We start from the raw sequence: 72,089 nt of genomic DNA, 5'->3' as shown, positions 1-72,089 counted from the left end.
GCTTGGCATACACAGTCTGTTTCCCATGGTGAGCCATTCCTGAAAAGTAGCTTACCACACAGGTTAGGCAGTTCTTCCTTCATTCTTTGGTTCGTTCAATGGCACTTTGGGGCTGCCTTCATGGGTGGAATTCTCTCAAAGTCTGAGTTTGCCATAAGCCTCCACAAACTGGAGTTTTCCCTTTTGTTGAGGTTTTCCTGAGGCATGGACAAACTAGGAGTGATCCACAGGTGAGCAACTGCACACATACAAATGGTGACTGGTGCTTCTGCGAGACAAAGTCTGAGAGTTGATTGTACATAGCGGCTCTCATGTGTGAACTGGGCCTTCGCGCCAGCTTTTCCTGTGTTCACAGTTTCTGCACGTTCTGTCCTGGGTGGCTGTTCCAGGGTCCCTTTCCCTAAAGCTGAATGTGTGGCCAAGGAAGCAGTGTGTGTTTGGGGGGGGGGGGACAGCTCTAATTTTTGAGCTGGAGGTCTAAGCAATTGGCATATAAATCTGATTTTTGCCAAGGATTCCTTTTTTTTGGCCAGAGCCAAGTCATCTAATATTGGAGGTACCCCAGTGAAGAGCATGAAATCCTGACAGATGATGGATATTACCTGAAGGCAAATAGAATTCCTTTTGGAAGACACAGCCCTAGGAAGACAGGTATTTGGGAATCTGGTGATCTTACAATTACTTTTGGGGGGTACTGTTCATAGGATCTCCCAGGATCCCAGTCCCATGATGTATGTGAATACCAGGGGTACAAAAGCAGAATCAGCTACATGGGCCCTTCCTAGCCCATTGTTGCTCTCCTTCCAAACCAGGAGACCATCCAGTGGGAAGGATTCACATGACTGGCCCCACTTTCTGAGCAGCATCTGGACTTCCACCATAGGGAACCCCCTCTGTGCAAGCAGTAACATGTGTCAAGACCTGTGCCCAGCTCTGGCTGCTTTTGTGAATGTCAGGCTTTCCTAAACAACTGAAGCAATGTTTGTTCCTGGTTCCTGGTTCCACTTCCATTTCTGTTCTTAGTCTGGCCTTGCTGTACATGTGTAGACCAGATTTTGCAGGGAGTGTTTGTTTGCATTATGCAGTAGAATAAGATGCAACTGTTCCTGTTTACTAGAGAGAGCTCCTATATTCTGTACATCTCCCTGATAAAACGAAAACAAAACACACACACACACAGAACTGGTATTTTGTTGTTGTTTTTGGTTCAGTAACACTCACTCCAAAGTATATGTGTAGAAGATTGCTGCCATGATTACTTATCCTGGGGGGTAGTGGATAGACAAGATACTTCCTATTTAAGAACAGGCTATAAATCCTCTGCATACTTCTTTCCACTTTCAGTGAATGTGCATAGGCTCAGATGTAAGCATTTACTCAATTCAACATTTGCACATTTAAAACAAATTTTATTATCAGTTCTGAATCCAGTGCATGCCATGCCAGTGTAGAGCAAGGCACGCAACACACTACAGGAGGAGAAGATTTTCAACAGTAGGGATGGATAAATATGTCAATTTCAGTTTCTCTCAGTTGCTAATTTTTCCCATCTAAAATTCTGTTTATCCTGTTTCCACATCAGTGTGGGAATGTGTTAAGAAAAGGTTTGCTTGAATATTTTGTAAGCATTTCTTGTAATAAAGGTAAAGGTAAAGGTGTCCCCAACCAGTCGTGTCCGACTCTAGGGTGCGGTGCTCATCCCCGTTTCTAAGCCGAAGAGCCAGCGCTGTCCGAAGATGCTTCCGTGGTCATGTGGCCGGCATGACTGAACACTGAGGTGCACGGAACGCTGTTACCTTTCCTGCCGAGGCAGTACCTATTTATCTACTTGCAATTTCTTGCTTTCGAACTGCTAGGTTGGCAGGAGCTGGGACTGAAGATGGGAGCTCACTCCGTCACGCTGCACTCGGGTCTCGAACTGCTGACCTGCTGACCTTCCAGGCTGCGATTCAGCATCTTAACCACTAAGCCACCGTGGCCATTTCTTGTAATACACACCTTTTAAGGCGCAATACTATGCAGATAGGCGGCCTCCTCCGAACTTGGAGGAGAACACCTATCCAATGCAGAGCAAAAGAAGCACGAAGGGGATCATTCCCTCCACAGTCCTCCTGCCCTGCATTTGCGGCTCAACAGCCTCTTTCAGCTGTCTAGCCGTGGGAGGGCAGAGCAGGGGAGGAGGCTGCTGTACGACATATAGGATGTCACAAAGGATGTGTCATACATGCATTTCCGCCCACCCCAACCACAACGCCCCCTGGAATACCCTGTTTCGGCCACTACCCACTACTCTTTTGGGGGGGAGCTCAGTTCCTGGAAAAGAAGATATCTTATGGCCATCTAGCTGCTGACTAGTAGCCAAAGGATTGCTCCCTTAAATGCATGTTGTTTTCCCAATATACACATTTCTGCAAACACTTTTTCTTAATGTAATGGTTTTATAATATAATGTTCACTAATGTATGCATTTTTGTGCACAATTTGCCCTAATATACACATTTTTATATACATTTTGTGCTTGGAGAACTCCATTGCAAAACTCAGAGAAGGGCAACTTCGGGAAGATAACTGAATTTCAGTTCGTGCATTAGTCTGAAAGAGCAAAATTTGGTAAATTTCCATTAAAATGTGAACCAAATGAATTTCTCCCGCAGTGACGTAATGTTCAGGGAGAGATAATGTTCAGGCAATGACATTAGATGGGTATTATATGTGTGCCCTATTGTTATTTGTATAGTATTCGTAATGAGATGTGGTACAAAAAGATGGATTGCCCTGATAAACATTTAAGAAATTTCAGGCTTCAGCAAAGGGTATTGCTTCCATCAGTGTGAAAGACTGCTTGTATTTTGCTGAGGTTGCCATAGAGTATTGCAGTGGATAGCTTTGATGCTCTAAAAGAAGAAAAAGGTACATGTCAGAGTGACTATGCTCAGATTATGCTCAGATTATCTGCAGTTTCTGTTAGGGCTGTGCACAGACACACACACACCCCAACGCATGGCAGGGGCTGATTCAGAGCTTCAGATTTGGTTCGGATCCGGTTTGGACCAATTTGGACCAGATGTTTCGGTAGGGATGGCGGAGAATTTCTCCCCGAAACTTCGGCCCCCCGAACAAGTTTAGGGGAGAAATCCTCCGCACCCTGCACCCCCGGGACGGGACTTACCTTCGCCGAATGTCCCTCCCGGCAGCGGGTCCGGCCGACGGTTCGGCGGGTGTTCGAGCGGGGCGGGAATGGCTGCCGCCGCCGCCATTCCAATAAAAGAAAAAAAACGCCCCCGTGATAGGCTAGGTGACGATTAACGTAGCCTATCACGGCTAGATTTGCAAAGTCAGCCGTGATAGGCTACATTAATCATCACGTAGCCTATCACGGGTGACTTTAAAAAAAAAAAAAAAGCGCGTACGGATAATGGCAGCCCCCATAGGGAGCCGCCATTCCCCTTCCTTATTTGGTCGCTGTAGTCTACGTAAAGATTTACATAGACTACGGCGAAAATAAGGGCAACGCTATTTGCGTTGCCCTTATTTTCACCGTAGTCTACGTAAACATTTACGTAGACTACAGCGACTAAATAAGGAACACGAATGGCGGCTCCCTATGGGGGCCACCATTAGCGTACGCGCTTTTTTTTTTTTTAAAGTCACCCATGATAGGCTACGTTAATCGTCACGTAGCCTATCACGGGGGCGGTTTTTTTAAAAAAAAAAACAATGGAGTTCGCGGCCGGGCAAGGCGGGAAGCCTCCTCCCCGGCCTGAATTTCGGCTGGGCGAGGCGGGAAGCCTCCCCCCCAGCCTGAATTTTGGCCGGGGCGAGGCGGGAAGCCTCCCCCCCAGCCTGAACTTCTCAGGGGGAGCCGCGAAGCGCCTCCCCCCCACCGCGAACAAGCTTCGACAAAAGGTAAGTCCCTTTCGTCCACCCCTATGTTTCGGACTCTGGGTCTGAAGCAAGATTCAGAAATCTCCATTATTTGGATTTTATATTTTCCCGTAGACTTGCATTGGAAAACACATGACATTTGGAGACCGGGCAGCCACTATGGAGGTGACTGAGCCTGCCCAATTTCAGACAGTTAGGTCCAGTGGCTTTTACTCTAGCCATGCATAAATTTCCCCTTTTTCAAAAACTAAAACAAAAGGTAAAAAAAATGACAAGTCCCACAGGGCATTAGAGATCCTAATCAGAAGGTGTCTTATGGTGACATTGAGGAGGTCCCTTTCCCTAATCTCTAGTGTAGGTTTTTTTGAAGAGCAAATAACCCCTCTCTCCTCGTACGTACATTCCTTTTGTCAGTCCTGAATCTGCTCCTATTCAACTTCACAGGTTGACCTGAGGCTCTTCTCATTAAGGGGGGAGGGAGTTAAACCTCTCTTGGGCTGCAGTACACGACCTGGGAGTAAGTCACACTGGCCTCTTTCATCCTCCACTTCAGCATTTCCCAAGTGAAGGGATGGGAGGGAGAATTTAGAAGCTGGTAGGGATGGACGAAAGTACCTTACCTGATCCCGAGGCTTGCTTCGTGGTGGGGGGGGAGGTGCCCCGTCCCTCCCCCCAAAATTCTGGCCAGAGGAGAGGTGCCCTGTCCCTCACCCCTGAAATTCTGGCTGGGGGGGAGGCGGCCCATCCCTCCGGCTGCGAAACCACCTCTCCTGCCAGGACGCAAACAGCGGTGGCCATAGCAAATAGCGTTCCCTTATTTTCGCCGTAGTCTACGTAAATCTTTACGTAGACTAGACGTGCCAAACTAAGGAACGCAAATGGCGGCGCCCCATGGGCGCCGCCATTTACGTACGTGGGTTTTTTTTCCAAAGTCACCTGTGATAGGCTATGTGACGATTTACATAGCCTATCATGGCTGACTTTGGAAATCTAGCCGTGATAGGCTACGTAAATCGTTATGTAGCCTATCACGGGTGTGTGGGGGGTTTTTACTTTCCTTTTTTTTTTCGCGGCCCATGTTTTCAATTCAACACTTCATAGTGACAGGATTACATTGCCAACTGGGAGATACTGCCCTCCCGCCCTGTGGCATGCTTACGTTGTTTGCATTTCTTTTTCTTTTTCAGTGCTTCTGTATTGCGCAAATGGGTTCTTCCTTTGTCTTACTGTGATTGTTCCCCTGGACCTTTGCAACTGTGTGAAAATTAGCCTATATACAGTTGCCTTATCAGTTTCTTTGTATGTTGTTACCTTCCTCAATTTGGTGCTCCCACTAACAGCTGAAACATACAAGAAAATTGATAGGGCAAGATTACACATCTCAGACAGCTGAATCTGTACTCTTGGGCACTTCCAAAATACCAGGGGGGAAAGTGATGATGATGATGATGATGATGATGATGATCAGACTCATTTCCACAAATTTCAAGATCCCCCCAATCCAATTTGTGCAAATTACCAAATTACCCAGAAAAAGTGGAAAACATTTCCAGAATCAGGAAAATAAATAAAATGCTACAGTCCGCTGCCACTTACTGGAATGGGAAAACTGTGAAATCCTTTCAGGCTCAAGTGGAACAGAATTCCCAGCTTCTCACATCTCTACCTTTGAAAGCATTTGATAATGAAAAGCTTAGCACATTGGTAATATGGTACTTTGAGGCTGTAATCCTATGCAGACTGATCTGGGAGTAAGCACCATTGAACCAAGTCAAAAATATTTCTCAGTGAACATACATGAGACCACACTGTAGGAGCCTAATTGAACTATTTCAAGTCAGTATCCATATTTAGCTATAAATATATACAATCTCTACAGTTTGCAAAGAAAAATAGACTTATGGCCTCCAAATATCATCAAAGGAACCGGTAACATGGCAGGATCAACTGTGAAACCCGATGCATATTAACTCAGAAGTAATTCCCACTGTGTTCAGTGGAGCTTATCCCAATTAAGGGTGCAGTCCTATCTTGATAGTCAGCAGCTTCCAAAGTCTAGGGGTGCATGAAACCCACTTACCTGGTCTCGCAGCTTTTCGCGGTGGGGGGGAGGCGCTTCGCTGCTCTCCCCTCAAAGTTCAGGCTGGGGGGGGAGGCTTCCCGCCTCACCCGGCTGAAATTCAGGCTGGGGGGGGAGGCTTCCTGCCTCGCCCGGCCGAAATTCAGGCCAGGGAGGAGGCGCCTCACCGCGAAATTAAAAGTTAAAAAAAAAACGCCCCCGTGATAGGCTACGTGACGATTAACGTAGCCTATCACAGCTAGATCTGCAAAGTCAGCCATGATAGGCTACGTAAATCGTCACGTAGCCTATCACGGGTGACTTTAAAAAAAAAAAAAGCGCGTACGGATAATGGCGGCCCCCATAGGGAGCCGCCATTCCCGTTCCTTATTTGGTCGCTGTAGTCTACGTAAAGATTACGTAGACTACGGCAAAAATAAGGGCAACGCTATTTGCATGTTGTTGTTTTTTAGTTTTATTGGAATGGCGGTGGTGGCAGCCGGTCGAAAGATCGGCTGCCGCCCCCGCCCCTGACGAAGACCCGACGAACTGCCGCCGGGACCCGCCGCCGGGAGGGACATTCGGCAAAGGTAAGTCCCGTCCCGGGGGGGGTGGGGGGCGGGGGGGCGGAGAATTTCTCCCCGGAACTTCTTCGGGCGGCCGAACACATTGGCGCTCGGCCCCCCGAAGTTTCGGGGAGAAATTCTCCGCCAACCCTACCAAAGTCAGAGGCTGCCAAGTATCCAATGCACAGCAGCTGTAGCATAGAGACAATCCTTGCCTCCATGCTCCAGCCACCCTGCATTTCTAGCTAGATGGCCGATTTTGGCTGTCTAGCTGCGGCTCCAGGGAGGCGGGCGGGAAAGGAGGCTGGGACATGCATAGGAAGCTGTGTAACACATCTTCCACAGCTCCTCCCCTACCTGCCCCTGTGACTACCCCCTTTTCGCCATCTCCACACTCTATTTCCAAACATGGAGACATAGCCAGCATGGAGAGAACTGCACTGGCTGGGGGGGGGGGATCGTGGTTTCTGGGCTCTGACCTTGGAGCCCTGGTTCTGACCTCAGATCCCAGAAACCATCCTTTCCTATGTCCTCCAGACATTGTCTATGGGACATAGGAATGCGCCCAGATTTGTTTAGGACTGTAGCCTAAGTATGTTCTTGTATTGTAGCCTTGCATAGGTGAGCAACATATCAATTGTGTTTTGTATGGGTGTTACAGTATTCATGAAATAGGGATATATGATATTCCAGCAACAATAAATTTCATTCTGAAGACAACTAAGCAAGACAGTTTATACTACATTGGCCATTCCCAGGGTGCATCAGTAGGTAAGTGAAGAACAACATAATGAAATGTATTTACTCTTTGAATAAATATTTGAAAAGATATAAGGGGTTCTAAGCCACAGGTACAAACTCTTGTTGTTCAGTCGTTAAGTCATGTCTGACTCTTCGTGACCCCATGGACCATAGCACGCCAGGCCTTCCTGTCCTCCGCTCTCTCTCGGAGTGTGCTCAAGTTCATATTCATTGCATTGGTGATGTTATCTAGCCATCTCATCCTCTGCCGTCCCCTTCTCCTTTTGCCTTCAATCTCTCCCAGCTTCAGGGTCTTTTCCAGTGACTTTTCTCTTCGCATTAGGTGGCCAAAATATTTGAGCTTCAGCTACAAACTCTAACCATACATAAAAATCAAAAAGAAGTTCCAGTCCTTTCAGAAGTGGGCGAGGGGGGGAGAGGGATCGGTCAACTGGTTGACGTTCAAAACATACTGATCAAAAGAGATGGCTATTTCACTGTGGGGTTTGCTAGGCACTCCAATCGCTGTTCCAGTTTCTTCTCTAGACCTAATTCTCTATCTTTTGTGTTACCCTTGTACCTACATTCAGGATTTTGTCTCCATCCTTCTTCATCGTGTTTGCCATCCTCTTGGGCAAAGGTGGCAGGTCTCCCAGCAGCTCCCATTTTCTGTCTACCAGCATTCTGCATTTCAAAAAGTTCAGAGAAATGCTAGGTAGAATTCAGGGGTTAGATAAACAAATGGAGAAAAGACTCTGTGTCATGGTGTAGTCTTGTTTTCAGGGGGAAAAATGGTGGGTAAGTACAGATATGCACGCATTTTTTCTTCCACAATTTGCACTGTGAATGGCGGAGATGCACAAGGTTACAGGTGTAAATGCATGTGGCTTGGCGAACATCATTTTTGTGTGTTTCGTCATTTCTCTGTGTTAACCTAAGCCCACCCCTATTTGCCTTCTCACCCTACCGCTAAATACTCACTGTAGCTAGCAGTCACACTGTGTCACTATTGCTCTCTGAACTTTACTAGATGCATACGAGGCAGAAGCCAACAAGGGGAGCATTTCTTAGCACCGGGGAGGGCAAACGGTCTTTCCTTTGGCTATCTGAAAACTAAACCCAAGTAAAAGTGGAAGAAACCCAGAGGCCAATGCAACTATTGCCCACAGGGCACGGACCGAAAGATTAACCGCTGCTCTTGTTTTCCATGTCCCCTCATTTGCAGGTCTCATTGCCTTCTCGGTCCTGCCACAGCTTGCTCAAAAAGTCAAGCTCTTTATATGCATTACTCCACCCTGCACTGGAGTGGATGGTAAGGGGCTTTTCTACATACTCCTAGGAGTTCCTGATGGACTCAGAAGAGTGGGTATATCTCATGTTTTTATTATTATACTGCCATCATTTTTTCCCACATATGAGCTGGGCAACCCTCCTTTATCCATTTTTATAAGTGATCTGAAAAAAAATGTATTTCTTAAGGGGATGCTTGTTAAATGCTCCCAAATAAATCCCTTTTTTAGGTTTTTTAATAATTTGTGTGCCCTTTCTATTTGCATGTACCAGAAGACGTCATCAACCACACAAAGGGGCTTAGACTCATTGAGCCACGGATCAGGACCCCCCTGACACACTCAACCAATTCAGCTGAAATCCTATACCCTCATATCTGTGAGTCAGCCCCACTGAATTCAGTGGGAATTACTTTTGAGTAGAAATCTGTAGGATTGCCCTGTCAGTGTTACTTGTGGGCACAATCCTAGGTATGTTAGCACTGAAAAAATCCTACAACTCTCAGCATGGCTGACTGGGTATGCTGGGAGTTGTAGGATGTTCTTCCACCTAAACATGCATATGATTGCACCATAAGAGAGACAGAGGTAGCAAACAACATCCATTTTGGAACATAGCTACATCCAACTATTTTAATTTAATTTTTGATTTTAATATTTTTATTTTAAATATTTCTATCCTGCTCTGAAGTAGAAATACTATGAACATGGCTTACAAATCATGGCTGTAATCTTATACCATGTTCCTGGGGGTAACCCCCCCCATTAAACTCAATATGGTTTACTCCTGAGTAGACAGAAGCTACCCCACAAGAGTTCCAATAAATTGGCCAATCCAGGGCCCTGGCATGAAATATGGCCCAATCCGGAAGTGTTCCCACACTTCAGAGAGTGAAGCATGTTTAGATGTGGGAAGCCGGAGGAATCTGGTTTGCGGTAGAGCTCAGCAAATTTTCGCTAGAATGACCCTGCAGACTCTGGCTCACTCATCCACAAGCTGGCCTGACCCAACTAGCGTGAGCTGGACCAGCTTGTGGGCTTCCGCCACCTGTCAACCACTTGCGCCTCCTTGGGAGGAGAGCGCAAAGGACTGGCATGTGGTGACGGGACTCCTGCACCCGCTGCCTGTCAATCCCCCCTCCTTGCAATCGTGGTTGGTTGGCAGGAGTCCAGTGCTGCCCAACCACCCCTCATTCTCTCCTTGCAAGGAGAGAGTGAGTGGTTGGTGGACAGGGATGCAGACTCCTGCGAGCTGCCATTTTTGTGCAGTAATCAGGGAATAAATATTATGGAAATAATGATTTTTGTATAAAAGGGCAGTCATAAATCCATTTGAGTGAAATTATGGGCGTGAATAGTCAAATTAGACCATTTAAACCTGTAATTTTGAGAAAATGGTGCTATTTACAGCCACTATTTTGCTCAAATCATGATTTCTGTAATATTTATACCGTGATTATTGTGCAAAATCACAGGTTGCGGGGGGGGTGCCAAGAGCTCTTGCCGGGCACCCATGGACCATCTGGTGACTTGCCCCGCATGGCCGCCAGCATCAGGCGGCCAGTGAGGATGCTGGGGAGTTCGCCCACCCATCCCTAGTTCAGACCACCTGCTGAGCACTCTTCATGATAGGCATAGTTTCGCGTACATGTAGCTAATTGTCTTTCACCATATAGCTCTTCTGATGTACAGCCAGCTTTAACTAGGGATGTACGAAAGTCACTTACCTTTTCGCAGGGGTGCTTCGCGGTGGGGGGGAGGCACTTCGCTTCTCCCCCCGAAGTTCAGGCGAGGGGGGGGAGCCGTCCTGCCTCGCCCGGCTGAAATTCAGGCCGGGGGGGAGGCTTCCCGCCTCGCCCGGCCGAAATTCAGGCCGGGGAGAAGCGCCCCGTCTCCCCGGCTGCGAAAGTGTACAAACAAACAAACAAACAAACAAACAAACAAAAAACCTGTGATAGGCTACGTAATGATCAACATAGCCTATCACGGCTAGATTTCCAAAGTGAGCCGTGATAGGCTACGTAAATCGTTACGTAGCCTATCACGGGTGACTTTGAAAAAAAAAAAGCACGTACGCAACTGGCGGCGGCCTATGGGCGCCGCCATTTGTGTTCCTTATTTGGTCCCGGTAGTCTACGTAAAGATTTACGTAGACTATGCCGTAGTCTATGTAAATCTTTACGTAGACTACAGGGACCAAATAAGGAACGCAAATGGCGGCGCCCCATGGGAGCCGCCATTTGCATACGCACTTTTTTTTTTCCAAAGTCACCCGTGATAGGCTATGTAACAATTAACGTAGCCTATCACGGCTGACTTTGGAGATCTAGCCATGATAGGCTACGTTAATCGTTACGTAGCCTATCACGGGGTTGCTGGGTTTTTTTACTTCAGCTGTAACGGCGGTGGTGGCAGCCGGTCAAAAGACCGGCTGCCGCCCCTGCCCCTGCCGAAAGCCCGCCGAACTGCCGCCGGGACCCGCCGCCGGGAGGGACATTCGGCTATGGTAAGTCCCATCCCGGGGGGTGGTGGGGTGGCGGGGAGGTAGAGAATTTCACCGCCGATTTCAGGGGGCTGAATGCATTGGCGCTCGGCCCCCCGAAGATTCGGGGAGAAATTCTCCGCCATCCCTAGCTTTAACTGTAGTTTACACAGGACCGTCCTCTATTTTAAAGAGCCTGCAGAGGACAGCCCTCTATTATAAGGCATCCTCTACTTGGAGAGGTGTCCAATCCAAGTCTGGTTTAAGGTGGCAGAACCATAAGGAAGAGAGCACAGGGGCCTTGAAGTTGCCCATCAACAGTTCGGACCTGGACAGCGAACGGAGCAGGCACACATGTCGCCTCATCAGTCTTCTCCCCTGTGGTGGGATCTCTTTCTACTTAAATTATGCTAATTATTTCTAATTCTGAACCTATTTGCATATACAACTACGATGCAAATTAGTGACCGCTTTTGCCCTCTTTCGATGAAACATGTCCTCTTTTTGGTCAGTCATAAGTGGCCACCCTGTTTAATTCAGTCAATTAGCAAGGAGTTTCAATGAGCTTTCCTTTCATTCCACAGAGTCAAACTATTTTTCCCTTTCTTCTGCCCCATCCTGAGTACAGCCTCAAAGCCGTTGAGTCTTTTGTACTCTTTGTCCTGAAACCTATAACTGTCCTTGACATTTGGCACCAGTTGCTTGGATATCCCTTTTGCTTGTGGGTATTAGATCAGCTCTCAGATTAACATAGGGCTTGCTTGGTCTCCAAGATTGTTTCTTGTGATTCTTCCCTGGCACAATGCCCTGCACCACGGTCCACGTTTCCCGGACCAGAACCACTGTGATAATATGTTAAGGACCATTATGTAGACATAGTTTTAAAGAGCTTCACAGTTATTTGCACATTTTCCTTTTACAGCTTATCTGAGGCAATAAAGAATTCTGCCTTTTAAGTCACAGATTGAAAGGCATTGTTGCTAGATTCTGCAGTTATCCAGTGATAGACAATCTTTGTCTCCAAATCATTTTCTCTCTGGGAGGATTTAATGAGAAAAACCTAAATGTGGTAGGTGGACTCTATATTTTTATTTATATTATCAGAATTAGAAGGAGGCCTACACAGGAAAATAACAAGAGAAAGGCAGATGGAATCAAACAAATAATCTGTTATACTAGTCCAGGACATAAAGTTTTCCCTCTGTTCTTATCTTTTGAATATCCCTCCCCCATACTTCTGCTTCCTCCATCTAATTAATGGACCATATGTTTCTTTAAAAGTTGTTTTTACACATTCAATTTCCCCATAATGTTAATGAAGACGGGGCGAAATTGGCCTCATGAAATTCTATGGTATGACCTCATATGTGGTATAACCAGGTGGAGGGTGTTTTTGCCAAATAGAATCTGGGAGAGGGACAATTCTTCAACCATCTCAGGAGAAACCCCCAAAAGAAACATCTCAGAAATTCCTCCAAAAGTTATGTTCTGATAATCTTGGTTCAGTTACTACCAAATAAAATTGCACCTTTGGTTCATAGTGGTGGAAGAGGGAAGCAGTGGGCTAAAAGGAGGACTGGAAGGAACTGGAGCCAAACGCATTGCTCCCTTCACCAATACTGAACTATATTCTGCTGGATGTACTGTCTTTGAACTTCTCCACCCTCTGTAGGGGCAAGGTTGGAGGCAGCATTTCACTGGAAACTGCCTGAGCAGGAGGTAAATGTCTTCAACATGGAGGCCCTGAAATACAGACTCTTTGAACAGTTCTCAGCAAATTTCCACTCCGTTCTAGATTAACTCTCAGATTAACTCTGTTAATCTGTTCACATTCCCTGCTTCTCTTAGTTGGCTAGTCCTTAATGTTAAGAACCTCAGTGAATTTCCACATTTTTGCAATATTTAATTGTTCAATTAGAATTAAATTCAATATCTGTTCTATACATGTACTGGCAAGGCCTGACCTGAGGGTGGTGGAGCTGGGACACCTGGAGATTTAGGGGAGGGGCCAGTGACGATGACCCCATCCCAGCACACACTTTCAGCCCTCACATGTTAAGTTCAATGCCTCATCAGGGCTTTTAATGTTTTTTCCTATTGATTTGTATAATAACTCATCCTGAACCAAACTTGGCGTCCTTTCAAAATGTGGTGGTTTTCATGGCTGGGAGTTGTGGGGAGGGGGTAAAAACCATTCTGAAGGTTGCACAGCAAATGTTTTTTTGGGAAGAAGTAATTTCTTTGGTGAGAACATAAGAAGAGCCATGCTGGATCAAACCAAGGGTCCATCTAGTCCAGCATTCTGTTCACCTAGTAGCCAATCAGGAACCCACAAGCAGGCCAGGATCTCTTCTCAATCATCCCAGAGTGCAGCAAACGGAATAATGGGCTCAAGTTACAGGAAGCCAGATTCCGGCTGAACATCAGGAGAAACTTCCTGACTGTTAGAGCAATATGACAATGGAACCAATTACCTAGGGAGGTGGTGGGCTCTCCCGCACTGGAGGCATGCAAGACGAGGCTGGACAGCCATCTGCCAGGGATGCTTTTACTTGGATTCCTGCACTGAGCAGAGGGTTGGACTCAATGGCTTTGTAGGCCCCTTCCAACCCTACTATTTTATGATTCTATGACTCAAGTGCAGCAGCAACCTGCCCTTCACAATGTTCCCCAGCAACCTGTACATAAGCAAACTGCCTCTGATACCGGAGGTGGGACACAGCCATCAAGACCAGTAGCCACTGAAAGCCTTTTCCTCCAGGAATTTGTCTAACCCCCTTTTAAAGCCATCCAAGATGGTGTCTATCACTACATCCTGTGGTAGTGAATTCCATTGTTTAACTATGCACTGTGTGAAGAATTACTTCCTTTTATCTGTCCTGAATCTCCCACCAATCAACTTCAAAGGATGACCTCGTGTTCTAATATTGGGAGAAAGGGAGAAAAATGTCTCCTTATACACATTCTCCACATCAGGCATAATTTTGTAGACCTAGATCATGTCTCCCCTAAGCCTCCTTTCTTCCAAGCTAAACAATCCTAGGGATTTCAGAGAATTCCACCAGGATTTTAAATGGGATCGGATTCTGACAAAACCGGTCCGCGGAAGCCTCCTTGGAACGGGGTGGTCAGGTCGACCCAGACCGGAGCTCATGCGGACACTTTTTTTTTGTCCACCGAAGGGTGGATTTTTCGAAAATAATTATGAAAATGAAAATGTACATCAGAAATGGAGGAAGAAAGACCACAAATGGCTTTACCCTTTTTACGAGGCATTTTCCAGAGGCTTTCTTTAGCTGGGGCTGAGTTGTCCATGGAAATCCTCCATCTTTTCTGTTTATTGTAGGGATGTACGAATCACTTACCTGTTTTGGTCGGGGCATCCGCTGGGGGGGAGGCGCTCCGTCCCTCCCCCCGGAATCCTCGATGGGGGGGAGGCGATCCAGTCCTCCCCCTCAGAATCCTCGACAGCCGGCACCGCTCCGTGGCCAGGCCATGGAGCAGCTGGCCAGGGCCGTCTGCAGCCAGATTTCCAGCCGCAGATGGGCTGGTGCGGACGCAAATGGCAGCCGCCGTAGCAGCCACCATTTGCGTCCAGCCAGGCAGCCGTGATAGGTTACGTAAGAATTTACGTAGCCTTTCACGGCTAACCCCCTCCCCAAAAAAACCAGTGTACACAAATGGCAGAGGCTACTGCAGCCGCCATTTGCGTTTGCTATTTTTCGCCATTCTAGCCTATGTACATATTTTATTTCAGTAAATATTTACGTAGACTAGAATGGCAAAAAATAGCAAACGCAAATGGCGGCCGCCGTAGCTGCCGCCGCCGCCGTTTGCATACGCTGCGCCCAGCTGTGGCCAGCCAGGAGACCAGCCGCCGCACCCTCTGCCACTGCATCCGCTGCCGCATCCACTGCATCTGGTGAGGAGAGGTGAGATGAGGTCAGGACAGCTCTGGTGAGGTCAGCTGAGATGAGGTCAGGTGAGGTGAGGTCAGGACAGCTCCAGTGAAGTCAGGTCAGATGACTGGAAGTTACCTTGGGAATCCCTGCAAAGGGGTTTACTCTTCTGGAAACCGAGGGAGTGTGGAAAGGATTTTTCGGCAGGAAAGTATTTATGTAAGTTCCAGAGCTGGAAAAAAAAATGGGGGGGATCCAGGGCAGGCAGACAATGGAACAGGATGGCCCTTGGCTCTGCGGGATCCATGCGGAACGGAGCCATTCCACTAGGATTCCGGGGGGGGAGGAATGGATCACCTCCCCCCCACACAGATTCCCCACTGGACCGGAAGGTGGGGAATCCGTACACCCCATCCCAGCTGTTCTAATCTCCCTCATCAGGGAGATGCTCCAGCCCCTGGATCATTTTAGTTGCCCTTTCTGCACTTTTTCAGTTCTATAATACCTTTTTATAGGTGTGGTGACCAGAATGGTACACACAGTATTCTAAGTGTGGTCACACCATAGATCTGTGTAAAGGCAGTATGATATTGGTGCTTTTATTCTCAGTCCCTTTTCTAATGATGCCTAACATGGAGTTTGCCATTTTTACAGCAGCCACACACTGGGTCGATACTGCGAATTGTCAGAGATACAGATTCTAAAGAACTGTATTCCCATCTCTTTTTTCAGAGTTGAGCAGATGTGTATATTGGAATCCTTCCTGATTTTACATCTGTCAAAACATTCTCCCATAGAAGCCAGGTAGAGTTGAACTGATGTTTTCCCAGCAAAGCAAAATTCAGATGTCAATGTTTAATCTTTAATTGAATATTTGGTGTACATAGTCAAACTATGGAAACAAGACTCCTATTTGTCTTTGAGAAGTACTTTACCCCTCCCCACAATTTTTTTTACTGTTCCTAAGGCTGAAAACCTTGAACCTTGGACCTGGGAGTAGGCCCCATTTAGCTCAATGGGACTTACTTCTGAGTAGATATTGATTGGATTGCTCCATCATTGTTTTTGAAATCATTTTCTAGGTGCTTCAGGTTTCCAACAAGGCCTATAATAGGATGATTCTCATCATTCAGCTTCCTGAGTCTTAATCTGAACGTTGCAATTCCTGATTATATAAATCCCTCACCTACCTCCCAGGCTGGATGCAAGTTGAACATCATCCCCTCCCCCACGTTGCATTTGGGGAAGAAGAGAAAGAACATTCTGGAATGGGTCATGTTGTAATGGACTTTCCAGCCTGAGGAAATCCCACCTGTGTGTGCGGATGGCGAAACATGTGCTCATAGCTTTTGAACTGAAACCCAAGTATCAAATGTCTGTTAGAGCGCAATCCTATCCAGATAGGTGGCCGCCTCCGAACTTCAAGCAAAATAGCGTTGCCCTTATTTTCGCCGTAGTCTACGTAAATCTTTACGTAGACTACAGGGACCAAATAAGGAACATGAATGGCGGCTCCCTATGGGGGCTGCCATTTGCGTACGTGCTTTTTTTTTTTTTTTAAGTCACCCGTGATAGGCTATGTGATGATTAATGTGGCCTATCACGGCTGACTTTGCAGATCTAGCCATGATAGGCTACGTTAATCGTTACGTAGCCTATCACAGGGGTGTTTTTTTTTTTTTCCTTTTGAAGTTTGCGGCCGGGGAGATGGGGCACTTCTCCTCAGCCTGAATTTTGGCCGGGTGAGGAGGAAAGCCTCCCCCCTGGCCTGAATTTCAGCTGGGTGAGGAGGGAAGCCTCCCCCCCCAGCCTGAACTTCGGGGGGAGCAGCGAAGCGCCTCCCCCCCACCGCGAAGCAAGCTGCGAGACCAGGTAAGTGATGTTCGTGCATCCCTAAGCAGAAATAGACATTTTTCTGGAATTCTCTTGCTTTTATGGTTTTTCATGTGATAGGCCAATTTTATGGTTTTTCATGTGACAGGCCTATTTTAATTTTAGGTCGATGCTACAGTTTTTACTGGCCTGGTTTATTGTCTAGCTTACACACTTATGCGCATGCACACACTCATGTGCGCGTGCACACACACTCACACACGTGTGCGTGCACACACACAGTTGCTCGAGAAAGGAGGTGGTGCCCGTGCCCGTGCCCTCCCCGAAGGAGCCACCCAACGGGACGCACCTCCTTTGGTGTCACCCCCTTCAGTGGCAGGCCCACCCCCTCTGCCAGCCAGCTTATATAGCTCCTTCCAAGAAGGGACAGGTGGAGGTGGTCAGCAACAGCTGGTTCAGGACCCAGGGGCCTGGTCCTGCAGGGAACGGTTGTCTGTCGGGCAGAAGTCCACAGAAGAGAGCAGTGCTGAATACTGCTGATAATAGTGGTGGCGGTGGTGGCAGCAGCAGCAAGCTGCAGCAGGCACTCCCTCGTCACTGGATGGTGGCTTCTCCTCCTTCTCCAACAGGCACTGACTACAAATTGGCCTGAGCAGAAGCGGGATGTTTTCCAAAACAGTGAATCTGGGTCTGAGTTGAAGTGGGGTGGGGGTGAGTGCACACTTCTTATGTATGTATGTATGTATGAATGGAACCTATACACACATGCGAGCACACCACATACACACCACACACACACACACACATTTGTGTTATAGGCTTGTGCCCCAGATCTTTCAAGAACCTAGCAATGCCCCTGATTAGCTTTATTGGGGTTAAGGCTATTAAGTTTGGGATACGATACGATACGATACAAGACAAGACAGAAGTTCCAGAAAAGAGCTTCAAAGCAAGACACACACGGAAAGCTGAGTGCTCTGCTCCTGTGCTCAGGCAAGCAGGGAGACCCGACCGGCAGATTACCCATCACAGGCCATGGGGGCACTCACGGGACTTCAGCCACCACTCTGCTGCATGCCATAGTGGGCAGCCACCATTTCAGCTTCCCCCCAACAAAGTGCCTCACACCAACACCGGGCACTGCTTTTGGGGGGGATCTAAAGTGGCACCCTCCTGCCAATGATGGGAGCCGAGCCGTGGTTCCGCTTCCTCCCATTGCGCTGCCACCACACGCCAGGGAAACACAGCAATGGGGAGAGGCTGAGGGGAGGGAGGGGGAGCTCGGCCATTGGGCGGCATAGAGATGCGGTCAATGCATGGTGGGCAGTGGCAGGAGCAGTACCAGCAGCAGCAACACGCCAAGGCGCTGATGACAGCAGGAGCGGCTGGGGGGACAGACAGGGGTCGCAATGGCAGCAGAGGGGGCAGCAGCAGCAGCTGGGTGGAGGACCAGGTTGGTGTCCCAAGGGGGACCACCAGCAGCCCCAGCTGAGAGCTTTCTCCTGTCTGCTGCAGCCCTAGTGATGCTTCCCTGGAAGATTTTGGGCCTGTCGGGGGCGGAAAGCACAACCTCCTGGCCCAGCTCCAAAAACACTGCAAACAATAAAAAGAACCGGTCCCATCCCTGACCAATATACAAGGACATTTCCATCTTCCTTTTCTTCACTTCTCCCTCTCTCCTTTCCAGTGTTTACGTTTCCTTCCTTCCTTCCTTCCTTCCTATGCTAGGCAGTTTAGAATGGCTAAGAAACTTCAGGTGGTTTCAGACATTTTAGAGGGATGGGTGGATTCCCTACCTGTTCTTCCACTTGGGAATCCACCCATGGGGGGAGATGATCCATCCCTCCCTCCGGAATTCTCCTTGGCCTGCTCTGCTCTGTGGTGATTCCGCGGAGCCACCGGCCAGCTCCAAAGCACTAGAGATACGGCCACCATGCCATATCACTGGCTGAGGGGGACTGAGTGCAGATGCAAATTACATCCAGTACACCATTTGCGGCCATAAAGGTCTTAGTTGAAGCTAAACGCAGCCATTTACAGCTGCATTTACCTTAAACTAAGACCTTTATGGCCACAAATGGCATACTGGACGACATTTGCATCCACAGTCAATCCTCCTCAGCTAGCGATATGGCATGGTGGCCATATCACAGGCCCTCTGGAGCCAGAGGATCCGTCCGAAGAGGATTCCACAGGGAGGCGGAGGTAAGTGCCCCATTCCGCCACGTACTCTGGAGGGATCTGTGGCAGAATTCTCTACCATCCCTAGTTTTAAACTAGGTTGCCAGGAAGAAGTTCTATTATGGAATTTGCAGAGCAGGGCCTGACAATAAAGGGCACGTTTTTATTCTAATTCAAATTGCTTTCATGAGGTATTTTGTCAATGTCATGTATACATGATGACGATAATACTTCCTCCTCTCCGTACTCTGCCTTTTCTTACATTGTGGAGTCTGGATAGTTTTACTGTTCTTGTATACTCACAGCATTACTTTGAAATTGTTCCTGTATTGGGCACTGTAAACCAACAAGCACTTCAATTTGTTTGAGTTACCATCTTAGGTTTGTAGCCCTTGATACTGGCTGCGATGTTCCAAGATACATTCTGGTCTCTGCTTAGTCTCAGGAGATGGAGATGGAATATTCTCACATGAAAATGCCAGACCAAAAACTTCCCTCTCTATTTGGGGCCTGAATGGGTGGGTGACATACTTAGACAGCAATCTAGTGGTCCCTGGATGAGCATCCCAGGGACCATAGAATGGCTCGGAAAACCCTGCTGAAGTCAGAGACAGTGCTCTGACCTTGGAAGGGGGAGTTGGAACCCCCCCTTCAAGCAGCTGCCCTGACACAGTGCGATTTTATTTTTCCTATTTTTCTTCAAGTTGTCTTTTTAATGTCTCCTCATATCCTCTTAAAAAAAAACAAAAACAAAGATCATGGCATCTGGCCCCATCACTTCCTGGTATATAGAAGGGGAAAAAATGGAAGCAGTGACAGATTTTATTTTCTTGGGCTCCAAGATCACCACAGACGGTGACTGTAGCCATGAAATTAAAAGACACTTGCTCCTTGGGAGGAAAGCTATGGCCAACCTAGACAGCATAGTAAGAAGCAGAGACATCACCTTGCCGACAAAGGTCCGTCTAATCAAAGCTATGGTTTTCCCAGTAGTAATGTATTGCTGTGAGAGCTGGACTATACGGAATGCTGAGCGCAGAAGAACTGATGCTTTCAAACTGTGGTGCTGGAGAAGACTCTTACGAGTCCCCTGGACTGCAAGGAGGTCAAATCAGTCAATCCTAAAGGAAATCAACCCTGACTGCTCATTGGAAGGACAGATACTGAACTGCTGAAGTTCAAATATTTTAGCCACCTAATGCGAAGAGAAAACTCACTGGAAAAGGCCCTGATGCTGGGAAAGACTGAAGGCAAAAGGAGAAGGGGATGGCAGAGGATGAGATGGCTAGATAGCATCACTGATGCAATGAATATGGACTTGAGCACGCTCCGGGAGAGAGCGCAGGACAGGAAGGCCTGGTATGCTATGGTCCATGGGGTCACGAAGAGTCGGACACGACTGAACGACTGAACAACAACAAGAAGTTTCTACCTTAAGAGGCATGCAACCTCTTATACCTCAGAGAAGAGGGCAACTTCTTGAGGATTGTTGGTTTGGGGCTCTTATCTAAGAGGTGTGCAACCTCTTGAGATTCAGAGGGCTTGAAACTCTCTGAGATGTCTTTGTAATTAAGTTTGTACCTAAGAGGCATGTAACCTCTTAAGTCTTGAGCTTCAGAGAGCCTGAAACTCTCTGAGATTGTAATTAAGTTTGTGCCTGAGAGGTGTGTGACCACTTCAGCCTCAGAGAGCATGCAACTCTCTGGGGAGGTTCTACTTTTGCTTATTTCTTTTATTTCAATTAATCTCCTTTTCTTTCATCTACATTGGTCATGTGTGTGTTCTTCTCCACCTCATAAGGTCCCAAACCTCTCAGCCTGATCAACTGAGTGGTTCTGGGTAAATTGAAATCCATATTTCACAGTTGGCGGAGAAGTGTGGGAGGGGGCGTATAGGACACGCACATGAGCATTGTTAACTAAGAAAGAAAAAGGAATGAAGGGAGAGACTCCCAAACTAGATGAAGCGGGAGTTGAACAGAAATTTAACAGAGAAAGTACCTTGCTTCTTTTAACACCTGAAGTATCTACACTCAAAGGGGTTGCTGACCAGGATGGGACTTAACCTCTCAGCGGCTGCACAAGAGGTGGGGGAATCCGCTCCTGGAGAGGCCTTTCCAACCCTGAGAGATATGAAGGTAATAAGAAAAGAGCCTGGAGGCAGCCATAGAGTAAATTTGGTCCGCTGCCTGCCATGTACATTAAACAAATCAGAAATTAAAGAAGAAAACATGCACCAAGCAATTGCAAATTATAGAGCAACTCAAAAGCTCACACAAACAGTCAGGCTGCAACGAAGCATATGTGTAAGAAAAAGTGCAGGCATTACACTCAAATAATCAGGAGCATGAATTGGATGCTGTGCACTGAGAAAATTGGCAGAACAAAGTTCCAGAGACCTTCAATTAGAAATCAAATAAAGCAAGGTGCATGAGAAAAAGATTGCCAGCTTGAATTGTCAATTGGCAATATGTGCAGTTCAAATGGCCAGTCTTACAGTAAACAGAGAATTGTCCTCCTCTCCTAGAAGAGAGAGGGAAATAATAATTTAAAAAATGGGGAAAAGGAAAAGGTACAATGGTTCTGAATTTAGCAAGTTAAGTCATTGGTGAGATTCTGCTGGGCCCGGTGGAATATCATGTCATTGACTTTGCTGGAAAAAACCCCACACACATCAGAAACAGGAAAAGCACAGAAGTGTGCTAGATATATTGGGATAGAGAGTCCAAAACAAAATTCCAGAATGTGTGAAAGAGAGTGCTGAATGAGTGACAGAATGAATTTAAGAAAGCAAAGGAATGAGAGAGGAGAGCCTCAAGCCAGCCACATTGTGAATGTGTGTAACAAAATGTTGAAGAATGTGTGAAAATCAAAGCAGCGCTGCAGTGTTTGAATGATTAAGAGTTTGAGAAGAATGAGTGCTCAATCCCTAGGTGTGTGTCTTAAAACAAGGGGGGGGTGCAGGTTAAACATCAAGAAACAGGGATGCCTGCCAATCTAGTTTATAGGAAGCAGCTTAAAAAGATGGCAAAGTCCAAGCAAGAATATAGATATCTGGAATTGAGAGTCCAGTTAAAGAGCCCCTTAAGGTGGGAGGATGTGACTGGAAGGTGAAAGAAAGCCTATTCCAAATGTGCAATCTTTATGGATGTCATTGGGTCTGGCGTAAGGCAGAAAGGTTTAAGTAGGTGAGGTTCAAGTGAGAGAGCTTAGAAGTATAGCAAGAAGGCTAAATGACTTTACAGCCTAATTTGCAGAGAAGACAGGTGAAGAGTTAAGGCTGGTGCATGGCAAGGAGAGTTTTATGAAGAAAGTTTGAAACATGATCTGCAAAACAGGCAGGTCAGAAAGGGGGGGGGGAGAGAGAGAAAGAGAGAGAGAGAGAGATTTCTCTTCCCAAAAGGGAAGAGGTAATAGACCACCTCCGGGCTGTTACATATCAAGTTTATTGCATTCCTGAGTGTGTTACTAGCATTGCTTTGCTATCACCTTTGTAGAGAGGGTGAGGAATTTCAGACTCCCAAGAGTTAATTTGCATTTGAAACTCAAGCCACAAGGCAATGCTCATCCTGGTGCCTGCTCTTCTATGGGACTTTATACATGAAGATGAAAAGGCACTTAGGGCGTAGGTGAAATGCTTTTGTTGTTGTTTTTATATACTGAATGGAGACTTGGGTGAAATGGGGGGGTGAAGAAAGAAAGAAAGAAAGAAAGAAAGAAAGAAAGAAAGAAAGAAAGAAAAGTTCATGAAGCACTTGTTAACAATTATTGATGTTTTCTCTGTACAGATGAAAGCACCCCAGTAGTATTCCAGCTCAGAGACAAAACAAGGGGGCACACGCTAATCAATTCAAATAATATTCTTCTTCCCAGACAGTGTATCAGGAATGTCTCTGCCTTCTTGGGAAATCATCCTAGCGGATCCAGAAAAGGAAGTGATAGGAGAATATTCAAACTGGGATGGCCCACATGGAGACACTCGTTGTGTCTTAGTGCAGGAGATAGATTTTTCACAATGTCAGGAGAGACGAGTGTCACTGTCCGGAAAAGAGAAGGAAGCAGCAAATGTTATGAGTGGCCCTTTTGCGTTGTCCGCATAGAACAGGGAAACAAAATAACTTGCTGGAAAGTTCCTGACTTGCCCTAAGTAGAAGATTGTTTTCATAATACTGTGCTTATGTGGGACCCAAGATTTAATTGGAAAAGAAAGTGGAACCCTTTAGATACCACCATCCCACTCAAAAGTGAATTCTGATGTGCCCTCATAAGAAAGGCTAATGAGAGGGGTGAGCAGGAGGAAGAGGGAAGGGGTTAGGTAAAAATGCCTGAAGATCTTTTCCGCGCTTTCTCTGTTTCCTCACCTCTCTGTCTCATGTTTCTTGGGAATAAGCAGTAATAGTAGAAACCCCAAGGTGACTGCTTTTGCTGCTTCAAACCAAAGATTTCATATGGCTATTAGAGAAATGTGCAGGTGGCCTATGTTTTATGCTTTGCTGCAAGTATTCTTGAATACACATGCCCAAGACAAGGTAAATTCTAATATAGTCAAGAATTGGCTCTGGTAGAAGAGGGGGAGGGTGTAGAGAGTGTTTGAAATTTTGTGATAGGATAGGTCTTAAGGTTTATTCTTACTGCAAGAAAATGTTGGAGCCATAGATTTCATAGTAATGCAAATATCTGCCAGATCAGGTCCCTGATGATCATATCAATCTGATTCTCTCCACCCCCACATCTACAAAACTAACTCTCTACCAAGTTTATCAAGTGTTGCAGAAATTCCACCCACAGACGACTTTGCCATTCAAGATCAGTGGCCACTGCCTCGTATTGAAGATGACCTCCACCCTTATTGTCTAGAGGTGAGAAAATCCTAGATAAAGCAACAATGAAGAAGAACTATAAAGATTACATGGAAAGGTATGAACTGAATTATATAACATTACAGAAAGACAGAGGTGTGTTCTGATCATGACTTTTATGGGACAGAGCGAACTTTGCTGCAAATGTATGGAATCTCCAGCAGGGGCCTGTACGAGACTCCAAGCTGGGACAGTTAGAAAAAGTAGTGGGTCTAATCACCAGAGCTGATCCAGCTTGTTTCACATGTGGTGAAGCATACAGTGGCCCTGGCACTCTACATCCAAAAGATTTCAGAGAACTTAATGGATGACATCATCAAGCCTGGAGAAGCAAAAGCCTGGAATATCAGGTGCGACCAGCTGCAGTGATTCCTGAACCAGAAATTCCAGCTGATCAAAGCTGATGTGACACAAAGAGATTTGGCCAAAAGAGAGATCCAGAAAAATCATGGAGTCCCATGGCATCTTTGACAATATAGACATGTTTGGAAATTTTTCAATTGGACTTGAAACAAAGTCAGTTGTCCCTTTTTCAGCAGTGAGCCCAGTGGATAAGAAGTGGGCACCAGCAATAGAGATGCAGCCAAGATGATGACAAAGCTGCAATGAGACTGAATTATGCACAAGAATGTTTGAGAGATGGAAGTCCTCAGTAATCCAGAGAAAAAGTATATTTCAGATACAACAAATGCCAAGATAATTAGATTGTTATATTGTGGTTTTAATGTTCTATATATTTTAAATTGTTTTATTGTGTGTTGTTTGGTTTTAATTTTTGTGAACCGCCCAGAGAGCTTTGGCTATTGGGTGGTATAGAAATAAATAAATAAATAAATAAATAAATAAAATTGTGGAGAGGAACTTGTGAGTGCCATGAACAACAGTGCCATTTCAAATGGCATGTATTAATCAGATTACCCCTGGCCTTTTCTATGCAGTAAGATATCAGGTTTGTTGGGAAAAGGAAGCAATTAAGTTAAATAATCTTGGGTCTGTTGTATTGTCTAATTGTTCTGCATGCACTTTTTTTTAAAGGAAGCTTGAACTGCAGCTGAGGACCTGATACTGAAATCAAAGGTCCAAAACTTTGCCATTAATGAGCCCTCACGGTCTTTTGTTATTATGATGCTGTCTTTAATTTTTCTGGGATCAGTTCTAATGTGTTTCTACCTGCTGAGTATTTAAAGGAACAGCTCCAAACTTTCCAGGAAGAGGAGCAAAGTCTAATCGCACTATAACATTGGTTTGATGATGGGGAAAGAGCTTTTGCTACAGCAATAAGACGAGGAGAAATATGCCAAAATGGATATCTAATATGTTATGTGACTAAAGAGGTTTGAGCCCATTATTGGATGGCTTATGTCATGTTTGGACTGTCAGTGATTATGATGATTATCTTTTGTTGCCATCGAGACATTGAAAATGTTTGGAAACAACCGGTTCCAAGGAAAGAAAAGCCAGGTGATTGGCCTTCAAGAGTTCTTTGAAAATAACTATTTAAAGGCCAAGAGCGAGACTGACACAGTGTGATTTTGTTTTTCCTATTTTTCTTCAAGTTGTCTTTTTAATGTCTCTCCTCATATCCACTTATATTTCCCTTAAATATTTACTTCTAATATCTTATCACTTTTATTAATTTCTCTCATTTCTTAAATCCACCTTTACTTGATTTTTGTCAATAAAGATTGCTTCTTTCTATAGCTTCCCCCCCCTTGCTCCTAGAAGATAATCTTGTAGACTTCAGGCACCACAATGTACTCTTGTTTTAACAAATGTGGTGTGAAATGCAAGGTTTGACCCTGAATACAAGCCTGAATTGTAAACAACCTGAAATGTGTTCTGTGACCCATGATATCTGAGTGTTAATTTAGAACACTATGAAATGTAAAAAGGTCAACATTCTAAACCAGCCCATGCCATGTGAATAGCCCAGATCAGGCAGGGGAGGTGTGAATGGAGGATGAATGGCTTTATTGCAGGAAGACCAAATGGGAGTGCTCTGGTATGTGCTGAAGATTGCCAAAGTATCAGCTCCAGAAGATGGAAATGGGCCAATAAAAGAGGAGGACGGCACATTTTGACCACAGAAACATATGACCTTGAGAAATGTTGGGGAGTCAGAAGGAGATGTCAGTCTGCCTTCAACAAACGTCAGTCCTGGAAATTGGAAACATGAGGTATTATCAACAAAGAACATAATGAACCCCTCTTTGATCTCATGAGCCCCAATGAGAGAAAAGGGTATAAAACCCCTGAATCTGCCATTGTGCAGGAGGGGCGTGGTTGCATCTGGATCATTTGTATGTGCACATACCAACAGTACCCTCGATCCACGGGACACGTATTAAGTGCTCTGGCCAAGTACTTGATAGCGTGTGATGAGTATGTGTTGGGTGAAATTCAGGGAAAGGATTTTACTGTCCAGGGCTTAGATAGGGTGCAGCTATCCCTGTTCTGTCATACTCACTGTTTGGGTTTAGGATATAAGACAGCAGGCTTGGGCTTGGGCCTGGCTGACACTGTGTCACCGACGTTGCCTCAGTGGGCCATTGGCAGCAGTGGACTGATCTGGAGCTGAGCAGCACACAGGGACTAACTTTATATTTAGTCATAAATGCACCACATTTGGGTAACTAAGTTTCTACCTTAAGAGGCATGCAACCTCTTACGCCTCAGAGAAGAGGGCAACTTTTGAGGATTGTTGGTTTGGGGCTCTTATCTAAGAGGCGTGCAACCTCTTGACATTCAGAGAGCCTGAAACTCTCTGAGATTTCTTTGTAATTAAGTTTGTGCCTGAGGGGTGTGTGACCTCTTCAGCCTCAGAGAACATGCAACTCTCTGGGGAGGTTCTACTTTTGCTTATTTCCTTTATTTCAATACATCTCCTTTTCTTTCATCTACATTGGTTGTGTGCATGTTCTCCACTTCATAAGATCCCAAACCTCTCAGCCTGATCAACTGAGTGGTCCTGTGTAAATTGAAATCCATATTTCACAGCCTCTCCAAAGTCGGAAAATCAATCCTTGGGGGCGTTCAGGTGGGCAGCGAGAGGAGGAGAGAGAGGAGGCCAGGATATGAGTTATCCTGAGCCTCTCCCAGCCTCCTTCCCTCCCCATCCAAAGCACCCTTGCTGAAAAGCCCGTTGAGCAAAACTAAAGGGGGCTGGAGGATGGGGAGGCAAAGATCACCTGCGCTGCTGCTCCCACCCTGCCAGCTTCAGCCCAGCAGGGCACAGCAATCTCGGAACCCTCTGAATTCAGGGGCTTCTGTGCAGCAAGGGCACAATGGATAGGATTGTGCCTTTAGGGCCTTGGGCCATGAGGGGCTGGGATTCAAGAGGGCAGCCATAAAGGTCTGGCAGAGGGTGGGGAGAAAGAATGGGCTGTCCCCAGGCTCAGTAGTGGACTCGCCTTGCCCTTGCTCAGAATCTAGCAGGACCTGCAAAGCTGTAACTCTTCGCAGATCTCTTGTTAAGTTCATGAAGTTGTGGCACTAATTTCACCTAACCTTCTGTGTCTCTCTCATCACTTCAGGTGGTTTTGTGGCAATCAAAACTTTGTATTGATGCCTTACCCCTGAGACAGTCACTGTCTTCCAGGCAAATTGTATGCAAGGATGTCTAAGCCCTGCTCCTGTTTCACCATTTCTAATAGCAGTACAATGTACCTGGTGCATAATTAAATACTGTACCTCACAATTCACTCTTTCATTCACCACTTATTACATTCTAGACCTTTTGCAGCATCAGTTCAAGATACAAGCTCTCCTGGAAAACCTAGTACAGGTGAGCAAAATCCTTTTATTCAACTGATATCTTTGATTTCATGGATGGTGATGTACCCTTTATGTTGTAATAGCATTTTAAGTGTCAGCGTTTTAAGTTGTTCTCTAAACAAAGATAGCTGTTGTTCAGTAGTTAAGTTGTGTCCGACTCTTCGTGACCCCATGGACCAAAGCATAAGGTACAATCCAGTGAAAGTTAGGTTTGATTTCAATGAGTGAAGAATGTTTAACATTCTATTTAAATCCGATTGACATTTGTAGGATTAAAGCACTTTGAGGTGCGAGACTGAGGCTGCAATCCTATGAGACTTACATGGGAGTATGCTCTATCAAACTCAGTGGGACATAATCTGAGTAAACATGCACAAGCTTGCAGTATAAACCACATTTTATTGTTTTTCATTAATTCTTGTAAACATTCTTGCAGCATCCAACTTCCACCTCAAAGGCCACTATCAGAGAAGAATTTGGGGAAAAACTGAATTTGGGGGTCCTAAGAAATGGTGCAACAATATCACAAATTAGGGATGTACGAAAGTCACTTACCTTTTTGAAGGGTCACATTCGCGGTGGGGGAGAGGTGCTCCGTACCTCCCTCCGAAATCCTACCCTGGCCGGCTCCGCTCTGTGGCGACTCCGCAGAGCCGCCAGCCAGGTGCATCCGCACAGTAGGTCTGTGGACGCAAATGGCCGGCATAGCGGCTGCCATTTGCGTCCCTTAGCTGAGCCATGATAGGCTATGTAAATACTTATGTAGCCTATCACAGCAAAAGCGGGGATGCAAATGGCGGCCGCTACGCCATTTGCGTCCCCACTTTTGCCATGATCGGCTACGTAAATATTTACATAGCCTATCACGGCTAAAAAAGGGAACGCAAATGGTGGCCGCCATAACCGCCACCATTTGTGTTCCCTTTTTTTTTGCCATGATAGGCTACGTAAATATTTACATAGCCTATCATCGCCTCCGCAGGGACGCAAATGGCGTCCCTGCATTAGCCGTGATAGGCTACATAAGTATTTACGTAGCCTATCATGGCTAAAATGGTGAAGTGAATGGTGGCCGCAGACGCAGCCACGATTCGCAGAGCAGCGCAAATGGCAGCAGGTGAGTGCTCCGTTTTGTGCACCTTTCGGGGGGCAGGGGGCTTCATTCCACCACAGGTTTCAGGGGGCCAAATGCACTGGCATTTGGCCTCACCTAGATCCATGGTGGAATTCTCCGCCAGCCCTACACAAAATACGCATAGAATGCGAGCATTAAGGTCAACGATGAGCACAGCTTGGTGAGCCATCTTCTGAAGGGTTTATAGGAGTGAGTGGGATTTTAAAACTGTGACACACCAGTTTTGTATGACAGCTGTTCATCATGGGGAAGGATAACTTGATGTTATCTTCAAAGTGCACAGGGAAGCAAGAAGCTTTGTCCAGACTTGCCTCAGCTTAATCCTATCAACATGTATCATATACTCCGAATTTTTGTTTTCAAATATTTTATACACCCAAAATATAATTAGCTGTCATAGCTAAAGTATTTTCATAACCTGCTCTTTATTTTAACATCCTCAGTTGGCTGCACAATTCATCGGAGCTCCCTTTTTGGGTTATGAGAAATTGCTACACTGACTAGTGATGGATTGTTGGCTGAGGAAACACACCAAAGAAAAGATTGTTTCTGGTGTCCAAGGAAAAAAAAGATATTTTTTATTTTTTCCTGTGGGTCATTGGCTGTGTCAGATTGTGATCCATGCTTTGCTTAGAAAGCCACCACATGGATAATATACTAGTTCTGATTTGCTCCTATCACACTGCATACAATACCCTTCATATTATAATTTTTGCTGCTTTATTTTCTCCTATACATACATGGGGCCATTCGATGACATTACAGTAAACTAGTGACACACAGATAAAATCCTGCCACAATTGCAGGATTTAATGCTAGAGCTGGAACGAACTTTTTAAATTGCAGCGTTTGAATTTTGATTTCAGTTCCAATTTTGAGAACAGAATTTGGCTGTTCTGAACTAAATATAAATTCTACATCATTTATCGAATACTGCCAGATACGGTTTGGCACTGCTTCCAAATACTGCGGCAACATCTTTCTATGCCAAACCTGGATATAGATACTATCTTTATTTGAGATATCTGTCATTGTTTTATGCAGGTCTATGATGTGGCTGTTTTGCATAGTGGTGTGCTTAATGCAACAGGCAGTTGCTTCAGAAGAATCCCTGAGCAGACGACATCTGAATCCTCAAGAATTTATGACAATTGTAAGTTGCATATTCTGCCACATTAGTAAAACCCAGGTTGTATTGCTATGATTAAATAATTAACATCATTTCTTTTTAAATTGTCCCAAATGGTAGTTAGTCCTATGGGGGAGAAATTGAAAGCAGCCTCTTTGTCACGGGTAGGAATGTGCAATGCAGGGGAATCTGCTCTGTTTAAGCGAAGCATGATGTATTTCCACAGCATTTCCAGTCATGCAAGGGACAGGCTGCAGCGGATTTTTTTTTCCCTGGATTCCAGGACAATTTCGCACATTTCCCCTCCCCCAGGTTCCGCCTCTTGAGCAAATTGTAATTTGTGCATGCTTTGTTTTGTTTTATTTTGATCCTGAAATGTGCACAGATGCTGTCATTTTTTTTAATGCATTGCCGCTCTTGCGCAACTGCACACAATTGCAGATCCACCAGTCTGCCATGTAGCCCTGCAGTAGGGATGGTGGAGAATTCCGCCATGGACTCCAATGAGGCTGGATTCTTTAGAATCCGGCCCCCAGAGTCTGTGGCGGAACAGACCACCTCCCTCCACAACCCCGTGACATTCTCCCTGGATGGACCCTACCTGCCTCCGACAGGTCCAGATCCGTCCTCTGCCGTCCACTGGCCTGGTCTGTGGCCGCAAATGGCGTCCGGTGTAGCAGACGCCATTTGTGGCCTTGCTCTTTGCCGTGATAGGCTACATAAATATTTACATAGCCTATCACGGCTAAAGCAGGGACGCAAATGGTGTCCGCTACGCCGGATGCCATTTGCAGCTACAGACCGGCAGTGGACGGAAGTCCAGCTGTGGACAGGCCCGGCCAGCAGCTCCACGGACTTGCCATGGAGCACACCCAGCCAGAGAGGATTCCGGTGGGAGGGACGGATCACCTCCCCTCCCCTGCAGATGCTCCAAACCGGAACGGTGAGTGGGGTTCAAACACCTCTAGCCCTGCAGAGGCATATTTCCCTCTTGTAAATGTCCTTGTCAGTTTCATCTTCTTCCTTTAGCCCATTGGAGCCATATTCCCTACTTGTCAAACAATGTGTCAGTCCCCACCCCCCACCCCCTTCCTTTCCTTTCCTTGGGAAGTGGTGCCGCAGGGAGCCGGGAAAAGGGCATTGAGGCTACATCTGTATTAGAAGCACTTGCTGGAGGTTGAGGCAAATGTGCAATGGAAGCAGCGTGTCCCCAAGGGTCAGTTCAACACTTCAAACCTTGAGGATCAGGTTGCTAAGTGAGCTCTCTGGTCCCCTTTTCCCGACCTGTCAGTGTCAAAGCATGCACAAATTACCCACTGACAGATCAGGAAAAGGGGACCAGATGGCCCATTTAGCAACCTGTGGGGACTGGGTCTGTGCAGGGTTGCGGGGAGGGAACAATGTCCCTGGACCACACAAAGTTGCCCACCCGTGCTCTATGAGGAGGATCTAGTGTGCGAACTGGGCCTGAGCCTCAAGCTTCCCTGTATTCTGTTTCCATCCTGGGCAACTGTTCCATGGTCGAATTTTCACTAAAGCTGAACATGGGTCACAGGCCGTGGGGAGGCCAAGGGTGCATTCAACATGTGAAGTGGTTCACATGGACACGTCTTTGGACTTTGCAGAAATAATCTCCTGCTGTTGTGAACTCCTGAAGTGCACTCTTAAAGAAGGGGCTTCTCAATATCTAGAACTGGTAGAATCAGAAAATATTGATATTTGTATTTACATGAAATCTTACTTACTCACAGAGTTGGAGAGGCCATTGTAGGCCAGCTAGTCTAGGCCCAGCTTGGTGCAAGAAATCCAGAGCTAGAGCGCCCCCAACAGCTGGGTGTCCAGCTGGAAGTGAAGACCTCCAGCGAGGGAGATCCCACCAGCCCCCTGGGTATTCCATTGTGAAACTGATCTTACTGTTAAGATGTTTCTCCTAATGTTCAACAAATATCTGTTGTCCTGTAATTTAAGCCCATCACATTAAGCCCATTTAATACAGCCCTCTGGAGCAGGAGAGAACAAAAGAGGCAGTCTTTTGTGCAATAGCCCTTCAGTGCTTTTGAGTCTTCAAAGTGTTTCACATGTGATATTTCAGTAAATGCTTGCATCAACCTTGACCAATTAGTATTACAGCAAGCATCCTGCTGATGCAAGCCTGATGCTGAGAGATTACCTACAGGCACTTAGTTCTCCGTGTTTGAGGTGAGAGTTAGCCATGAAGATATTGAAACTCTCCAAATCAAATTATGAAAGTTATATCAAATTGGACAGCGGTGATTTAAAAAAAATCTGTTCACTGAATGCAGGAGTGGGCAGTCTTTTTGCCCCTTGAGGACTGCATTCTCTGGGGAGAGTTTAGATGGGGGGCTCCATGCTGATAGTGGGGCAGCACCAAACCCACCTGACTCTCACTCTCTTTCCAAATCACCTCACCCCCACACTTACACTTTTACACTTCCCCCCCCGCACACACACACATCCATCCACCAATCCATCTGTTCATTCATACTTTTGTTGATCACATAAAAATACAAATACTTGGCAATAAAATGTAAAAAAAAGAGAGAGGACTATATATAAAATACAGTGTGGGCTCTAGGTCCCAGTTTTCTCCAACATACCAAAAACATTTGCACTGATTTTCTTTGCTGTTAGTGCAAACATTAATACTTTAAAGGTAGTTGCTGCACTCAGGTCTGACTATTCTACATCTGAAGCAAACTCATGAGATCCTAAGATATCATCTATACATTTAATTCTAATGCCATGAAACAGAGGAAATAGCAGAAGGTAATGTATCAAATCCTCAATCTGATGTGGGCATTTTGGACACACTTACCACTCCCAGGGCATCTTGTTAATGTCCTACTACCATTAGGGATGGTGTGGGTGCCTGTTTCAGTCTGCAAATCTGTCGGATCGCTGCCACCTGCACTCCCCGATCTGCGCCCACCAAGCTCCCCCCCCCCATGGGCAGCACTTGCCCATAGACTTATATGCAAAATAGTGCTGTGAAACTAGGGTATATGGGTGATCCACAGTGCTTTTTGCGTATAAGTCTATGGGCAAGCGCTGCTGATCACCATGTTTTTTAAAAACATGGCAATCAGGACAGAGACAAACAAACCCGGGTAAGTTGTAGGCTGCTTACCGAGCATGGGGGTGGGCTCAACTGCAGCCCAGAAGACCAGCAAGCAGGGGGAGAGCTCAGCCGGCACCTGGAGAACCTGAGCTGGGTTCTCCAGGCGCCTAACTACCACAGCTGAAGGCATTACATAGAAACATAACTCAGCCTATGTGCTGAGAGTCAGATTATCCAAATACATAATTTTAAAGCTGAGGGAGCCATTTTAAAACATTTAAGGTGTGAACTGTCCTAACAACATAAAGATCATCCCAAGCAAATATCCCTTGGCTGACATTTCTCTTGCTCACCTGGTGTTGAATGACAAGCTGCTGGTGTGTTTGTAGTCAAACAAAGAAGTCGATCTCTTAGTAAATAGTTTTTATTATGTGAACTAGCCAGATCAACAGTTCTTCAGGTTATAGACTTTTTCAGCTTCTAGCAACTGAGAGCCAAGATCTCTAATTTTCTTTGCACAACACTACATAGATGTCAAGGTTCCACTTATGGCCTGGACCCCCTGAGCAACTCCTTAAGGCTCTCTTACCTCCTTAACAGTCCCATCTTCCTTCTTTTAAACTTCCCCTTCCCAGTAACATAGGGTTTAGGCTGTAGACATGGGGTGACTGACACTCTAGACACAGAGTTTAACCACAACAGTTTACTAGTAGAGTTAAAGCAAAGAAATTACAACTGAAGGTATTTACACAATAGAGCTGACTGATACAAAAGGCCATAAAAGAAAATAACAGTTGCAAAATGCATGTTCCTTTACCCTAGCTGTCCTTAGACTTTTCTAGGCTGCTTCTTCCTGCTCACTCTTCAGACTCTGCTCTCATTTCAGGCTCTAACTGTCTCTGCTTTGCTCTTGCTCTGGCTGCAGCCTGGTCTTTCTGACTCTTACTGGCTCTCTCACTCTCTTTATATACCCTCCTCCCTCAAAACCAAAAGTACGTCTTCAAACCTGAAGGCATGAAACTCAAGTGGAGGAATGAAACTGACACTAATCAGGAGAAATGAAACTACTCCTCTCAGGGTTACCCCCTCCCAACAGAAAACTCCAGGCCTCTATCCTGATCTTTTTTTCCCTTTGCCTGTGTAGGCCTCAAACCTTCACAACAGGTTTGTGAATCTTGAAGATCTCTTTGATGGATGCACTATTGCTAGGAGAGTTGCCACAAAACTGGCACCAACCAGCAGTATGAAACCTGAGTGGATTTTTTAGTCTCATGCTCTGGCAGGGTTATCCTCCAGGAACTTCTTTTGATGGGCCAATTTGGTAGAATGCCTCATTTCCTGAAGTTGCTCCTCCCTCTTGACCCAACATCTGATTCTGGCATTTGTCACTCCCAACTCTTCCCTCCCTGTAAGATCTTGGAGAAGATGGAAAAGTGTTGGTTTGGTTTTGAACCAACTGATTAACTGGCATCTGGGAAGATGCCTCTCTTCCACTGTCTCCCTGCTCTATCTCCTCAAACTTTAGTAACTTTCCCACCTCTTCAACCTCTTTCTCATCACACTCTTAGTCTATTCCCATACTCTGTTGAGATGCTTCTGCAGAGATGCTGGTCCTGGGCCCAATCCTTACACCTGGTCCATATTATTTACCTCCCTGCCCCCATTATCCACCATTACAAAAGGCTTTCATGGAGTTAACCAACTGCACTCATATTTCTTTTGGATGTATTCTAGTGTATGCCACCCTTATTAGCCACTGGACTGGAAGGCCAAGATTCGTTTATGAAATTTAAGCAGGCAATAATGTTTTCTTACAGTAATAGAGGGGCGGGCACCTAGGGGTGGACGAAAGTCACTTACCTTTTCTCGCAGCTTGTTCGCGGTGGGGGGGAGCGCTTCGCTGCTCCCCCCGCGAAGTTCAGGCCGGGGGGGGAGGCTTCCCGCCTCGCCCGGCCACGAACACGAAAGTAAAAAAAAAAAAAAAGTCCCCTGATAGGCTACGTGATGATTCACGTAGCCTATCATGGCTAGATCTGGAAAGTCAGCCGTGATAGGCTACGTGAATCGTCACGTAGCCTATCACGGGTGACTTTAAAAAAAAAAAGCGCGTACGCGAATGGCGGCCCCCATAGGGAGCCGCCATTCGCGTTCCTTATTTAGTTGCTGTAGTCTACGTAAAGATTTACGTAGACTACAGCGACCAAATAAGGAACAGGAATGGCGGCTCCTTATGGGGGCCGCCATTCGCGTACGCGCTTTTTTTTTTTTAAGTCACCCGTGATAGGCTACGTGACGATTCACGTAGCCTATCACGGCTGACTTTGCAAATCTAGCCGTGATAGGCTACGTGAATCGTCACGTAGCCTATCAGGGGACGGTTTGTTTTTTTTTTCTTTGATTGCAATGGCGGGGGCGGCAGCCGGTCGAAAGACCGGCTGCCGCTCCCGCCCCGCTCGAACACCGGACGAACCACTAGCCGGACCCGCCGCCGGGAGGGACATTCAGGGAAGGTAAGTCCCGTTCCGGGGGGGGGCGGGGGGCGGGGGGGCGGAGGATTTCTCCCCGAAACTTGTTCGGGGGGCCGAACATGTTGGCGCTCGGCCCCCCGAAGTTTCGGGGAGAAATTCTCCGCCATCCCTACGGGCAGCCAAGCTCCATCCACAGTAGAGCTGCCAGAGTCCCCCCTGAGGAGTGCTAGGGTTGATTTAAGAAATCTGTTCTGAAACCTCTCCGCAGCTTCGCAGTTCTACCATCAGTCCCCCAAAGCTCCACCCAAGAAAGCATAACAGAGGATGTCTGGTCAAAAATAATTTTCAGTGCAGGTTTACCAGATGTCCCCTTTTAGAATAAAAGAACCACAGACTAGCCAAAAGGTTGTCTTGACTTTTGCCTCCACATACTTCAAATGGGCTGGTCAGGACAATCTTTCAGAAAAGAGAATCACCAAATACCAGAAGGGCCTAACTTGCTGCAAAGGGTTATTTTGCTAAGATCACCCAAAGCATGGAGGATTCCTCCCCCAAACCATGATCTTAGTTCTATTTTGCAAAAAAAAAGGTTGGTTTTTAAAACCACATCAGGCCAATGAGAGCAGGCAATGTCCTCAGCACATAGCAACGTGTTCACCTTCCTGTTCTGAATGGCTAGATCCACCTGATCTAAGAATTGCATGAAATTACGTATATAAAGGTTAAACACAACCAGCACCAATCAAAAGCCTTGTTCAACACCACCAAATGTGGGAATTTCCTCAGAGAGAAGGCCATTGTTACCACATCTTATCCACATTGAAGTATTTGGATACTTCAGCCTCTGCATCACCATAACCAATCCAGGTTCAGCTCCCAGTTGGAGCAGCTTTCTCCATAACTGGTCGATACCAATAGTGCCCAAAGCTGTTGAGGGATCCACAGAGGCTACATAAGGATGTCAAGAAGATCCAAGACACTTCTCAATTAGTCTTGAAAAAATAAAGCACTGATCTATAGTAGAATAACCACTCCTAAAAATGATTAGCTCTTCATTAATAATCTGATTAGCAACCATCCAGTCATCCAATTTCTCTAAAACAAATTTTGCATTTAATTTTTACAATGTGTTTAACAGACTCATAGGGCAGTAGTTTTGAAGCACCATATAATCTCTCGTCTTAAAAATCAGGTGGACAATATTCAGACACTACCCCTGAGTATCTGTAAATACTCTTGCCTAGCACTCCAGAAACTTCTTAAAGAGTTCTATGGGGACCATATCTTTGTCAGGGGGCTTACCACTTCTCAACCTCCTTACTAACTCTTTAATTTGGGAATACTATACTGGATCCCATTCATTCATTTATATACATACCATACTCCATCCATTAACAACACTCATCTGGATAAATGAATCTGCCAGCTTTGGTTTCTTTCAGTTTCTTGTTTTTCCAAGCTTAAATTGTTTTTGTCCCAAATGGATATGTGTGTGTGTGTGTGTGTATACACACACACACACATGGCTTTGGAAAATGCAAAGCCAGAGGAATCTGTGCTGCCCAAACTCTCCTCTTCACCTGCTCTAGCAAATGGCACTGCCTCCTCCAACCCAGGCAGGGAAACCTTTGGAAATCATGGATAGAGTGGAATCCATGCTTTCTGTGATGAAACCCCTCCTCTCTTCACTCTGCCTACGGTCACTCAAGATGGGGGGGTGCCTTTGCTTCAGCCTAGGCAGGTTGTTCCCAGCCTCCTCAGGCTTTTGCCTTTTGCCACTTTTATTATAGTCTTTTTTTCCTATTGATGTCAGAGAATTCCACCATGGACTCCAGTGAGGCCAGATTCTAAAGAATCTAAATTCTAAAGAATCCGGCCCCCCGGAATCTGTGGCAGAATGGCCTCCCCACCACCACCACGCGGAATCCCCCCGGGATGGACCTACCTGGTGGTGGATGCGGCAGCTCCGGTGGCGGCGAATGCAGCAGCGGATGCAGCGGTGGCGGCAGTGGCAGTGGCTCTGGCTGGTCTCCCAGCCGCTGCCAGGCTGCTGCGGCCACAAATGGCAGCCATTGTAGCGGCCACCATTTGCATGGCTGCCTTTGTTTGTGATAGGCTACGTAAATACTTACATAGCCTATCACGGCAAAGAGCAAGGGTGCAAATGGCGGCCACTACGCCATTTGTGCCCCTGCTCATTGCCATAATAGGCTACATAAATATTTACGTAGCCTATGACAGCAAAAGGCAGCCACGCAAATGGCGTAGTGGCTGCCATTTGCGTCCCTGCCTTTTGCCGTGAAAGGCTACATAAATACTTACGTAGCCTATCACGGCTTACTGCAAGGATGCAAATGGCGGCCGCTACAACGGCCGCCATTTGTGGCTGCAGCAACCCAGTAGTGGCCAGAACTCCAGCTGCAGCCGGCCCCGGCCAGTGGCTCCATGGAGCTGCCATGGAGCAGAGCCAGCCAGGGAGGATTCCGTGGGGAGGGACGGAGCACCTGCCCACCACCACAGATGCCCTGGACCAGACGGGTGAGTTGGATTCGTACATCCCTATTTTTCCTAGAGTATAATCATGTGTGAGAGTTGGGCCCTTTTTAAAGTTCTACTTAGGTTAAGTATAAATAGCATGATGATGACTCAAGTACAGATTCAGTGTAAAAGAGTCAAAATAATTTATTTAGATTATCATGAAAACTGAACCTTAAAAGATTTCTTGAATATGCAGTTCTTTGTCTTAGTTACTTTATACGTTAACCTCTTAACCTAAATGAAATGAAACTAAAGCCTAAAACCACTAACCACTACTCCCTATCCCCAGGAGTTGTTTAAACCAAGAAAGCAAATCCTGCCCTCTCTCATCTATCTTCAAAACTGCTTGCTTTAACGCACTCTAACTCATTCCAGCACCCTGCCCATCAGCATTCTCACTGACCAATCACACGGCCCCAGGCCCTTAACCACTCACACCGTTCCATACATTCTCACCCACCCACTAGGCAACCTCCAATGTATGGAGAAGCTATAAACCTTTAACACTGTACAGAATTTAAACAAATAAAACCATGAGCTTGTTCCACCACACTTTCCAAAGCCATTTGCTTCCCATCTAGTGTGAAAAGACCTCTGTCTCCTCCCTGTCTGGGCAGGAAAGGTTTTGGAAAGCACAGATGCAACTGGGTTCACATTTTTTTCCAAGCGCTCTTTCATTTATGCTAGGCTGAGGAGGGGGCACCCCTCCCACCTGGACACAGAAGGCTTGGGTGGAGGCATCACAGGCTGCATAGAACGTGACAAACACCTATATACAGTCTGCTCCACAGGTTTTCCTCTCCTGTTTCCTGTGTTCAGATTGTCACATTTTGATAATATAGGGGCTAGTGTAGTTATCAGACAAAATATGTTGATTCCTGGATACTTTAAGTTCACAGAATGTCATGCCAGCTTATTCTGACCATTGCCATAGAAATCTTATAGTTTCTTGTCTTCTCTCTAAAAAAGAAGTATATACTAGGGATGGACGAAAGTCCCTTACCTGGTCCTGCAGCTTTTTTCGGGGGGAGGGGAAGGCGCTTTGTTTCTCCCCCTGAAATTCTTGGCGGGTGGGGAGGCGCCCCACCCCTCCCCACCAAAATTCTGGCTGGGGGGGAAGCGCCCCACCCCTCCCCGCCGAAATTCTGGCCGGGCGGGAGCACCCCGTCTCCCCGGCCGTGAAAGAAAAAAGTAAAGTTAAAAAAAAAAAGTGATAGGCTACGTAAAGATTTACGTAGCCTATCACGGCTGACTTTGAAAATCTAGCTGTGATAGGCTACATAAATCTTTACGTAGCCTATCAGGTTTTTTGTGTTTTTTTTACTTTACTTGGAAATGGCGGCGGCGGCAGCCGGTCAGAAGACCGGCCGCCGCCAAACTGCCGCCAAACCGGTACTGGGACCCGCCACCGTGAGGGACATTCGCACGAGGTAAGTCCCATCCCAGGGGGAGCGGGGGGTGTTGGAGAATTTCCCCACCAATTTTGGGGGGCCGAATGCGTTGGCATTCGGCCTCCCGGAGATTCATGGAGAAATTCTCTGACATCCCTAGTATATACATCTGAGTTTTGTCAGGTATTTCTTTTTTCTTTCAGAATGAAATCATCCACTATTGGGGGTACCCTGCTGAAGAGCATGACATTCTGACAGCTGATGGCTATTATCTGAAGGCAAACAGAATTCCTTTCGGTATACACTGCCCTCAGAAGACAGGTATTTTTGTAATATAGCAATTCCACAACTTTGTGTTCATAGAATCTTACTCCCTCAAGAGAAAAAAAGGGAGTACATATGACCCCCATTGCCCAACATCAGAACTGGCGCTACCTCCCTCCTCCCCTTATCCATTGCACATCTGTGAGGAGGAGGAGTTCTCCATGTGTACAGATGTACATATGGGCAACTCCTTCTCACAAACGTCTGCTTGATATGTGATGGGGAGGCAGCATGTGGTTCTGGCAGTGGCCAAAGGAACTCCACATGACACCTCTCCCTGCTCACTGACCAAGTGAAAGAGGTCACATGTACTCCCTGAAGGGATATTACAAGAGTATTTCTGTTTTCATTTTTGAAGTTTTCGAGTGCAAAAGTTAGGACAGAGCCTCAGATTGGAGCAACTCCATTTTCCATCTGTGCTTGGCCTCAAAGCTCATGGAGAAAATCACCAACTGTCAGCCTAGCTTACCCACAAGTTTGTAGTAGGGATGGCGGAGAATTTCTCCCCGAATCTTCGGGGGGCTGAGCGCCAACGCATTCGGCCCCCCGAAATCAGCAGTGAAATTCTCCGCCCCCCTCCCTCCCCGGGATGGGACTTACCTTTGGCGAATGTCCCTCCCGGCGGCAGGTCCCGGCGGCGGTTCGTTGGCCTTTCATCGGGGGCAGGGGCGGCATTACAAAGTGTAAAAAAAAAAAAAAACCCCGTGATAGGCTACGTAATGATTAACGTAGCCTATCATGGCTAGATTTTCAAAGTCAGCCATGATAGGCTACGTAAATCGTTACGTAGCCTATCACGGGTGACTTTGGAAAAAAAAAAAGTGCGTACGCAAATGGCGGCGGCCTATGGGCGCCGCCATTTGCGTTTCTTATTTGGTCCCGGTAGTCTACGTAAAGATTTACGTGACTACGCCGTAGTCTACGTAAATCTTTACGTAGACTACCGGGACCAAATAAGGAACGCAAATGGCGGTGCCCATAGGCCGCCGCCATTTGCGTACGTGCTTTTTTTTTCCAAAGTCACCCATGATAGGCTACGTAACAATTTATGTAGCCTATCACAGCTGACTTTGGAAATCTAGCCGTGATAGGCTACGTTAATCATTACGTAGCCTATCACGGCGTTTTTTGTTTTTGTTTTTGTTTTAGACTTTGTCTCGCGGCCGGGGAGACGGGGCGCTTCTCCCCAGCCTGAATTTCGGCCGGGCGAGGCGGGACGGCTCCCCCCCCTCGCCTGAATTTCGGGGGGAGAAGCGAAGCGCCTCCCCCCCACCGCGAAGCACCCCTGCGAAAAGGTAAGTGACTTTCGTACATCCCTAGTTTGTAGTGAATATAAAATGGGGAAAGGACCTTGTACTCTATCTTTAGCTTCCTGAAGGAAAAGTTGGATATAAATTTCTATACGTCCCGTTAGCTGAAGCTTTCTGGGTGGTTTTATAACTTTGAATATTTGCTTTTGTCCAGCCAGGTTCATTACAGAGCATTGCAGTGGGCAGTTTTGATGCTCGGATTATCTTTGCTTTGTTACTTTCCCAGGGCCTAAGCCAGTTGCATTGCTGGTACATGGTTTGCTCGCTGAAGGTAGGTGCTGGATTGCAAATCTCCCCAGCAACAGCCTGGGATTTTTCCTAGCAGATGCTGGCTATGATGTCTGGATAATAAATACTAGAGGCAGCACCTGGTCTAGAAGACACCAAAACCTTTCAGTTGACCAACAAAAATTCTGGGATTTCAGGTAAGTTCAGAGCACAGTTTGCCACTAGAATGGAATGGATAGGCAGTTAGTCCTGGGTGCTGCTTATGAAGTACAGCTATCACTATATTACCTTATCCCACCTCGTGGCAGAAGTACTTCAAGCTTAGACAGGATTTTGAAGGATGGGACTACATGCGGTAGTGGTGATAAGATAGAATTCAACTGGGTCTTCCACCGAGAATTTAGAAATTAATTCCATTTAAGATTCTATAGCTTGGGGACTGTATGGTTCAATAGTTCGAGAATTTTACTATGTGGTTCAAGAATTTTAAACCCTTAATCCAGTCCACTGTTATTAATATCTTCTCCTTTCATTCTGTCACCCAGTCATTGGGAAAAAAATATCTGGAAAAGAAATTATTAGGAATGTCTAGTAGACTCTAGTTAGCAGATAATGTCTGTGTAGTTGCCAGTTTGCTTTATAAAGATACTCCATTTTCTTTGCATGAAAACTGGATTGTAGTGCATGAATTGAGGAAATACGTGAGGTCCTGAATGTACATAATAAATCTGACATATTGCCTCTCATAGGACTTCTGGAATTAATATCACATAATTCCATTGTAAATAATGATGTGTTGATGTCAGTTAAAAAAATTGTGTTGATGAGCAAGGCCATAGGATTTACTTTACTTAGGGCGCAATCCTATGCAGATAGGCAGCTGCCTCCAAACTCCGAGGTGACCACCTATGCAGGGCAGGAAAAGCATAGAGGGGATCGTTCCCTCCGCACTTCTCCTGCCCTGCATTTTCAGCTAGACAGCCACTTTCGGCTGTCTGGCCACAGGATGGTGGAGCAGGGGAGGAGGCTGCCAGACAACACATTAGATGAGTCATACCAGCATTTCCACCCTCCCCACCCCAGAACACCCCCACACACACCCCGGAATGCCCCGTTTCAGCCCTCCACACTCCTCTTCCAAGTGCAGAGCGCGGGGCCATTCTGAGCTGCCTGCTAGGCAGCACAGCACGGGGGGAAGGTTGGTTGTCCGGGAACAGACCTTGGATCATGGCATGGGAACCGAGGTCAGTACCTGGAAAACCACATATCCTACGGCTTTCTAGCCACTGACTAGTGGCCATAGGATTGCTCCCTTAGCCTAATACACTGAAGTCCTCTTCACGTGTTATGCTCCATACATACCCTATCAAAGCATAACATAAACAACTTCATAGATTCATGACCTCCAGTGTCTGGAGGTACTTCCCACTTTTCTCCAGATGTTCAGGGCTCTGAGATGTAGATCAAGGCCATAGAACCACCAGGGTTTACCTAAATAACTATTCACATTCACCTTCTAAACTGTGGCAATGGTTTGTCCAGCGGTCCTTTTTGGATCTTCTGTATCCAAGTGTTCCTGTGTATGTGTGTTTCAGTTTTCACGAAATAGCGATTTATGATATTCCAGCAACAATAAAATTCATCCTGCACCAAACTAAGCAAGAGAAATTATATTATATTGGCCATTCCCAAGGTGGAACTCTAGGTAAGTTAAGAGCAAAACAGTGGAATTTGTTCGCCTCTGTATCCTTTCTTTCATTGTGTGGGACTAACTGGTGATCAGGATGCAGGCTAGGGTGATCACTTGCACCCCCTCCAGGAAATGCATCACCAAGAATAGAAATATAACACATCTCATCATAGTTGGGAAGACTATGCCCAGGCGAACTATGCACCTGCTACTCAGTCAGCTGCCCAGGTACCAACTGTTGATGGGCAAATTTGAGGCCCCTGCTGCTCTCCATTCTGATGGTTCTTTACCATTAAACTGGAGTTAGACTGGACAGCTGTTCCAACAGAGGACACCTTCAAATAGAGAACTATTCTCTATATAGTAGAACACATGGCCACCGTAATGTGGTCTTTGCAGGTATGTAAGGAAGAATAAGCCATAGAAATGAAATTCAAAACTTCACCTGTTGAATGCTACCTGTGAAGCAAACTATTAAAACAACACAGTCTGTGTCTGCAAAATGATGACAACCAAGGAGCCAATTATGCAGTAGAAAGAGCTCAGTGCTTTCTCCGAAGCCCTTCCCCCTGTCCCCCTTCTGGGAGATTTCTTGTTCCAGCTCTCTGGAGTCCTCTCAGAATTCTATTTTGAAATGATGGACAAGCATGGAATGCAGAGCATCCCCGGGTGATATATGAGAAATTTATTTCAGTCTGTTTCAGACGAGAATTTACCCAGTTCACATCTCACAAATTTGAATGTTGACTCGAATGTGATCTACAGGCGAAGTCCATACCAAAAAAAAATGGATATGCTTTTGAAAAGTATGCATAAAAAGTGTGTATTTTTGAAAAATGCACACAAACATACTTTAATCAATGGGAGAAAAGTGATGTGCACAATTGATGCACGTGTTTGGGAAAATGTGCAACAAAATGCAGAAATGTCACGTGAACAACAACAAAACTCACAACCTGATATGGATATGGATACAAGTCAGGATGAGCATTGGGATGGAAATCAGAGAAATTCAACAAACTGGAGTTTTGCACATTTTCACCTCCCTCGTGTCCTCCCAAAAAAGCCTCACTTGGCCCAGTCACAGCCCACCTTTCGTTGGGGAGTGGAAACATGGGCTTTTAGAAAAGTCTTTGGGGCATAGTAATGTGAATCTCCGGCTAGAAGTGCCTTAGAGTTTTATGGGTTTCCTTTTTTAAATTGCTGCTGTGCAGCTAGATTTCGCAGATCATGCGACTGTATTTTTTAAGTGTCTCCTTTAATATATTTTAATATTTCTAAGTCAGCTTGGGGCCAAAAGTGTAGAGTACGAAATAACGAAGTAAACATGCAGGATGACTCTTTGACAGTGCATTCCTAGATCTACTACATTCAGACACAAAGCAGAGGAAACACCAATAAGGAAAAGAAGGATCCGGAAGGCAGGCAGCCCAGCACCAGGACTGATGGGAAGCTTGCACGTTGTGTCAAAGGCTGCACTGGTACCATTCTCAGTGAATAACTTTTGTCTGCATTCTTAGGCCATATCTCTGCCATGTCCCATGCTATCATTTTTTGGCACAGTAGCATGAAATCAGAAGAGCGGGAAATGCCTTGATGGAGGATCTTTCACACACCTCCCAAAGACATAAATGTTATAGTGCAGGATGTATAGCCTCAATCACTTCCACAATCATGAGTTAACCCCACTGGTGGTTGCAGGGACTGCGAGGGGGACAAGGAAGGGATTACCTCAAAGGACCCTACAAACTACCCAGGTGGGATATGTTTCTAATTCGTACTCTATGTGCAGATATGTGTCCTAGCTAAAGAGAGGTCAACATGCAACACTTGTAGACCAAACTCATAGAAACAAGAGCAACTGAAATGATTTAGGCTATAATGCTATGCTGGCTTACCTGGGAGTAACTCAGATAACTCAGTGGGATGTATTTCTGAGTAGCCAGGTATAGGATTGCACTGTTAAAGCTGAGGAGCAACACGCAGGGGCAGCAATGCTGTTATTGGTATTTGTTTTGAGGTGTCTGGAAACACAAGTAAAAGCTGAAGAAACACAAGGACCAATGCCATTGTGGGCTCCCATGCACAGTCCTAAATATACATAGCTGCCATTTTTGAAATTCTTTGTCTTTTGTAGGCTTTATTACCTTTTCACTCATACCAGAAGTTGCTAAAAAAGTCAGTCTCTATCTGTCCTTTGCTCCTGGCTACACATTGGTGAACAGCAAAGGACTTTTCTATAGCCTTCTGGCAATTCCGGATGGAATCAGAAGAGTAAGTATTTCTTATGTGTGTTTTACTACATACAACTCAGTAATATCATTTTTTTTATTATTATTGTATGTATTTGGTGATGGGCAATACCCCTTTATCCAGTTCGTAACTGATCAGAAAGAAGAATAGATCTCCAAAGAGAAAACCCTTTTTCCAGATTAAGAATTGGTGCATCCCCAGCCTTCACTTTCATATACTTGACAATGTCATCTAGCACAAAGAGGGGATTGTATTGCCCCCAGGCGTAGATCGTAGTGGACAAAAGAGGACACCCATTTATATTTCATTTGCAAATGTGAAATTATAAGTATAAATGCAAATTTAGAGCAAAGAGCTGTGACTGAAACTAAAATATACATCTTGCCATAATGAGGAAGATTGACCAGGGGACCTGTGTGCCTGCTCAGTCTGCTGTCCAGATGTTAGCTGTTGATGGGGGACTTCAAGGCCCCTGGGCTCCTTATGGTTATTGGACTTTAAACCACGCTTGGTCTAGGCAGCCCATCAAACAGAGAACATCTTCGAATAGAGTAAAGTAGGACACCAGACCACCCTAGGCAGAAACAAAATCACCTGTCTGGGAAAGCGTGTTGAAGCAAGTAGGTTTTCAGTAGATGCTCCCATCCCAAAACCCAAGGGGTCTATGCATATCTAATTTGTATGGGGAGGGGTTCCATACAGTGGGTGCTGTGACACTAAGGGTGCAATCCTATGCATATTTAGACATAGAAAACTCCTACAATTCCCAGCATGCCCCAGCCAGTCATTCTGGCTAGGGAATGCTGGGAGTTGTATGACCTTTGTCCAACATGCATAGGATTGCATCTTAAATACCCTATTCTAAAATATCATGGACCAGGCCTCCAATATTGTAGGCATCACCTGGAGAGTATTTCTTGATGAGCACAGCATCTGCGTACATAGGCAGAAAGAGGATCAGGTGGTCTCTTAGATATCTTGGACCTGAGTTGTTTAGGACTCTGTAGACAAGTACCAAAACCTTAAACCTGGCCTGGTAGTATATGGGCAGCCAGTGCAAAATATATTTTAAGAATAACTACTATAAGGGCAAATAAAGGCATTAAAACAATACACAATCAGATAAAACCAGTGAGTTTAAACTGGAATGGGAGATCAAAAACAAGTTCAGCTAATATTTTAAAAAAGGGGGGGCTCAGGAAAATAAAGGGGCTTTGATGCTGAAAAGACATGAGAGTGGGTACTAAGTAAGCCTCTACAGGGAGAACATTCTGTGAATAGGCACCACAGCTGAAAGGCAGAGATGTGCATGGACCCCCCCTTCCCCGAACCAACTGGGAAGCTGCTTTGGAGCTTCTGAGGTGGGCCCGATTTGTTTTGGGCTGCTGCGGGCTCGTCTGATCAGCCTCAGCCCCAAACCTGAAGTGGGATTTGGGGGGGTGGCTGGCCGACTCCTGCTCCCCCCCATGCTACCACGGTGCTGCACAAACCCCCAACTCCTTAGCTGGGCCTTCGGGACGTGCACCAGCAGCCATCACAAGGAAGAGTCACCGCCATCGCTGCTGCCACCTCCACATTCACTGCCTCCACCTCCGCTGCCACCACTATCACTGCCACTGGAAGTTCCTGGAAGTTGCCATTTTGAAAATGGCAACTCCCTGCAACAAGAGCTGGCGCACATCCAGGGCTCAGGAGCTGGCGGCAGCAGCTCTGGCAGTGGTGGCGGCAGAGCCGGTGACAGAGGTGGCAGCGGCAATGGAGGTGCTCCTCCTCGTGATGGCTCAGGTAAGGAGCCAGAAGTGCTGGCGTGGCTGGGCCAGGGTGCCGAAGGTCTGAAGCACTTCAGAGAGCCCCCGACCTGCTTCAGGTCACTTCGTGACCCCTCCGCTTCACCTTGGGAGGGGCTCAAAGCAGCCTGCTTCGACTCGGGCCTCAGGCCAAAGCAGTGCACAGCCCTACTGAAAAGGCCCTCTCACCTGTTTTCCCCTGCCTGACCTCAGAAGACGGTACAGATAAATATCTTTGAGAGCACTCCTAGATCTCATAGAATCATAGGGCTGGAAGGGGCCTACAAGGCCATCAAGACCGACCCCCTGCTGAATGCAGGAAGCCTGATTCCCAGGCGGTCTCCCATCCAAGTACTAACTAGGGCTGACCCTGCTTAGCTTACGAGATCGGGCGCATCCAGCCTATGTTCTCTAAGCAGAGCCTCCAATATCGGATGCGAAGCACCATCCTATGACCTGTTGACTCTTGCTGAAGTGAAGGGGGTGTAGGGCATCCTGTATTTTTCTTCTATCTATAAATGGAAGAAAAATCCTTATCCTTCCCTTCCAGCAATGGGAGGGAAACATTTAAATGCACTCTTGAGCATGTCTAAACGTTTGCTGGGGACAGGGGTACGGACAGGGGCTGAGAGGTCTAGGGTCCCTCAGATTCTCAGCCACTGCCTCCCCGCCCACTAGCATGACCTCATAGAGGGTGAAGCCTGGAGGCAGGCTCTGACATAGCCCCCCCCCCCAATGTCTGAGCTGTGTCTACAGCCTCCGACGGGTTTTTCTGAAGAATCCTATGGCCCGGGGATGCTGTCTAGGGACCATGGAATTGTTTTCTTAAGGCACAATCCTATGCGGGTTTAGACAGAAGAATGTCCTACAAATCCCAGCCAGCCATGCTGGCTGGGGAATGCTGGGAGTTATAGGACTTCTGTCTAAACATGCATAGGATTGCGTCCTTAATGCATAAGCAGGTACCTGTGAGAAGAGCAGGCTAGAACCTTAGCACTGCTTTGCGAGAGGGAGTTAAGGGTTGTTATTTCAGTATGCTTGTAAACAACATTTTATTTTGTTTATAGCTTATATGGGGCAATAAAGAATACTGCCTTCTTAGTAAAAGACTGAAAGCCAGCATTGCCAAGGTGTGCAGCTATCCAATAATAGACAGGCTTTGTCTCCAAAGCCTTTTTATTGGTGTAGGATTCAATCAGAAAAACACAAATGTGGTAAGTGGACTACTTATATTTTTTGCGAAAAGAAAAAAGCCAGTGCACGTATGGTTTTGCACAACCACAAAAGAAAAAATAATAATATAACCAGTAAAGCAGTCCAGCACCTTGTTTGTACATACGTTCTTAGGTTATATTTTGAATATTAAACTCTCATATATTTCCTGCTCCACAAAATCATGAATATATCCCAGATTTAGTAATACGTTTTCTTTACACATATGGTGACCCATACTTATTTCAGCAATATTAATTTGTTCATGTTCATTGTTTCCTAAGACTTAGCCAACTAGTCTTACATTAGCGCTTCTCAGTTACAAGGTTTCTATATGGGAGGCTCCTAGCGTTACTAATTAGGAGGCATTGAGTAGATTCCATCTTTTCTTCCTCAATGGATTTTCTCCAGTAAGAGAAGAGGACAGAAGAAATGGTGGGTAAACATGGGAGGGTTATGAGTGGAAGATGATGTTGTGTAGATCCCCCTGTAAAATTCTGTGAACGAGGCAGGGTTATTGCACCATAAAAGCTTCATCTGGAAGCACCTTTAATTTAATGTCCATTTCCGTGGACTATATAATTCAAGGACCAAACTCCTTTCCATTTAAGATCAGAGTTAAGGTGCTAACAAATACATTCATGCACCAAAAAAAAAAAAAAAAAGCCCACATGCAAATGGGAAGTTAAGTCACCTGCCTTAATGTCTGTGCCTTGTAAGCTGTAAATATATTCAGCTGATTTGAATGCAATGCTTGGTTCCAGTGGGAGTTTTTCTTCTTCTAAGACTAATAGCAGTGTAGGGGGATTTTCATCAGGGTTGAGGCTGGGCTGGGAAGGATTAAACATCCCAGCACTGCAGTCCCTAAGAAAATTGACACCCCTTGCACCTGCCATTAAATATTTAAAAACCTGATCTGCTTTCTAATGTCACATTTAGCATTATATCCTCAGGGCAGTTTGGCCCTGAGATTCAAGAGACTTTTCCTTATTTAAGTGAATCAAGATTTCCTCCTTTGTTTGACATGCAAATGATATACTCTGTGGTGCAACAGTTAATTTAAGAAATCCCTTAAATACTGGCAGTACAGTCTCCCTACTTTTACATAATTCCCCAAAGAGAAATTCTTTTGGCTTCTTTCAGGGTTTGTTTGGGGTGTTTTGGTCAACAACCCTTTAAATACATAGAAATGCACAATATAGACTGGAAAAATCTGTACTTTTTCCTGGAAATTTGGAAAATAAAATTGTGGAAGAGAAAGAGAATAGGTTACACTAGGGTTTTTCCCCCTTTCTTTCTAGTTATTAGAAAGCCTCAGGTTTTGGGATTGTAATGATAACTGTTTGTCTTTGGTTGTATTGTATGGGGGGATTCATTTCAGTGTTACACTGATTGGTATAAAAGGACTCACCTGATACCATGGGGGAATGTAAGTTCGTATTGTAACACACTAGGGATGTACGAAACCCCACTTACCTGGCTCCGCTGGGTTCCGCTGGGGGGGGAGGCATTCCATCCCTCCCCCCGGAATCCTCGCCAGCCGGCTCCGCTCCACAGGAATTCCACAGAGCCGCCAGCCGGCTCCGCCAGCAGCCGGACATCCGGCCACTGGGCGGCGGCCACAGCCACCGCCATTTGCATCCCTGTATTCAGCCATGATAGGCTACGTAAAGACTTACGTAGCCTATCACGACTGGGTTAAAAAATAACAACAACAACAATGCGTATGCAAATAGCGGCGGCTATGGCCGCTGCCATTTGCATTCCTTATTTTTGGCCGTCTTAGTCTATGTAAATATTTACATAGACTAAGACGGCAAAACTAAGGGTGAACGCAAACAGCGTAGCGGACGCTATTTGCATTCCCCTTTATTTTCACCGTCTTAGTCTATGTAAATATTTACATAGACTAAGACACCCAAAAATAGGGAACGCAAATGGCGGCAGCCATAGCCGTCGCCATTTGCGTACGTTTTTTTTTTTTTTTAACCCAGACGTGATAGGCTATGTAAGTCTTTATGTAGCCTATCACAAATGGGAGGGGGGGAAAGACTGCAAATGGTGGCGGCAGCAGTGGCAGCCGGTCAGAAGACCAGCCACCACCGCCGAAGCCACTGGTGGAGCCACCGCCGTCCAGAACATCCGCCCAGGTAAGTCTCGTCCAGGGGGGTTCCACGGGGGGCGGTGGGTGGCAGGCCGTTCCGCCTAGGGATGTACAAAAGTGACTTACCTTTCACGGATTATGTTGATGGGGGGGAGGCATTCCATCCCTCCCCCCAGAATCCTCGACGGGGGGGAGGCAATCCATCCTCCCCCCCAGAACTCTCGATGCCCAGCTGTGCTCTGCGGCAGCTCTGCGGAGCAGCTGGCCAGGCCCAGCCCAGCCCAGAGCCATCCGCAGCCAGATTTCCAGCTGCAGAGGGCTCTGGGGAAAACAAAACAAAACCGCATTCGCAAATGGCGGCGGCTACGGCCGCCGCCATTTGCGTTCCTTATTTTTGGCCATCTGAATCTACGTAAATATTTACATAGACTATGATGGCGAAAATAAAGGGGAACGCAAATAGCGTAGCGGGCGCTATTTGCATCCCTTTTTGATTCACCGTTTTAGCCTATGTAAATCTTTACGTAGGCTAAAACGGCGAATCAAAAAGGGACGCAAATAGCGCCCGCTACGCTATTTGCGTTCCCCTTTATTTTCGCCATCATAGTCTACGTAAATATTTATGTAGACTAAGATGGCCAAAAATAAGGAATGCAAATGGCGGTGGCCGTAGCCGCCGCCATTTGCGTACGCGGTTTGTTTGTTTTTTTAAATCCACCCAGCCATGATAAGCTATGTAAAGATTTACGTAGCCTATCACGTTGTGTTTTTTTTTTTAAACCCAGCCATGATAGGCTACATAAATCTTTACGTAGCCTATCATGTCTTTTTTTTTTTTTTACAAGACTGGAAATGGCGGCGGCAGTAGCCAGTCTGAAGACCAGCCGCCGCAGCCACTGCTACCACAGCCACCGCCCAGAAGATCCGCCCCAGGTAAGTCTCATCCTGGGGGGGATCCGCGGGGGGGTGGGGGGGCAGGCCATTCCGCCACGGAGTTCGGGGGGCAGAATGCACTGGCATTCGGCCTCACCGAGATCCGTGGTGGAATTCTCTGACATCCCTAGTTCCGCCACAGAGTTCAGGGGGCCGAATGCACTGGCATTCGGCCTCACCGAGATCCATGGTGGAATTCTCTGACATCCCTATGACACACTCAGTAAAAGCTATCTTTTCAACCTCGTATTTGGAGTGTTCTGTTTATGCCCAAGAACACCAAACATTACATGGTATTAGAAGTGCAAGGAAATGGATCAGCTGAAGTTTCCAGAAAAGCTGTTATTTGAAGGTAATGTGACTGAAAATTGGAGAAAATGGAGGCAAGGATTTGAATTACACTGAATAGCAAATGGAGCTGACAAAAAAAGTGAGAAGCTTCAAGATGCTTTGTTCCTCCTGCATGTGGCAGGAGAAGAAGCCAGAGAAATATATAATACCTTCCATTTTGATAATGAAGCAGATAGGCACAACATACAAATTTTGCTGAATACGTTTCAATTATATTGTGCTCCTAAAAGAAATGTTACATATGCAAGACATACATTCTTTTCAAGAGCTTGGAATGAGGAAGAACCTATTGACTCTTATGTGACTGACTTAAAGTTATTGGCACAGTCATGCAAGTTTAGCCAGCTGTATGAGTCTTTCATTAAGGACAGAATTGATTGTGGAATAAGATCAGATAATCTCTGGGCTGATGGGAGGGGCTGATTTAACCTTGGAAAAAGCAGTGGACATTTGTAGAGCAGAAGAAGTTATTGTAAAGCAATTAAAAGGACTTAAAGTGATCAGTAAGATCAGCTGAGAAACAAGTGGATATTTTGAAAAGTAAAGACAGCATTAAAAAGAAAACACAGCTACATAATGAGAAGACTGAAACCTATTTCAAGTTTTGCTTCAAGCTCCAAATTTTGTTCTAGATGTGGTAACAACCATAAGATAAGACAATGTCCTAGGTATGGAAAAGATTGCCAAAAAATGCAGGAGACTTAATCATTTTGCAAAGATGTGTAACGTCATAGATGCCAAGTTTGTTCACAAGGAGATGAGTATGTTGGAGGAAGAAGATTTGCAAGATATGTTTATTGGGACTTTAACATCTAATAAGTTGGAAGAAGAGTGGACTGTAGATCTTAAAATAAAGAATAAGGATGTAAAGTTTAAGATAGATACTGGAGCACAAGCAAATGCTGTTTCCTTAAGAATTTATACGAGCCTTCAGAGTGAACATTTACAGAAATCAAATATAAGATTAGTCACCTATTCAGGTACAAGGTTGGAAGTGCCAGGGAAGTGTCTTACAAAATGTACATATAAACAGAAAGAATTTGAGATAAAATTTCAAGTAGTAAATCTCGAAGCACAAGCAATCTTGAGTTTAAAAAAACAGTTACTGATTTAGGTGAAAAGAGAAAATGTGTTAGGAAGGAAGGAAGGAAGGAAGGAAGGAAGGAAGGAAGGAAGGAAGATATATAAGCATTATGAATATATGTTTCAGGGGTTAAGATGTTTACCAGCTCAGTATGTAATTAAAAGGGATCCATGGATAACACCAGTAGTGCATGTTTCTAGTAAAACTGCAGTTTTGTTAAGGGAGAAAGATAACATAGAAGAATGGAGCAAATAGGTGTGATCATTAAGGTGGAAGTACCTACAGAATGGGTAAATTCAATAGTGATTGTGAATAAGACTTTGTCTGGATCCAAGAGATATGAATAAAGCCATTTGTAGGGAGTAGTTTCAAGTTACCAACAGTAGATGAAATCACTAGCAGGTTGGCAGGTGCCAAACTGTTTTCTGTATTGGATGCTAGTAATGGATTTTGGCAGATACAGCTGGATGGGAAGAGTTCGAGATTATTTACTTTAAATACACCTTTTGGTAGATATAGATTTTTTACTGTATTTTTAAAGTGTCTCCTTTAATATATTTTAATATTTCTAAGTCAGCTTGGGGACAAAAGTGTAGAGTACGAAATAATGACGTAAAGATGTAGGACGACTCTTTGACGGCGCATTCCTAGATCTACTACATTCAGACACAAAGCAGAGGAAACACCAATAAGGAAAAGAAGGATCCAGCAGGTAGGCAGCCCAGCACCAGCATTGATGGGAAGCTTGCATGTTGTGTCAATGGCTTTTGGTATTTCCTCTGCTTCTGAAGTATATCAAAGAGCAATACAACAAGTATTTGAAGGATTAGAAGTAGGGATGTATGAAAGTTTTTTTGAAGGGTGACATTCACGGTGGGGGGGAGGCACTCTGTCCTTCCCCCTGAAATTCTCTCTGGTTGGCTCCGCTCTGCGCAGATTCCATGGAGCCACTGGCCAGGGCCGCCCGCAGCTGGACATCCAGCTGCTGGGCAGCCTGCAAAAAAAAAAAAAGCGAACACAAATGGCGGCAGCTACGGTGGCCGCCATTTGCGTTTCCTTTTTTTTTTTTGCCGTGATAGACTACGTAAATATTTACATAGCCTATTATGGCAAAAAAAGAGGGGAGGATGCAAATGGCAGCCACTATGCCATTTGCGCCCCTCTCTTTTGTCGTAATAGCCTATCACATGGCAAAAAAAACGGAACGCAAATGGCGGCTGCCATAGTCGCCGCCATTTGCATTCCCTTAGTTTTGCCATGATAGGCTATGTAAATACTTACATAGCCAGGGACACAAATGCCATCCCTGCGTTAGCCGTGATAGGCTACGTAAGTATTTACTTAGCTTATCACGGCTATATGGAAGAAGTGAATGGTGGCCACAGATGCGGCTGCCATTCGCAATGCAGCGTGGATGGCAGCAGGTAGGTGCTCCATTCCAGGCCCATTTTGTGGAGTGGAGGGTGGGGGGCTTCATTCTGCCATGGATTTTGGGGGGCCAAATGTACTGGCATTCGGCCTCACCGAGATCCATGGTGGAATTCTCTGACATCCCTAATTAGAAGGAGTTGTGTGTTATATTGATGATATCCTGATATGGGGAAGGACACAACAAGAGCATGATGAAAGAGTTATGCAGGGGCCGATCTACATTGCGCCCGCCATCGCAATGAATTTGGTGTCCCGTCGGGTTAAACACTCTCACATTAAAACATGATTATTCACACTCACCCATTTTCCCCATTGCAGTGTTTCATCACATGCACGAGCTCGGTTCACACTCGAGTGCTGTGCTGTTTTCCTGTGTGTGCTTGTCTGATCTCGGATGCTAAGCGGGGTTGGCCATGGTCACAACTTCGAATCTTCGAAGATCATGCCTGAATTAGAGAAAAAAAACCATTGCGGAGAAGCCCCGATTCTGCAAGGATAACACCTTAATTTAAAAAAAAACATCCAGAGCAGGGGATAGGAGGGGGTAAAACTTAGTCTCATTTGAAGGGATAGAACAACCCCCTGCTCAATGCAAGAAGCCTGATTCCCAGGCGGTCGCCCATAGGGTTGGCGGAGAATTTCTCCCCGAAACTTTGGGGGGCCGAGCGCCAACGTGTTCGGCCCCCCGAACAAGTTTCGGGGAGAAATTCTCTGCACCCCCCCACCCCCCGCACCCCCCCCAGGATGGGACTTACCTTTCCCGAATGTCCCTCCCGGCGGCGGGTCCCGGCGGCGGTTCGTCGGGTCTTCGTCAGGGGCAGGGGTGGCAGCCGATCTTTCGACCGGCTGCCGCCACCGCCATTCCAATAAAACTAAAAAAAAACAATGCCCCCGTGATAGGCTACGTGACAATTAACGTAGCCTATCACGGCTAGATTTGCAAAGTCAGCTGTGATAGGCTACGTAAATCATCATGTAGCCTATCATGGATGACCTAAAAAAAAAAAAAAGCGCGTACGGATAATGGCGGACCCCATAGGGAGCCGCCATTCCCGTTCCTTATTTGGTCACTGTACTCTACGTAAAGATTACGTAGACTACGGCGAAAATAAGGGCAACGCTATTTGTGTTGCCCTTATTTTCGCTGTAGTCCATGTAAAGATTTATGTAGACTACAGCGACCAAATAAGGAACGTGAATGGTGGCTCCCTATGGGGGCCGCCATTTGCGTATGCGCTTTTTTTTTTTTAAGTCACCCGTGATAGGCTACGTGATGATTTACATAGCCTATCACGGCTGACTTTGCAGATCTAGCCATGATAGGCTACGTTAATCGTCACGTAGCCTATCACAGGGGCGTTTTTTTAAAAAAAAAAAACTTTTTATTTCGCGGCGAGGCGAGGCGAGGCGCCTCCTCCCCGGCCTGAATTTCGGCCGGGCGAGGCGGGAAGCCTCCCCCCCCGGCCTGAACTTCGGGGGGAGAGCAGCGAAGTGCCTCCCCTCCACCACAAAAAGCTGCGAGACAAGGTAAGTGGGTTTCGTGCACCCCTAGTCGCCCATCCAACTACTGACCGGGGCCAACCCCGCTTAGCATCCGAGATCAGACAAGTGCGCACACATCCACCCCTTTGCTTGTTGCTGAGGAAATGGGGGCTGCTGAGGAAGCTATGTAATCAGTAGCCGGAAGAAGACATGGGGCCATCGAGAGCTGTGATTTTACAGGAGGGAAATACAAATATGGACAGGCGGGGGAGGGGACTACGACTGGATATGGTAGCAAAGGTGGAAAATCAGAGCACATTAAGGGGAAATACCAGGATATTAGGGTATTGAAAGCGGAAACACCGAAGTGGGAAATTCCGGCTCCAATTCGAGGCGGGTACTGCATAGTGTGAAAGGCAGGCAGTGAAACCTCATTGGAAGCAAAAAAAAGGCAATAAGTGTAGATCCAGCCCAGGTTTTAGAAAGGTGTAGAGCAAGGAATTTAAAACTGAATAGAGAGCAGTGTAAATTTTCTATCACTGAAATAAATTATTTGGGAATATCTTAACTGCAGAAGGAATAAAACCCAACAGAACTAAAATTGAAGCAATAGTTGAAATGGCAACATCTCAAAATAAGGGAGAATTACAGAGATTCTTCAGCATGGTTAATTATTTGGCTAAATTTATTCCAAATCTTGCTACATTGACAACTAATTTGAGACAACTTTTACTCCAGGGGGTGGAGTTTGAATAGACAAAGGAAGCATATAGACAAAGGAAGCTGTAGCCGCCGCCATTTGCGTACACGTTGTTGTTTTTTTAACCCAGCCATGATAGGCTACATAAATCTTTATGTAGCCTATCACGTCCATGTAAAAAAAAAAAAACCCTCCAGACTGCAAATGGCGGTGGCAGCAGCCAGTCGGAAGACCAGCCGCCACAGCTGCCGAAGCCGCCGCCGGAGCCGCCGCCGCCCAGAACATCTGCCCCAGGTAATTCTCATCCCAGGGGGGATCCGCGGGGGGGCAGGTGGGCAGGCCGTTCTGCCACAGATTTCGGGGGGCCAAATGCACTGGCATTCGGCCTCACCAAGATCCGTGGCGGAATTCTCTGATATCCCTAATCCAAACGCACACTCACCCAGTATCCAAGTTACAGCAAAGAGGTGGGAACGAGGACAATGCCATTGTTACACGCTCCCCCTCTTTTAACCCTGAGTGAACGCAATATGTACAACATGACACAAAAGGGAGAGTACAAAGAATACTCCAAACAAATCAGGTCCTCATATGCTTCCCAAAGAAAGATGCACAGCTTTGGACAAATAAGAAAAGAATCCTTACCTCTCTGGCAGAATTACTGAATTGTGTTATACCCCCATTGGATTTAAAACACTTCCACTTTCTGCCATCACAAATGGACTGCAAAAGATTATTCCTAGACTTTAAGTCAACAACTGTGCCTTTGCAACTTTTCCACTCGGCACAGTACCTGAGAGGATATGGTACAACCCCTCAGAGAGTTTTTAAAGAGCTCAGAGTTAGCACCCTTGCCAAAGTCAGAAGGGCTAACTATGGCACCACTTTATCATCGATAATTCGGACAGCTGTGGAGGAGTCTAGCCATGATAAGAAAGATAAACTGCTAAAGAATAATTCCTGTGAGCTGGCTGCTAACCACCCAGTCGAGCAGGATGGACTCTTAACATTAAGGAACAAACTGGATGAGCTACTAATGCCAACGAGAAACAGATTACATGAAGAAGATCTGGCCTTGGAGAGAGATAGCAATACTTTAGATCTTGACTCTTCTACCTACACAAGTCTAGCCCTTATGAGCTCCCTGGTCCTAAATTTGGGCACTCCTGATAATCATTTAGACTCAGATATGAAACCAGCTGATAATGTGGGACTGGATAATAGACTGCTCCACTCCTTATTGACCAAGGAAAAGCCTGTGGTAACAATGACCCCAGAAATAACAGCAATTTCAAACCTACAATCATATAGCAGAATGGCTAAACCTGACAGTGGAAATTCACTTGAGCTATGTATGCCACAGACTGGAGATGGAGGCACTGATGGGGACAAAGGAGTTGACCCCAATAAGGCCACTCCCTGCAATGGAAAGGAAAAACTACAACTCCTATGTTATGTGTGAAATATCTTCAATAGACCTAGAAAGGACACTGGATGAGATCTAGACCCTGAGGCCTCAGACTTCTACTGAGAAACTTATAGAAGGATTACAAAATTCAACAAGTATTCAGCTTAGTACAGAGCCAGATGATGCTGCAGAAGCAGACTGCCAGGCCCCTCCGATACTCCAAGCCAGTGCCTCCAGCCCTCAAGGAATGACTGGACACCATTTAAAATCAGGTGTGATATATCCCCAAGTGGATTCCCCATTGGGAGGGAATTGGATGGACTTACCTGTCCCCTCAGTTGGACTGGCCTCAGAGCTAACAGCTGAGCTGAGGGAAGAAAAAAAGAGTGCCCAGGAGTTGGAAAGTATCACTCCTAAGTCCCAATGACACACAAACAACCAGCATATAAATAAAATTAGCCTTACAACATGGAATATAAATGGCTGGGCTGGAATCCTGCAGGACCCTGAATCAAAAGACTATCTCTCTTCCAAAGATATTGTACTGCTACAAGAAACATGAGTCCAGGGGAATTTTCTGTTTAATGGTTTTCAATCATATTCTATTGGAGCAGTCCCTGGGGAGAGACGCGGAAGATGTAAAGGAGGTTTAGGAATCTTAATTGCTACGTCTTTGTGCGTAAGCACAAGGATGCTGCCATCCTATAAACAACATGCAATGGCTGTCCTTGCTCATTTTGATCGATGGGATCTGTTGATAATAAATGTTTATCTTCCCCCTCAAAAGAAGAAATTACAGGCTGGGGAAATTTGGGCAGAATTTGAAACATACTTAGCAGATCTGCTCCAATCCTATCCCAATACATATGCAATTTTGGGAGGAGACTTTAATGCCAGGATGGGTCCAAGTGATCACGCCCCATTTTCCCAATGAAAAGCTTATTCCCCTACACCTAGTATAAATGGTCTTCCATTTACTCGACAACCTAAGATCTAAAATCTAACTATTCTGGGCTCTTACTACATCAATTGACTACAAGGCTCAACCTGCACACTCTTAATGGTGCATCCGGGAAAGACCATCCGGTGGAATTTATCTATCTGGCAGGAACCAGAATGAGTCAAATAGACTATCTCATTGCATCAACAAACTTGATTCCCTTTTTGAAGGACATGGAGGTCATCCCAAAACTTCACAGTGATCATCTCCCAGTCTTATTGACTTGGAAAGCCCCGCACCTCTATCTACTAGGGATGTACGAAAGTCACTTACCTTTTCGCAGCTTGGCTTCGCGGTGGGGGGGAGGCGCTTCGCTTTTCCCCTGAAGTTCAGGCGAAGGGGGGGAGGCGTCCCACCTCGCCCGGCTGAAATTCAGGCCGGGGGGGAGGCGCCTCGCCTCGCCCGGCTGAAATTCAGGCCGGGGAGAAGCGCCCCGTCTCCCCGGCCGCGAAACAAAAAGTAAAAAAAAAACAAAAACCACCCGTGATAGGCTACATAATGATTTACGTAGCCTATCACGGCTAGATTTCCAAAGTCAGCCGTGATAGGCTACGTAAATCGTCACGTAGCCTATCACGGGTGACTTTAGAAAAAAAAAAAGGCACGTACGCAACTGGCGGCGCCCATGGGGCGCCGCCATTTGCGTTCCTTCGTTTGGCACGTCTAGTCTACGAAAAGATTTACGTAGACTACGGTGAAAATAAGGGCAACGCAAATAGCGTGCTCTTATTTTCGCCGTAGTCTACATAAATCTTTACGTAGACTAGACGTGCCAAACTAAGGAACACAAATGGCGGCGCCCCATGGGCGCCGCCATTTGCGTACGTGCTTTTTTTTTTTTTTCAAAGTCACCCGTCATAGGCTATTTTATTTCAAAGTCACCCGTCATAGACGATTTACGTAGCCTATCATGGCTGATTTTGTAAATCTAGCCGTGATAGGCTACGTAAATCATTACATAGCCTATCACGGGTGTTTTGGGTTGTTTTTACTTTAGGGGTTTTTTTTGCAATGGCGGCGGCGGCAGCTGGTCGGGAGACCGGCCGCCGCCCCCGCCCATGACGAACCGCCGCCGAACAGCCGCCGGGACCCGCCGCCGAGAGGGACATTTGCCGAAGGTAAGTCCCGTCCTGGGGGGGCGGAGGGCCGGCGGAGAATTTCCCAACCAACTTCGGGGGGCCGAATGCGTCAGTGCTCGGCCTCCCAAAGATTCGGGGAGAAATTCTCTGCCATCCCTACTATCTACAAAGTTCCAATCACTATATGCCTATGATACTCCCTGAGGGGGAAGCTTACTGTCATGTCAAATGGACCCCAAGGATGGACATGGAATTAAAGGCTGTACTTGCATCAAACAACATGCAAAACATTAGGACATCTCTAATACTTAACACCCAAATAATGAGCCTGGTGGAATTATATCAGGAGTTAGCCTGAGAATTGAAACAAGCCCTCACTCGGAGAGTAAGGGTGCCTCAACAACAGCACCATCCACCCTCGAAGCCCTGGTTCGATAGGGAATGTGTTCAAGCAAAAAAAGCCTTACAGAAGGCCTATCAAAAGTATAAATTTAGTTCTGATCTGAAGGCAGCTCAGGATGTTCTTGAACAGAAAAAATCCTATGAACAGCTACTGATACAAAAGAAAAAAAGGTTGGAAGGAGAACTCTGCGAAACTGATTCAAGCAGCCAAATCTAAGGATCCGACCATGTTCTGGAGGTTGGTAAAGATCTTGCCAATTTGTGGACCAACACTGCCAGACTGCTATATTCATCCAAAGGCTTGGGAGAAGCATTTCCATCAATTATACAAGGATTCTGATGCTGCCCATGTGGCCTGGAATACTGCACTTGACGATGCTCTGCCTTGCCTCCCCCCCCCCCCCGGTCTTGGCTTCAGAAATTTATGATCTAGCTGCCCAGATGAAAACGGGCAAAGCACCGGGCGAAGATCTGATCCCTCCAGAGGTGGTCAAAAATAATTAGAATGGTGGTCCCCAGCTTTAGCATCACTATTCTCCTATATTGACATGACTGGGCAGACACCAGAAGATTGGGGCTCTGCCATTATTGTTCCTATATTCAAGAAGGGAAAGAGAGATGACCCCGCAAATTACAGGCCCATCAGTTTATTAAGTACTATCGGTAAATTATATGCCAGGCACTTATATAGGAAGCTTAAAGACTGGCTGGAACAGGATATGATATTGGCGGAGGAGCAGGCAGGCTTCAGGGAGGGTCACTCTACCATGGATCAATGCTTGGTACTACAGCATCTCATCAAGAAATACATCTCAAACAAGGTCACCTCACTCTATGTAGCCTTTATAGACCTTTTGTCTCTATCTCGAGGGTCAAACTATGGAAGAAATTAGAGGCCTCCAACATTGATAGGTGCCTGCTCCTACTCATTCAGACTCTATATAGGGACACCTCCCTTAAGGTCAGATGTAGTGCTCACGGCCACCTTACAAAGGCTGTTCCAACCAAAAAAGGCTGCATTCTTGCCCCACTTTTGTTCAACTTCTACATCAATTCAATGGTAGACCAGCTAAACCATACCGATTTTCATCCCCCCAAAATTGCAGGGAGGCATATAACTACTTTACTATATGCAGATGCTGCTGCTATTATCTCAAGGACTCCAATTGGGCTTACAAGAGCATTGTGGAAGTTGACTGAATACTGTGAGGAAGAAGATCTGATGATCAATTATCAAAAAACAAAAATCATGACTTTTGCAAAAATACCAAAAATCAGATCATGGATGATAAAGCAGCATAAGATTCAGCAGGTCTCCCAATTCAAATATTTAGGGGTAGTCTTCCAAGCAAATGGTTCCAGGAAGGCTCATGGCAAATATGTGGCATTAAATGCACAGAGAAGCTCGTCAGCAATAGCACAATTTATGAGAATGAAAGAGGCAACCACTACATCCATTTAGCCCTCCAATTATACCAAGCAAAAGTACTAGCACAATTATTGTATGGCTCTCAATTGGGGCCTTTCCCAAATACCCAAACATTAGAACATGTACAATCAAAATTTTTGAGGGCAATATTGGGTGTTCCTAGAGATGTCTCCAATGCAAAGATAAGATTCGAGACTGGCCAGATCAAAATTGAAGCTATGGTCTGGGTGGCTATTCTTGTGTACCGGCTTAGACTGTCATATTTTCCTACTGGCCTTGCCCCACTAATTTTGCAAGATGATTTTAAATCCAATTGGATTCAGTCAACTGAACAGAAAATGGCTTTCTTGGGGCTTCCCTTGCAGACTTTATTAAATATGGGTTTTGAACAGGTAGTGGAGACTATCAAGCAGCGTATTGCAGATATTGAGAGACAAAGTGACCTCAATAGTGCCCCAGAATTCTATCTTAGGGAGGACTACAGATACATCATAACAGCTGCACCCTATCTTGAACAACTGGAACTGCATAAACATAGAAGGGCATTTACCTTGGCCCATCTAAATGGACTCCCCTCGGCAGTTTTGGAGGGACAGTACAAAAAGATCCCCTGGTCAGACTGCCTCTGCCCCTGTGGCATGGAACAGATAGAAACTACAGAGCACATTTTGCTGTGGTATATATTTTATAGAGATATTCATGCTGCACTCATCTCCCCACTGATGAATCACTTTCCGGGATGTACAGGACAACAATATGCCTACATATTGTTGTCTGACACTAATTCGACATTTACATATAGTGTCGCCAATTTTTTTGCGGCCGTGATAGGTGTTCGAAGAAGGATGCTGGGGGAGCTCAAGACTTACCTAGCTGGATGAAAGACAAAGTCTGGAGAGTAATGCCATTCACCCAATATGGCTGATATGCATTACATTAGTACTACACTGTGTTGAAGTGTCTATTAATTTGATTGGGGATATATGGCAGATAATTTTAATGTAGTTCCTTTTTTGAGCTGGTCTTTGACTGTAATAAAGTTCTATTCTATTCTATTCTATTCTATACTCCTCCAAGAATTCAGAGATGGTTGTTAATATTACAGAAATATCATCTGAATGTAATATATAAACCTGGTAAAGAGTTAAAAATAGCTGATGCATTATCAAGGGTTTATATGACAGGAGAAGTTTTCAATAATGAAGAAGCTGATGTTGCTGTGAATTTGGTACTATCTTGTCTACCTATTTCTAATTTGAAATATAAAGAATTTAAATTAGCAACATTGGAAGATAACATTTTGCAATTAGAGGCAGTTATTTTCACAGGATGGCCAGAAAAGAAAATACAACTTTCTGAAGAATGTAAACCATATTGGAATTACAGAGAGAAATTAAGTCTGTATGATAGTTTAATATTTAAGAATAATAAACCAATTGTACCCCAAAAGCTGTGGCAAGAAATGTTGGAATTAATTCATGAGAGTTATTTGGGAACTGAACTGAGTAAAAGAAGAGCTCAAGATGTGAAGTTTTGGCTGGGTATGTGTATGCAAATAGAACCATTAATACAGTCTTGTAAGGTATGCCAAATTTTCAGAAATAATAATCAAAAGAAACCAATTTTACTTCATGAAGTACCAGAAAGACCATGGCAGAAATTGGGAATGGATTTATTTGAGTTTCATGGGAAGGAATTTTGATAGTAGATTATTATTCAAAGTTTTTGAAAGTTTGTTTGTTGGAAGCTTTAACCAGTAAATGCATGGTTATGCATTGTAAATCTGAATTTGCTAGACATGGGATACCTGAAGTTGTAATAACTGATAATGGTCCTCAATTTAATTCGAGGGCATTTAGATTGTTTGTGAGAGAATGGGATTTTGTGCATGTTACTTCTAGTCCATATTACACAAGATCAAATGGAATGGCTGAAAGAGCTATCCAAACAGTAGGGATGTACGAAAGGCACTTACCTGGTCCCGCAGCTTGCTTCGCAGTGGGGGGGAGGCGCTTCGGTTCTCCCCCCGAAGTTCAGGCCGGGGGGGAGGCGCCCCGCCTCGCCCGGCTGAAATTCAAGCCGGGGAGAAGCGCCCTGTCTCCCCAGCCATGAAATAAAAAAGTGAAAAGAAAAAAAAACACCCATGATAGGCTACGTAATGATTTACGTAGCCTATCACGGCTAGATTTCCAAAGTCAGCCGTGATAGGCTATGTAAATCATTATGTAGCCTATCATGGGTGACTTTGAAAAAAAAAAGCACGTACGCAAATGGCAGCACCCATGGGCACCGCCATTTGAATTCCTTATTTGGTCCCGGTAGTCTACATAAAGAATTACATAGACTACGGCGAAAATAAGGGCAACACTATTTGCATTGCCCTTATTTTCGCCGTAGTCTACGTAAATCTTTACGTAAACTACCGGGACCAAATAAGGAACGCAAATGGTGGCGCCCATGGGCGCCGCCATTTGCGTACGCTAGGGATGGCAGAGAATTTCTCCACGAATCTTCGGGAGGCCAAGCGCTGAGGCATTCGGCCCCCTGAAAGTGTTGGGGAAATTCTCCGCCGGCCCCCTGCCCCCCCGGGGATGGGACTTACCTTCAGCGAATGTCCCTCCTGGCGGCGGGTCCCAGCGGCGTTTCGGTGGGGGCAGGGGCGGCGGCCAGTCTCCCGACCGGCTGCCGCCACCACCATTACAAAATAAAAAAGTAAAACACACACACACACACCTGTGATAGGCTATGTGATGATTTACGTAGCCTATCATGGCTAGATTTCCAAAATCAGCCGTGATAGGCTACGTAAATCATCACGTAGCCTATCACAGGTGACTTTGGGGGGGGGAAACACATACGCAAATGGCGGCGGCCCATGGACGCCACCATTTGCGTTCCTTAGTTTGGCACGTCTAGTCTACATAAAGAGTTCTGTAGACTACAGCGAAAATAAAGGCAACGCAAATAGCGTTCCCTTATTTTCGCCGTAGTCTACGTAAATCTTTACGTAGACTAGACGTGCCAAAATAAGGAATGCAAATGGCGGCGCCCATGGGCCGCCGCCATTTGCGTACGCACTTTTTTTTTCCAAAGTCACTCGTGATAGGCTACGCGACGATTAACGTAGCCTATCATGGCTGACTTTGGAAATCTAGCCGTGATAGGCTACGTTAATCGTCACGTAGCCTATCACGTTTTGTTTTTTTTTTACTTTTTCTTTTGTGGCCGGGGAGACGGGGCGCTTCTCACTGGCCTGAATTTCGGCCGGGCGAGGTGGGACGCCTCCCCCCCCTTGCCTGAACTTCAGGGGGAGAAACGAAGCGCCTCACCCCCACCGCGAATCACCCCTGTGAAAAGGTAAGTGACTTTCGTACATCCCTAGTGTACGCGCTTTTTTTTTTTTTCAAAGTCACCCGTGATAGGCTATGTAACGATTTATGTAGCCTATCATGGCTGACTTTGGAAATCTAGCCATGATAGGCTACGTAAATCGTTACGTAGCCTATCACGGGTGTTGTTGGGTTTTTTTACTTTATTTTATAATGGCGGCGGCCGGTCGGAAGAACCGCCGCCAAACTCCCGCCGGGACCCGCCACCGAGAGGGACATTCGAGGGAGGTAAGTCCCATCCTGGGGGGGGCGGGGGGGCAGAGAATTTCACCAACAATTTCAGGGGGCTGAATGCGTTGGCATTCAGCCTCCCCGAGATTCGTGGAGAAATTCTCCGCCATCCCTACCAAACAGTTAAGAAGATCTTAAACAAGAGCAGTTTGGATAATACAGATCCATATCTTTGTTTGGTAAATCTTAGAAATACACCTTTTTTTAGATAAGCAGTCTCCAGCTTATCTAAAGCTGGAGACTGCTTTACTAATTACTAATGGGAAGACATTTGAGAACAAGGTTACCTATAGCGAAATCATTGTTGCAACTAGAAAATGTCTCATGTAGTAGTGTGCAAGAACAATTAAGAAAGAGACAGAAAAGGCAGAAGTCTTATTATGATCAAGGGACTAAACTTTTGCCACCATTAAAAGTGGGAGAAAAAGTTAATATTTAAAAAGAGGAAGTGTGGCAACCTGCAAAAGTAATTGAATGTCATCAGACTCCTGGATTATATGTGGTGAAAACCCAGGAGGCAAGGTTGCATAGGAGAAACAGAAAGGATTTGCATGGGGCTGAGGATGCCTGAGGAAAGTCATGATAGGGAGACTGTGAAGGAACATACTGGAAGTGTGACTATAGAACAGAATGATTTTAGAAAGATGGAGCTGGAGGAGAAACCAATAATTACATCTAGGGATGTCAGAGAATTCCGCCATGGATCTCTGTGAGGCCGAATGTCAGTGCATTCGGCCCCCCGAACTCCGTAGCGGAATGGCCTGCCACCCCACCACCACCCCTGCGGATCCCCCCCGGGACGAGACTTACCTGGGGTGGATGTTCCGGGCAGCGGTGGCTCCGGCAGTGGCAGCGATGGCAGCTGCGGCGGCTGGTCTTGCGACCGGCTGCCGCCGCCATTTTCAGTCTTGTCTTGTAAAAAAAAAAAAAAAACCGACCTGATAGGCTATGTAAAGATTTACGTAGCCTATCATAGCTAGATAAAAAAAAAAAGAAACCCATACGCAAATGGTGGCGGCTACAGCCGCCGCCATTTGCATTCCTTATTTTTGGCCGTCTTAGTCTACATAAATATTTACGTAGCCTATGATGGCGAAAATAAAGGGGAACGCAAATAGCGTAGTGGGCGCTATTTGCGTCCCTTTTTGATTCACTGTTTTAGCCTACATAAATATTTACATAGGCTAAAACGGTGAATCAAAAAGGAACGCAAATAGCGCCCACTACGCTATTTGCGTTCCCCTTTATTTTCGCCGTCATAGTCTACGTAAATATTTACGTAGATTAAGACGGCCAAAAATAAGGAACGCAAATTTGCGTACATGGTTTTTTGTTGTTTTTTTACCCAGAGCCCTCCGTGGCCGGAAATCCGGCTGCAGACGGCTCTGGCCTGGGCCTGGCTGGCTGCTCTGCAGAGCTGCCGTGGAGCACAGCCGGACGTGGAGGATTCCGGGGGGGAGGAACAGATCGCCTCCCCCCCGTCGAGGATTTCGGGGGGAGGGACGGAACGTCTCCCCCACCACCACCATCAGCATAATCCACGGAAAGGTAAGTGACTTTTGTACATCCCTAATACATCTAGAGGAAGAATAGTGAGAAAACGTCTAAGATATGGATATGGAGAATGAGAGAAAAATGGGGGGGAGGAAAAAGGGAAATGTAATGATATGTGTTTGTATTTGCTTGTGTTGTATGGGAGACTCATTTGAGTGTTACACTGATTGGTATAAAAGGACTCACCTGTACTGTGGGGGAATGCAAGTTTGTATTGTGACTCACTCAGTAAAAGCTGTATTTGCAACCTCATATTTGGAGTGTTCTGTTTCTGCCCAAGAACATCAAACATTACAGGTATAATTAGGATTTTCTTTCTCTTTTAGTAGAATTTAGTAGACATAACCAGTAGACACTGGAGGGATGTGTATCTTAAGCCACAACAAGCAGCCAATTCAGTGAGGCTTAAGAGTGCAATCCTATGCATGTTTAGACAGAAAAAGGTCCTACAACTCCCAGCCTGGCTGGCTGGGGCATTCTGGGACTTGTTGGACTACTTTCTGTCTAAACATGCATAGGATTGCACCCTTAGATGAGCATCGCAATGTGGAGAGTAGATACTCAAATGGATATACATCTGCATTCACATCTCTGTTTCAGAAGCCTGCTTCCACATTAGAATTGAGGTATATATGTATGTTGCATTGTCTTGATTGTCACCACTTGTACAATAAAGGTGTTCATGTGTTAATTGCCTCCTTGACATCTTACAGAAAAGCACATTCTAAAGAGGCTTCCATTCTCATTGTTTTTCTAGAGTCGAGCAGATGTGTATGTTGGAATCTTTCCTGACTTTTCTTCAGTAAAAGCTGTAAACCATTGGAGTCAGGTAGAGTTTAGTTAATGTATTATCTCTGCAGTGCCAAACTCAGAAGTCAGACTTTGATATTGTGACTGAATGTTCTTTTTACAGGGTATGTGTTTATGAATATTCAAGATTTGGTGACCAGATTTCTAGTTAAAAAGTTGTTTTGAAAGTTGCTGGCAATTGTTTTAGAAATATTTTTCTAGGTACTTCAATATTCCGACAAAAACATTGGAACAAATTTGATAGAAGGTATTTATAATTCACATTTCTGTATTTTTTATCTTACACACTGCAGTCCTGATTGCATGAGGCATTTCTGCACCTCACATATATTTATCAATTGGTCCTCTCCTCTTATCTTCTATAAAGAGGGAGAATAAGCTGAAAACGTGGGGACTAGTCACTAGAGAATAGTTGGCCACTGGATTACAATATATAAGGTACAGGTGGGTCTCACATACTCCGGAGTGTCAAAACATGTTGCAATGGAATTGTCACTGTGGGATGGTGGTGGACATGTGAAAAGAAAGCTAAGTTGAATGCCAGTGGAAATCTATCTGTGCACATGGATGTGGAAGGACTGTGCTTCTAGTTTTTGAAACTTGGGTATCAAATATCTCTACCACTAAACAGTGGTCACATTCAGTTGTCACACTGAACCACAGTTTAGCATGAAAAGAATGAATTGGAGAGAATCCTGGGCTCTTGTGTTCTCCCCTCCCCAGTGTGCCATGAGTTGGGAAGCTTTTACTTCTGTTTTTGCTTACTTGTTGTGTCATCCAAACTGACAAACCATGTTAATGTTAACTTAGGGATGTCAGAGAATTCCGTCACAGATCTCGGTGAGGCCGAATGCCAGTGCATTCGGCCCCCTGAGCTCCATGGCAGAACGGCCTGCCACCCCTCGTCCCCCCCGCAGATCCCCCCTGGGACGAGACTTACCTGGGGAGGATGTTCCGGGTGGTGGAGGCTGCAGTGGCAGCGGCTGGTCTTCCGACCGGCTGCCACCGCTGCCATTTGCAGTCTTGTAAAAAAACAAAAAACAACGACATGATAGGCTACGTAAAGATTTACATAGCCTATCATGGCTGGGTTTTAAAAAAAAAACGCATACGCAAATGGTGGTGGCTACGGCCGCTGCCATTTGCGTTCCTTATTTTTGGCCGTCTTAGTCTACGTAAATATTTACATAGACTATGAGGGCGAAAATAAAGGGGAACGCAAATAGTGTAGCGGGCGCTATTTGCGTCCCTTTTTGATTTGACGTTTTAGCCTACGTAAATATTTACGTAGGCTAAAACAGTGAATCAAAAAGGGACGCAAATAGCGCCCACTACACTATTTGCGTTCCCCTTTATTTTCGCCCTCATAGTCTACGTAAATATTTACGTAGATTAAGACAGCCAAAAATAAGGAACGCAAATGGCGGCAGCCGTAGCCACCACCATTTGCGTATTCAGTTTGTTTGTTTTTTCCCAGAGCCTTCCGCGGCCGGAAATCTGGCTGTGGACGGCTCTGGCCTGGCTGGGCCTGGCCGGCTGCTCCGCGGAGCTGCCATGGAGCACAGCCGGCCGTGGAGGATTCCAGGGGGGAGGAACGGATCGCCTCCCCCCCCGTCGAGGATTCCGGGGGGAGGGACGGAATGCCTCCCCCCCACCATCAACATAATCCACAGAAAGGTAAGTGACTTTCATACATCCCTATTTAACTATGGTTTCTTTGAAATGGACCAACTTGAAACCATGGCCTAGCATGATGTCTGAACTGGATCAATATTTCCCCAAGAATTGGAATTAGTTTAATGGTTTTTTAAATTACTTTCTAAGAACTCCAATGTTCTAACAAGAATTTCATTAATGTTATAGTAACTCGATTCTTTAGATTTTGAATTTGCATGTGACTGTATTTTTAAATGGAAATTTTCAACCTGTATATTTCCCCCCTTCCTTTTAGATCACCATTTCACACAAATTTAGATACTATGACTATGGCTGTAAGAACAAAGTTGTGTACAACATGGTAAGGGAAAGGATGGGGGGAATTTGATGAATATTTTGAAACATTAAGGACACAATCCTGTAGAGATAGACAGGCACCACTGACCTCCCCTAAAGTCGGAGGGGACTGCCTATCCAATGCAGGGTGTGGAGTGGAAGCAGCACGGAGAAGAGGACTTCTTCCATGCTGCAGCTGCCTGCATTTTGCCTTAGACGTGCATCTAAGTGTGGCTTCAGGGAGAGGGCAGGAACAGGGCTGGTGACCACATAGGAAGCTGTCTAAAACAGCTTCTCCCATCCCCACCCCCAGGAAAGCCCCAAGGGGGTGGGGGAGGGGAGCACGGTTTCCTGGCTATGCGCTTGTAGCTGGGAAACTGAAAAATCCTATCTCCCCCAGACGCTGTCTAAAGAACATAGGATTGCTCTCTTAGCGTGCAATCCTATTCATGTTTAAACAGAGAAAATGCCTACAACTCCCAGCATTCCCCAGCCAGCTTTGCTGACTGGGGAATGCTGGGAGTTGTAGGCATTTCTCTGTCTAAACATGCATAGGATTGTGCCCTGAAAGACTGATTTTGACTGCTACTTTAAAATTTAGTAAAACAATGCTGTTCTATAATGCTGCACTTCTACATTTGAAACAGAAAACACTGAACTTTTGTTTATTTATTTTTTGCACTATTACCTATATATGCAGTCAGCAGTAAACATGCTCCTTTCAGACAGGGTCTGAAGCATAGTATCCCATTCTGCAGCAATAAGTATATCTGCCAAACTAATAGATCTGTAATAATGTACTTCATATGACCAAAACTTTAATATAGAAGTTTTTGCTATTACTGGCCCAGGGAAGAGATTCAAGTCTTAAGAGGAAATAATGGACTAATAATCATTTTTTCAGGGCCAGATGCCACACACAGGGTCAGCCCTACCATTAGGCCAAGTGAGGCAACTGATTCAGGCAGTGGATGCTGGAGTGCAGCAGTGGCAGCTTCCAGGCTTTCCCTCCACCCTGTCTTGGGTGGCCTAAACTGGTGGTCTGCTCCTTCTGGTGTAGTAGTGGATACTCTCTCCTTGCTGATGATGAACCTGCAACCCAATCAGCTTCTATACCTGGACTGGGGAGGGGGCACCATCTTCGTAGCAAAATGTCTTAGGCCATCCCTGGTCATACATCCACAGGTTTTGAAGGTACTGAAAGAAGAAATATCAGAAAATAAGAATATGTAAACTTGATCATTGACCTGTTTCTGATCTTTTTATGAACAGACCACACCTCCATTTTATAAAATAGAAGATATGACTGTGCCAACAGCTGTGTGGAGTGGAGGAAAAGACATTATGGAAGATGAAAAAGATATTCAACTCTTGCTCCCTCGCATCTCTCATTTAGCTTTTTATAATAATATTCCTGACTGGCAACATCTGGATTTTATATTTGGCCTTGATGCTCCTAAACGTCTATACCCTGATGTGCTTAAACTGATGAAGAAGTATAAATAAATTCTAATAATGTATACATTACCTGTATTCCACATTATGAATATTAACTTGAGCACGCTCCGGGAGAGAGCGCAGGACAGGAGGGCCTGGCGTGCTATGGTCCATGGGGTCACGAAGAGTCGGACACGACTGAACGACTGAACAACAACAACAACAATTTGTTTGTTTGTTTGTTTTATTAAATTTCTTAATCATCCATCTGGCCAGTCACCTGGCCACTCTGGGCAATGTACAATGGTACAATTTAAAATGGTAAAATTATACGTTAAAACATTATTTAAAAATACCCAAACCCACCCCAATTGCCTGCCTGAATAACCAAGTTTTCAGTGCATGGCAGAAGCTCATTAAAGTGCATTCAATGCAGAACATAAGAACATGAAGTTCAGCATCCTATTTCTCACAGTGGCCAATACAACAAGCCCACTAGGAGGGCATGAAGGTAACAGCTCTTTCCCATTGATGCTTCAAAATTGCTATTCAGTGACATACTGCTTTTTAGGGCTGTGCCTTGTGTTACAAAATCTGAATAAGGAGGCAAAGCAAGCTGTTTTGGAGCAAAAGCCTCATGATAAGAGGCAGTTCAGAGCAGTACCATGATGCCCCAGGGCGAAGTGCACGCCCCACGAAGCGCCTCCTCTGCCTCGTATATTCGGAGCTCTACTGAATGCCTCAGCAGTCCAGACAGGCTGTCTCCAAAATGTATCCACTTCTCAATGCTCACATGGAGGGACATGAGGGGGGGAGGGAGGGGGGAGGGCGGGAGAGGGGGAAGGCAAACGGACGTGGGGAGGCAGGAAGGTGAGTGCAGAAGGAGGGAGTGTGTTTTGGCAAATAGGAACCCTCAGCCAGAACCGACACTAGCAGTCTCCAGTCAGAGAGAGCGTTGGAGAAACGGGGCATATACTTTGGCGAAAGGCTGCATTCAGTCATTGCGCTAGCTGTGTCTTTGGGAGAGAGGGCTGATGTGGGTAGATGATGGCTTGTGCGTATGTGTGTGCGCATGCATTCCTAGGAGTTGTTCCTTCAGTGTATTCAATTTTGATCACCATTAGGCTTTCCTCAGAATTTAAATTAAAAGGAAACAGCTTGG

General features: G+C 45.7%; 1 protein-coding gene across 1 annotated transcript; it reads left to right on the top strand.

The window, feature by feature from the left end:
- The first annotated feature begins 29,753 nt into the window (after positions 1-29,753).
- Positions 29,754-71,363, top strand: LOC146350791 (lysosomal acid lipase/cholesteryl ester hydrolase-like). The gene is made up of 9 exons (XM_084845761.1): positions 29,754-29,855; positions 39,511-39,628; positions 41,168-41,366; positions 42,765-42,874; positions 44,997-45,133; positions 47,967-48,113; positions 67,446-67,517; positions 69,450-69,515; positions 70,763-71,363. The coding sequence occupies exons 1-9, from the start codon at positions 29,754-29,756 to the stop codon at positions 70,994-70,996; spliced, it is 1,185 nt and encodes a 394-aa protein (XP_084701887.1). The 3' UTR covers positions 70,997-71,363.
- The last annotated feature ends 726 nt before the right edge of the window (positions 71,364-72,089 follow it).

The sequence above is a fragment of the Heloderma suspectum genome, chromosome 3 (genome assembly GCF_057233095.1).
Source record: "Heloderma suspectum isolate Gila_16-S chromosome 3, 16-S_ref, whole genome shotgun sequence".
NCBI lineage: Eukaryota > Metazoa > Chordata > Lepidosauria > Squamata > Helodermatidae > Heloderma > Heloderma suspectum.
This window is presented reverse-complemented; position numbering and strand designations above follow the sequence as displayed.

What these genes read in the sequence shown, in the direction of transcription:
- LOC146350791 (XM_084845761.1), top strand. Translation starts at nt 29,754, where the DNA reads ATGTGGCTGTTTTGCATAGTGGTGTGCTTAATGCAACAGGCAGTTGCT. An exon ending in CTCAAGAATTTATGACAATT is followed by an intron (nt 29,856 to 39,510) that starts GTAAGTTGCATA and finishes TTTTTCTTTCAG; the next exon opens with AATGAAATCATCCACTATTG. An exon ending in CAAAAATTCTGGGATTTCAG is followed by an intron (nt 41,367 to 42,764) that starts GTAAGTTCAGAG and finishes TGTGTGTTTCAG; the next exon opens with TTTTCACGAAATAGCGATTT.